The sequence below is a fragment of the Coenobita brevimanus genome, chromosome 40 (assembly GCF_032717465.1).
Source record: "Coenobita brevimanus isolate Jiangsu-jjx chromosome 40, ASM3271746v2, whole genome shotgun sequence".
Classification (NCBI taxonomy): Eukaryota; Metazoa; Arthropoda; class Malacostraca; order Decapoda; family Coenobitidae; genus Coenobita; species Coenobita brevimanus.
The window spans coordinates 1,556,130-1,628,218 of record NC_136993.1 but is presented as its reverse complement, the minus strand read 5'-3'; the positions used below and the strand labels follow the sequence as shown (position 1 = coordinate 1,628,218).

The following is a 72,089-nucleotide window of genomic DNA, read 5'->3' as shown; positions in this document are numbered from 1 at the left end:
ACCCATACACACACTCCAGATAATACATACGCTTGTGATAATTACGTTGCCTCGTGTCATCTTGAACTGAGAATAGTAAGATCTAATATCCAAAGTAAATCACTAAGGAACAGGTATTACGCAGCCCTGATTTGTGTGTGTGTGTACGTACAGGGCGAGTGTGTACCCCGGCTGTGTGCGGATAACTTCGTGTACGTGGAATCGGACCAGATGTGTCACCATGTCAACGAGCCTGGCCTCTGTCCTGGCGAGAAGCGTTTGTACCTCACCGCCATTGGGACCGCTGTGTGTGACTGTCCCGAGGGTACGTAGTGCACCAGAACAATTGTACACTCTGTAACATTGTACTGTACACCCTCTACATCCCCTACCATTGTACTGTACACCCTCCCTCCCCCTCTCATGCACTTATCTCACTTCCAGAACCATTGTACACCCTATAACACCCCCTACCATTGTACTGTACACCCTCTACCATTGTACTGTACACCCTCTACCATTGTACTGTACACCCTCTATCATTGTACTGTACACCGTCAACCACTCACTTGTTTCCACACTGTCCAGGGTTTTTCAGTGATATATGCAGACTTTCTCATTAAGATAGCCACTCAAACATTAAATTTTCTCACCCTACACTCCAACAGCCTTGCACAATTATACCCATATATGAAGGTCAGGGTAGGAGTGGATCCCTTCCCTGGTTATGGTAGGTGGTGTTCGTTAATATTCAGTTGTCATTCATCTGTAGAACACCTTTGAACCTGTAAAATGTAGGAGGACTGCCCACGCTTGTCAGGCCTCTGCAAGTCAGCCTCCATAATGCACATACAAGGGTGGTCGGTGGGTGAACTGATTTACTGCCACTAGTTATTTTTGCATTGTACAGTATTATTTTCGTCTTGTATCTGTAATGTTAGTGTCTCGTCCACGCTGTTTTTGGTACATGCTGTTTTTCTATGTGGTGATGGTTGTGGTGATGATGATGATGGTGATGATGATGATATTTTCTGTAGGTATGTTCTCTGGTCCGGGTGACTCGTGCTACTACCTACACGAGGAAGCATACTGTCGTGAAGGATTAGTACTACAGTTTGAGAGATCCAGTAAAACCCTGGCCTGCCTGCCCGACCCTTGCCGCCCCGCCAACAGTCAGCTGTGGCCAGACGATCTGCCATACGCGCCAAACAAGGATGGCTATTGCTACCAGTTTAATGAGGTGGGATGCGCATTGCTAGACATTATTTATTTACAAGGTCATTTGTAATGTCAAATGTCATATCCTACTATTACACTGATTGGGAGGTACTGATGAGGAACCTGCACGTGGTGGCGCAGTGCACCCTGGGTGAAGCAGCTGCTGGGACCATGTGGCAGCCAAACCTCCTTATATTTCCCTGAACCATAATGTAGGAAGGAACTTGATCCGACCCTGGTGAGATGCTGTCTTCCACAAGAGGGCACTGGATCCCTGCACGGTGTATGTACTGTACTGTACTGTACCTGTAAGACGGCCCCACAGAAGCAGTTGCTTACTTGTGGTCGATGGGTCTGTTTGGCCAGATGGACTGAAGTTAAGCAACAACAACAACAATATCACCTGTCACGAATCCCTCTTTCACTCAGCGGTATGCATTCAGATGAAGTGAGGTGTGGCAAAGTGAGGCGAAATTAGAAAAATTGAAGTGAGGTAATGTCAGGTGTGATATGATGCAGTGAGATGAGATGAGATAGGGTGAAATTAGATCAGATGAACTGAGGCAAGTTTTGGTAAAGTGAGATGAAGTGAAATTAAATATGATCAGGTAGTATGACGATGAAGTAAGGCAGGATAAGACGAGATTTTGGCAAGTTATTTTCCAACGCTCCTCATGAGGCAACACAAGATTGGATGATGGATGGATGGATAAAGTTAAATGATAAATACCTGTACTATAACATGGATAAAGTTAACTAATGAATACCTGTACTATAACATGGATAAAGTTAACTAATAAATACCTGTACTATAATATGAACAAAGTTAACTAATAAATACCTGTACTATAATATGGACAAAGTTAACTAATAAATACCTCCTGTACTTTAATACTATCCATTCACAGCAAAAGCCCTGCAAGCGAGGTCAGCGTTTTGGGTATGACACGGATCGGCTGGAGGCAACGTGTGTGTCGTTGATGGAAGCTGGCCTCTCCCGCCCTCGTAGATCCTTCATGTACCAGCAGATGTCCTTCCCAGCATCACAGGACCAGAAATACCACCATTACCAGGTGACTCATACGGTTTTGTGTTACTTCTCTCTCTCTCTCTCTCTCTCTCTCTCTCTCTCTCTCTCTCTCTCTCTCTCTCTCTTTCTCTAGTCAGATGCCTTAATCCCGTAAGGAGTAGCCACAAACAAATCATCTCCATATCGCCCAGTCCCATGCCAGTTCGCTGCCCTCCCCTTAGCTTACACCCCCTCTCTCACCTCTCTACTCCATCCCTCCATCTCATCCTCGGTCTCCCCCTCCACCTCACTCGCATACACTCCTAGTTAGTCTTTCATCTTTTTAGTTATGCCTAATTTTAGATAAGCATTTTATTTTTTCAACATAGTTCTTTTACCTGAACTTGGCCCAGATATTCGTCCGTTTGCTTCCTATTTAGTGTATATCAGTGGCAGAATAATGCAATACTGTAGCACTACATTCTTTCCAAGCACTTCTTCGTGACTAGTATAATTTTCTAATGTTAATCTCTTCCTTAAACTTCGCATTCAAGGTTGGGAGACGTCTATTTTAGGCCAAGTTAGAGTAAAACGAGTATAGAACTTTATTACAGTAGTTACTTTCACATTGTCACTCAAGAGGATATATTTTTTCGGCTACAGTATTTCAGTGCAGTGCCGGGTGTTTCATAAAGGCACACGCATGTTTTATGGCTATACTGATTAGCAGGTCCTTTGTTGCAATTTTTTTTTATGTCATATATGCAGTGCTGTGTAAAATAGGATGCGGTTTAGGTGTTTCATTCAGGCAACACAGATGATTTATTAACCCAAGAAAAATCTGCTTCCTCTTCCATCCACGTCTCCTCCCCTTTTTCTTCTTCCTCCGTCCCCTGCCCTTCTTCCTGGCCTCACATCTCCTGGATTCCCATGCAGAATGTTATGTATTGTGCTCAGGCAAATGTTTAAAAGTTTAAAAAGAATGAAAAAAGAAATGTAATTGATGTTTTTATCTGAATTATCTGCTCCTGATATTTAAAAACAAAAGTGTAATAAAAAGATAATTAAAGTTGGCCATATCCGCTGGTGGTGTTGTCACAGGTGTCATACATCATCATGAACGGCACCACATGGGACCTGGAGGTGAAGGGTGTTAACCGAGCCAAACGGGACGTGTTGTCTCTGAAGGCAGGGGCGCCGCACTTCCTCGCATCAGGCCAACTCTCAGTCCCGTTCATCGATACGAGGGACATCCCAGCTGACCTCTTCCCACTAATGAGGTCTCGGCGCCCCAGGAGGAACTCACGTAGACGCACCAGAAGGGGGAACTCTCACAATGCCACCATCCCTGAATCCACCAGTGAGGAGGTTCTTGAAGGAAGTAAACACAGTCGATCAAGGAAACGCGGCCGCTCTAGAAATGAGTCAGGACACCCAAGGAGGAGCACGCATAGACACGCCAGACATAGGAATGTACAGGCTGGCAATGCCACATCTTCTGCTGTCAGTATAGACGAGGTTCTTGAAGGAAGTAAAGAGGGTCAGTCGAGAAATGAGCCACAGCATCCCAGGAGGAGCACACGTAAACGTGCAAGACACGGAAGCTCTCAGGCCAGCAGTGCCACTACTTCCACTGGTGTTACTGAAGAGGTTCTTGAAGAAAGTAAACATGAATCCCAAAACGAATCTAAGGGTGGAAGGGAGGCAGGGCAGCGAGCGAGGAGGAGAGGGCGAGGCAGAAAGGCTGGAGGAACATCAGGGAGGGACCTAACCCAAACTTCGCCTCTCAACACCACACTCCCGCACCACATTCGCCACCAAAACTCCTCGGCCATTGTCAAGGTGAGTCCAAGGGTTGTGTTCTTTGTACTTCAGGAGAATTGTTCTTTTAGGTTTAGGAGGTTTCCCCAGGACCTCTTCCTTGTCGGTTAATCCAATCCTGAGAAAAGTATTGGATTCATAATTTTCCTAGTTTAACGGTGTAATTTAAAATATTTTCAAAGGTAGGCTTTTGTGTCCTCTATTGACGTAGTGCATTGGCCGTGTTGCTTGCAGAGTTTTTTTTTATTTTATTTTTGAATTTAGATGCCTGCTGATCTAGTGAGTAAAGGTGCTCCAGGTGTCACCCATAAGAATCTTCTTGAGGGATGGTGGGGTGCTATTGTTTACATCCCGCCACTCAAGGGAAGACATTTGGCCACTCTTGCTTTAAATGCTTGCAATGAGTAGTCCTGCCCTGAGCTCGTATTCTCCTGCAGGGGCAATACTGGATTGGAAAAGAAAATCAACTGGATGTACTGAATTTAGATGGTTATATTAGGCCGTGGGAGGAACCGCTATAAGACTGAACTGTGGCTTTGAGCTTGATAACTAGCCATACAAACATCACTCTTAGGTAGGAAACATTCAGCCACAATTAGATAGTCACAGGTCAAACTGAAAGTCTCACATTGCTCTCACCGACAAGGAGAGTATGTTTTCACCCCAGTTTGCTTGTTTGTTTGTTAGTTTGATTGTCTGTTAGCAGGATTACTGAAAAACTAAAAGAGAGATTTGGACCAAATTTGGTGGGTAGATAGCCCATGTTCCAGGGAACAGTCAGTTAACTTTTGGGACCAATTAGGATCGTATTACAAATTCTGGACCCGGAAAACATTTTCTGTTAAACCTTAATCACTGATGAGAAAACCTAACCCATTATGAGGAGTGGTTTGGAAATTACGTTGTCCTTGTCAGAGAGATGCGCTCCACTGAGTGTCCCTCTAGTTTCGGATATTATTTTCATTCATTCATTCATCATCCAATCGTATGTTGCCCCATGAGGAGCGTAGGAGTTCTGATGTTAGTACATGTCTTAAATTTATTTTTTCTCAACAGTTTCGCGCAGCTGCTTGGAAGTAATTAGCTGGTTTTGATACTTGTCTTAGCTTCCTGTCCATAGAAAACATCAGCTGTACGATGGCTAACCCCAGTACTGTACAGGGATTCCTTGAGAGGAAATATGGCGTCATGTCATTCAGTTTGAACTGATGTGATCTGAGGTGAATGATCGCTGGCATCACTCCTCAATAGTCTTAATTTTAGAGGAAAATGGGCATGACAGTAATAATACTGACTGATATATGGTTCATGTGATTAGGTTACGCCCATGCACTAGTTTTTCGCATGACATTCACTGATATACTCATCTGCTCCTTCCCTCGTCTCCTTCCTTCTGACCTGGTAGCCTCACCCCACAGTGTTTATTTTTTCCTATTAATCTGATCAGTACTAAAAGTCAGGTGCAGGCATAATATTAATCTGTCTTTCCATTCCTCATCCAGGCCCTTCCCTCCCGCGTAAAATGTGTTGGGGATATTAAGGATAATTGAAGCTACAACAGTATCAGTTTATTTCTCTCTATATAGCCTGGTGCCTTGAATCGGAAGGGGTGGCCACGGACATGTTACTTCCTTATCACCCTGTCCACCATCTTGTTACCCTACCTTCACCTCATACCACCATCATTCATATACACAAATACATACCTCCTCCTCATCCTTGGTCTCCTTTTTCCCTTCTACCCCTCCACTACACTAATCCAGTAATAAATTTTTTCAGATAATCAAATCACGTTGGAAACTTTATCAACAGGTGAACCAGTCCGGGGCCAGTGATCCTGTAGTGGTAGAACAGACGCCATCGACGGTCAGGAGTAGAGGCAGCGGCAGACAGCATGAATCCCGGGGACGCAAGGCCAGGAAGAAGGGCAGGGGGCGCAGGAAGAAGAAAGGCCGAAGGAGGAGGAAGAAGAAAAAGGGGAGGAGACGTGGACGGAAGAGAAAGCAGAGACCTGAAACTCACAGAAATGCCACCGGTACGAGAGGGAAGAAGAGGCGGAAGAACCCTAAGCTGCCCGTCCGCGTACCAACCGTCCTCCCTCCAACGCAGTCTGGTGGTGTGGGGGATGTGTCTGGGGGGAACGGCACCAGTAACCAAACAATACAGGAAAAGGTAGATGAAACAAGCGAGGATGATGATGATGGTGATGAAGACGACCAGCAACTGTCCTCCTCCTCAGAAATGTCACTTCCTAAATACCTCCGACATAGAGACCGTAGGCAGTTGGGTGATGGAGGGGGAATAATACAAGCCCCCCTGCTCAGTGCCTGTAAACCCGGAGCCAAGAGGGACTACAATTACAAGTGCCGACCCAGGTTTATACCCCAGGGGAGGGACAGGAGACTTACGCTGGGTACAGTAGTGGGCCCTCGCAGACCAACCATCACATGCCCGCGCGTAAGTTACTATATTCTGTTTACACTGACTTGTTACCCCGTCTCCATTTTAAATACTGAGTTGTGACAATAGATTAGCACTAGAACTGTATGGTAAGCACCACAAGATGTCACTCTGACTGGCTCCTGTTGTTCCTTTGCCTCAAGCTGTCTGGTTGAGTAGACCCATTAACCACAAGCAAGCAACTGCCTTCGTGTGGCTGACAGCAAGGGTCTTGCCAGGGTCGGAACAGGATCCTTCCACATGGCGAGGTGCAGGGAGGAGGCATAACACCCAAAAGGATGAGTTGTGTATAGGAGATGTGTATGAGTTGCAGTAGTCTCAGCCTGGTCTTTGACTACTGTATGAGTAGTAGTAGTCTCAGCCCAGACTTTGCTTGGAAAATGTGGGAGAGTTCCCTGCCTGGGAATGCGGTGAAATGTGTTTATGTACAAGAGTTTGTGGGTACGAGAGGAATGTTGGCCAGGAAGAAAGCTTCCCCTATCCACTTCATTCAAACTATATTTCCCTCTTTTTATTTCTGATGATGATGATGATGATGAACACCTCTTTCCAGGGCACCCGGCTGGACCCCCGAGGCAAGTGTCAGCTGGTGGGTTGAAGAGATGGCAGCCAGACCTCACCATCTATAGGAAGGAAGGCACACACACCACCCTGCCTCACCCTACTTCGCCCTCACGTTACCCTTGCATCTCCTTCACATCACCCTTCCTCCTTCCTCACCTCACATCATCCTGTCTCGCTAACACACGACCTGCTTCACTTTAATCCCACTACACCCTGCTCCTCTCTCACCTTTTCATACTTTGCTTCACCCTGCCTCACACTTCGCACTGCTTTGCTCCATCCTCACAACACCCTGCCTCACCGTCATTTCTTCACCTTCACCCTGCCTCACACTATCGCTTTCCACTCTCGCATCCCTGCTTCACCCTCACACCATCCTTTTTCTCTTTCTCACGGCTGCGGTCTCCCTCCACTCCACCAACACCCTGCCTCACACCACCCTGCTCCACTCTTATATTACCCTGCCACACTTCACTCCAGCCTCACCCTACTCCATTTTTCTCACACACTAATTCATTGGTGGTGCTGGCCATGTGAGGACCTGCTATTGAAGTTATACCTCAGATCGTGGCAAGGAAAGCTATCATTAAGGGTCCTATTTTCATCACCGTGGGGGCTGTCTGGTGCCTCTTCCTTAATTTTATTATACGAACTACCCCTCAGACGAGGAGCCGATACGTGGTGCCGCAGTGCACCCTGGTTGAGTCACCTGCAGCATCCACCCAGGAGCCAGACCTTCTCATATTTCCTTGCACCTCTAGGGGGTACTTTATCCCTACATGGTGTACTGTGCTGTACTTGTAGGCGGCCCCACATAAGCAGTTACTTACCTGGAGTCGACGAATCTGGGTATTTTGCTTAATGCTGTTTATTTCCTTTAATTATTCATAACGTTTTTAGAAATAACAGTGAATATTAACATACCAGATACAGAATTAAATATGTAAGGAAGAATTGCTAGAAAGCTCCCTGAGGTGACCAGAATATGACCCTGTGACAATGAAAGCACCAGCAAAGGAAGGAGAGGACAGAGGAAAACGTAAATGGTGTGGATGTGACGGTTGTGCTTAAGTGACAATCGGTGGGCGTCACAGATATAAGGAAGGACGTGGAACGAAAATATTAATACGAAAAAAAGCAAAATAAAAATAAAAACTCTGGACCAAGCGCTCTACTGAGTTAGTGTTCATTCCCATATTGTTTAATTTGGTGTCGGAGAGGGACGCCTTCATGTGGTGGCACCGATAACACTGGATGATGGAGCTGCCCGGTCATACAAACGTCCTTCGGGTCCCTTCCCTATCCCTCAGAGAAGGATGGTGTGCTGCAGGATAGGGGGGCAGCGTCAACCTGTAGTCCACTGCGTTCACATTCAGATGAACCTGAGGCCAGATCTACTACAACTAGTTCAATTTCGGAGTTCCCATATTTCCGACAGACTGAGCATATGGCTGTGAATTTCAGAAGGAAAAATTATCAAGAGAACTCAGAATTTTATGGGCAAAGAAGCGGCAACTACATACCGTATAAGCGAATGTAACAAACAAGAAGAGCACTCCTTGACAAACCTCAGTAGCTTTTTAAACGGTCAAATTAAGACATTTGTGTAGTGTACTGTGCGTTGGTGTATAAACTATGTGTCGAAAGTGATTTTTTTTAACTCTCCTGTTTGCTTTTGCTGTATAACTGCCATATTACCAAATATTTATTCTGAAATAATGTGTTTTAATACTAAATAAGTGTCTGTCATCTCTTTAGCATTAGGAGATATTGTTTTTTAACAACTCTTCCTCAGTGATTGGTATCCTCTCTTACCTAACTGAGGGTGCTGGAGAGGGACGCCTTACCTAGTGGCACTGATATAACCAGGTGTTTTAATACGGAATCAGTGGCTGTTAGCTCTGGCTTTAGGAGATTTTGTAACAACTGTTCCTCAGTGATTGGTATCCTTTCCTACATTATTGATGGTGCCGGAGAGGAATGTCTTTATGTAGTGGCACTGATATATAACTGGGCAGTAAAGTGTGGCTACAGGCTTGTTAAGTAGTCACAGTCAGTTCCTTACATCTCAACAAGTGGGTTGGCGGAGGGTTAGTGCCCCTCCTGTTAAACCACTAACTCAAAGACAAACTGCCACCTCTTACTGTATTATGTCGTCTGGCTATAGATAGATAGATCACTCTTAGGCAGGGAACATTGAACCACAAGTACTGTACAATGAATTAGAGTGGAAGCTCTGACCCACTCGTTGTTAAAAATCATGTATCACATTTTATATCTTTTCCCCCCCAAGTTAACACCAACAGTTAGCTGGTTTTGGCACTTGGCACTGCTTCCAGTCCATAGAAAACACCAGCTGTATCATGGCAACCTCAGTGGGTGTTGCAGAGGAAGTGTGACATTTTTTATGTATGTGTGTAATTACGAGTATAATGCTGTCTTCTGATAATTGACTGCCATGAACACTTATTTAACAGAATAATTTGGTAAGATCCTGTATGAAACCAAAGCATTACGGTAGATCTTTTGATTATTTTATACTGAGCTGAATGCATTATTGTTACTGGACACATAAATATTTGTATATCATTACCATTATTGTTGTCGTCGTCGTCGTCACCGTCATCATCATCATCATCATCACCAACATCATCATCATCATCATCATCTTCATCATCATCAGCCATTATTCCCCTGCATTCATAGGGTGATGCAAGATCAAGAAACAAAACATGCCATGATGTCAAAGAATCATTCCACAAGCATCACTAGATAAAAAGGAAAAATGTTTCAATAAAGGTCAAAAGTAGAAATAAATCATAAGTGTTACACATATTTATGAACAGTTTGATATGTGATTTATTTATTATTTGGCTGGATAGAATTTTGAAGTGGGTGCACTGTGTTGTTCTAGTTGTGGGTGGTAATTTGTAAGGAAGAGAATATTTTAAATACTGTCTATTGTATATCCAGATTTAATGATGCTGGCAGCTGGAGAGGGACGCCTTCATGTGGTGGCACTGATATAACCAGATGGATTCACTGCCCATTTATACAAACGTCCCTCGAATCCCTCACCATCCCCTAGGACAGTGATTCTCAAACTATGGGTCGCGACCCGAAGGTGGGTCGCGAGAGTAATTATGATGGGTCGCAGGTACATAGTATAAGCCTAATGGTTTCAATGTACCGTATTTTGTTTATGTAACTGAAATTGTAATTATCCATAATATACTATTTGCATATTCATAATAACTACGATAGGCTATATACCGGTTACTCTCTCTCTCTCTCTCTCTCTCTCTCCGTTTTATTTATTACCCTGTGGGTCGCGAAATATTCCAAATAGGGTCACCGACGAAAAAGTTTGAGAACCGCTGCCCTAGGAAAAAGGTGGACTGCAAGAGAAGGACAACTCCAGCCTTCAGTCCACCGGGTTCATGCTTCAGACGAACCTGGGGCCACAACAGCAAAAACAACAAAATTTAAACCACAGTCTCGTCGTGTTACATCAAAATTTTGCCCAAAGAGATCATTAGAGAGACGACGATGACGAAGGGGAAATTTGAAGTGTAGTGGTTGGCGCCATTACAAAGATCCGTGTAGCAGTAGTACCCAGCCACCCATATCCTGTCTGTTCTCCCGTGGCTACTCAAGGTCAGTGCATTCCCCCAGAGCGCCAGAATCCTCTCTTCCTTCCCCAGGGCTGCCCGTCCGTAGTAGTGGTGGTTGTTGGTGTTGGTTAGGTAGCGAACTGTCACAACCCGACCGCCTGTGCAGGTGATAAAAGATGTATTTCCTACAGGTTTAAAGAAGTTATGAGTGACATTGTAGATTTCTGTTATACTTACATTGTGTGACGTATTGCTAAATCATATACGGTATTTGAAGAGGATGGAGAATGAGAAACTGAATAAGAGAGAGTATGTGAGTGAGGATCAGGAGGGCGAGATCAAGGATGAGGTGGAGGGATGGAGAGGAGAGAGATATATGAGAGACAGAGAGAGGAGTTTGTGGTCTAGGAGGGGAGCCCAACAGCGACGTGGAGGCGATTATCAATCCAACCCTACGGGATTAAGGCGTCTGGCAACAAATAGATAGATGGATAGAGTTAAGAGAGTATATGTAGTTAGTAGCTTACCAATGATGTATGTGAGGGTATAGCATGCAGCGGTGGGGGAGTGGTCAACGAACTGGGCCACCAGGGAGGGTTGGAAGGTAAGGCTGCAGGCGAGGTTGTTGGTGGTGGGATGGTAAGGAAGCCCTGGTTCAAACCCCCGACACCCGTAGCATCTAAGTCCCAACCCTGCAAGACATCATCACTGTACTCTTCGGCTTGTCATTCAATGGCAGAGTTATCTGGAGGTATTACTGCATCGAGTGAGTGGATGGTGGGCGCCATAAAAAAACAGTGTCTAAATTCCAACCCTACAACACAATACACCATCATATTACACTTAGGCCTACAGGTAAACCATTTCGCTTGTCACTTTGTGTAGTCATCTGAAGGTGCCTCTGTAGCAAGTGAGTGGATGATAGGCGCAGTACAACATAAAGACTACAGATATGTTTGCCTTTATAGGGAAAAAATGAATAAATATTTGAAATAAAATACGAACAGCAACTACACTCATGAAACTGTCATCACCTGATTGAAGATACACAGTTCTTTTTATGTTCTTTTCATTTTAACTTGTCCTAAAATTGTCCTTTATCTTCGATGCCGAGCTGTAACAAATGATTGGCATTAGAAGATGGTGCTAGTCACAGTCGTGTTATGGAATGGAAGTAGTGGGGAGTATTGTTTCATTTTATCAACCTGCAAAAGGACGAAAATCGAGGCCCAAGTTAAGATCTCTTCATAAATATGTGGCATGAACTAACCTTCGGGTATGAGAACTGAAGAAAATACCGCCATTAGCCAAAAATTCATGATGAGCCTTCAAGACGCCGCTGGACCGTCACCCTGTAAATTGCTATAGTTGCTTATGGAAACATTTGTCGAAAAATTAAAATGCTTTATAAACTATCTCCTGTAATCATGAAAGTAAACAAATATAGTAATTATAGTAATAATGCCAAGCACATCTGGAACATGAACCCTGTGGACTTCAACCTGAAGTTGCTCTTCCTTTATATCATCATTTTACCGAGGGTCAGGGACGGTTTGTACAGCCAGGTAAGGGAGCCGCCCAGTCATATCCGCGCCACCTCATGAAGGCGTCCGTCCCGCACAAGTTTAGGGGTTGTCTTATAATTTATGTTTTCATCCGAGGTAACTGGAACACTCCCACAACTCGAATACTAAGTTGTGGATGCATGAAATTCAATGAGCCATAGTCATGAGGTTGAAATGAGCATGGGTCGCCATTGTTATTAGTCACGAAGCCATCAACACACAAATCGACTTTTTTTTGTTGTTGCAAAATATGATAAATTTCTTGTAAATGAAAAAGAATACTTTTTAATTATACATGTTTGAAAAAGACATAGACTAAAAAAAAGATTAAGAGCGGACGGAGGCGGGAAGATCGCGTCACTTGGCGGGAAAGTTTTGACTTGGGTGGTTGTGTGACAGTGCTCTCCCTGGATTCACCAAGAAAATTACGATCTATTTCCGCTCGTAACTCAGATTTTTATTTCCAGGAAGAACAAGAGATTTGAAAAGATTATAACAACACTAAATGTCCTTCCTGCAATAAAAAAAATTCAGTTGCAAGAGAGTTGATTGTGAATTTCGACTCTGTAACCCGCACCATTTGCATCGATATCTCCCTCCACTGAATGAGGTATGGTATTTTTTATCTATAGTTTTCTAATCTTTTACATGTATACGACGAAAGGAATAACAAAGAATCTGTATATGCAAAATATGTATGTAGTCAATTGTACACATTTAATTATCTGTACATCTAGTCAGGTTCACATAGATGAAAACTCGCAATTTTTCGTGGCGTGGGGGAAAAATTAGGAAAAGGTTAGTCAGTGAAAATTCTGGATATTCGATAATACCATCGGTTTTACTGCACCAGTGTCCATCAGGGGCAGTCGCGTGCCTGTGGTTGATGGGTCTGCTCGGTCAGACAACGGGGTTACTGTACTGCTATGCGTTTTTGTGATAATCGGTATTTCTTAGCAAAAATAAAAGTCGTTAATGAAGTTCTTTGTATTCAATATACTTTATTCGTGCTGATCAGTCAGTATTTCCGGGCAAGAAAAAGGAAAACTGAGATAGTGTTTTTGATCGTTAATGAATTTTGGCGTAGACTTCGATAATTCAGGATTTACCCACTTGAAGCAATTTCATGATATCGTTTACGGTTTTGAATCTATATGAAATTGGCTCTTCTGATAGCATCCCCCCCAAAAAAAAAAAAAAAAAAACTATGGCCTAGTCAGTAATGAAGGAAAATAATATTACACTTAAGGTAGTTTGAAAATTAATCACGCTTTTTATACGTCTGGTAACTTTATTTAGCACACCCCGAGTTATATATATATAAAAAAAAAGCAAAAACTAGATCATAAATTCAAATGCAAGAAGATACCCTGTCAAATTCGATAGACAAGAAGACGTTGGAGGAAGGCTTTTTATTTTATTTTTTTTCAAATTTCCCTCCATATCTCAGTCTAGTATAATCTAACAGCTTCTATTTAGCCGAAGTGTTTCTTAGAGTATGGTGATTATTGGAGGTAAGGCAGTATAAGTTAGAATTAATGAAATAGGTTAAGTTTTAGTAGTGTGGATAGATGTAATGTCATGTTGGAGAGAAGTAAGTTAGAGGTTAGGAAGATAAGTTTGCTATATTAGTGTCTAGATAATGTTTGCGTTATGTTCATGTGAAGTCAGTTTGGAGAGTTGATTTGACTAGTAACCAAGGATACTTGTACCTATAACTAAGGCTCATCTTTAGGAACACATGATGGCGTTGAAGTGTGATAGTGATCCAATTCAGATGAAAAGAATAGTCACCATTCTCTCTCTCTCTCTCTCTCTCTCTCTCTCTCTCTCTCTCTCTCTCTCTCCGTAATTACAGGGTGATCCATCCATAGCACTCCACTAGAAACTCACCAATCTGATTTGTTGCTGGAAGGGTTCAGTCTGCGGGTGTGGGCGTGGGTGTGGAAGTGGGAGCAGAAAATTCAGTTCAAATTTCTTGCGAGGATGTTCTGCTGGTGTGGGCGTGAGTGTGGCAGTGGGAGCAGGAAAGGATTGGATGATGCGGGGTAGATATAAACACAAAGAATCACTCATGGGAAGGGAAGAGGAGCGTTATAAATAAATCACCCCGTATATTGTTATGCTGTGTTATTTTAGTTTATACAGTACTTACCAGTGCCTGAGGTGGATGACTGATGGTAGTGTAGAGAGGTGGTTGGTGTGGAGGTGGTGTGGTGGTGTAAAAAACTGTGATGTGGTGTATACAAGCGCCCTATTCACGCCACAGGGTAAACCTCAATATAAATGTAGCATCAAAGCGTGAATGAATGTAGGGCGGGCGGTGCGAATGACACAAGGGTGAGAATGCGATAGGCTTTGATATGTGGTTTAACTAACTGTTTTTGTGCTTAGGTTAATGACTGGTGAAGTTGCTCTTAATTATCATCATTATTATTATGATCCTTGTCTTTGTCATCATTTATTATCATTATCATCCTCGTCACGACTACCACCATCATCATCAATTAACAGCAACATCACTCAGCAGTTACGCACCTGACTCCTACAGCTCTTTCTTCCATTCCATAACACCCGAACATATCACTCTTGCATCCATCACTCTTCCTATGCCTGCAACTGTTCCAAGAAGGCTAATTTCAACAACTTGCAACCTAGACATTTCTCTCACTCTTCGCCCAGGTTTCACGCCCATATGAGTGTTGGCAGTAAAACACACGCAGGACTTTCTTAACCTTTCTGGCTTAGAATGAGACCTGCTTTAGATACAGTAATTAATTGTAACATAAGATCATCATCCAATCCCATTTTGCCCCATATAAATAGGAACAAGGGTGACCACTGACCTGCCCCACTGACCCCTGAGTGGCATTATGTGAGCAGTCAACCCCAACCACCGCTCAGATGGAATGCCTTACAGCCTCCACACATTTGTAAAGAATTTGCCCACTAGACCACCAGATGTCATTTTTAGTTACTTAGTTACCACCCAGCACAGTAAATGGTTTCATGGAATACAAGAATCATTTGGCTTGTCAGTCAGTGTAATAATTCATTCATATTTCATTCATAATCTAATCCAGTGTTGCCCCATGAGGAGGGTAGGAGCCCTGGGCTAGGCATGTTAGTCCTGACATTTAAGATGAGAGTGACCAGCCTCACTCATCCCTGAACCTTACAGAACCTTATGGCGATACTGGACGCAGGTCTTGTTAGTCCTCTATGTCCAGATCTTCATCATCTCCCTCATTCAAACATATGGTGGCCCGGGGTGGTTGTTATTTTTCCCTCAAAATTATGTATATGGCTTGATTTTCCCAAAGCCTGTCAGGGAGCCTTTCAGAAGATATCACATTTTTTGCTTCAGTCACTTCATTGGGTAAGCTGTTCCACACATCCACAATTCTTGAGCTAAAAGACATCTGCCTCAGTTTTGTCCTACTCTGTTCTTTTGTCAATTTCTTGTTGTTACCATGGGTTATCTCTTCATTTCTTAGTAAAGTGAAGTTCACTGCAGGGTCATACATATCACTCAATATCCTGTATACTTCAGTCATGTCTCCACTTACACGCCGATAAGCCATAGAAGGCATATCCAAAGTTTATAATCGTTCTGGGTAACTGAGAGACCTCATTCCCGATGTCAACTTCGAGGCTTTTTGGAGGACATTTTCCACTGTTCTTATGTCTTTCATCTTGTACAGTGACCACACAAACTGGGCATATTCCAAATGGGGTCTGATTATTGTTTTTAAATGGTTTTGGAATGTAGGTATATCTAAAGATACAAAGTATCTTATCATTCCCATTATCCAATTTGCTTTGTTCACTTTTTCATGTATATTGCATGAGCAATAAACCTCAACCAACCCTTGGATATAAACCTCCACCGGCTTAATCCGATTGGGGCGCCTTAATTACCCACTAAACCACCAGGCGCCATAATCTGGTTATATGGTTACCACTCAGTGTGGTAAATGGTTTCCTGGTGTACAGAAAATCATTTGGCTTGTCACTTAGAGTCACCTGTAGACAGAAGGAAGAAAAAAGAATGAAAGAAAGAAAAACAGAAGAGGAAGGAAGGGAGAGAGGAAAGGACAGGTATCCGAGAACAGTGAGTGGATTCTGAATGCCCCCACCTACCACATCTATCAGTGAAAAACATTTCTATCAGTGAAAAACATAACAAGTGTGCCAAATTATCACACGACTGGAGGTGTTTATTGAACTGAGAGTGACTATCAAGAAAAACACCCACCATGCTGTCCCCTAGTCTTTTGGTCTTTTCATCTTAACTTGACTCGGATTTTCGTCCTTTTGTACAGTAGCTTAGTTCACATACCTCAGTGACAGGAAAGAAATAGTATGGTTCAACACCCTTTCCATAACCATCCGCCACCCTTTTCTTAATCGCTCATCTACACTCCAACGCCGTCTCACAGCTTTCCCCCTCTTTTCCCCGCTGTGTCGGCCCCCACAGCTTACTGATTTCCTAGATGACTCTCCCACTGTTCCCAGTTCCAATATTGGGCTATCACTTTTCTTACTACTCTTCACATCACACATTTAATATAAGTATTTCCCCCACTTCCTTCTGCCTTTGTGCCATATAGTCATACTATGGCTTGGTGTTAGTTCATTATTCCTTCCTTCCATTCCTATCCTTTCCATAGCACTTCTTTATGACTAGCATCATTTTCTAGTATGAATCTATTGCTACCACTCTGCATTCAGGAGGGAAAGATGGCAGTTTTAGGCCAAGTTAGAGTACGGTACAAACAGTAAAGGACACACAACCATCACTGCAAATCCAGGTTCCTATTTCAGTTTTATGTGTGTAGGTATTGGGGTTGAAAGACCAAAAAATCAATTTGTGAGTACGTCATTTTATTCACTTATATTCAAGATTACCTTCCTCCATGTTCATTAATACAGTACATAATTCTATTCCTATTAATTTACAATAAAAGACATCCTCAGCACTTACCATACAGCACCTAACAATATAAGGAAGAAAACTGGATAAATAAAGTGTAGGGCTATTTGTCGTCTGATAGAGTTGCCAAAAAATTTACATCTATTAAAACTAAAGAAGTATTATAGTGCATTAATGCTCAAATGACAAACACCCATAATCCCTATTCTGCTTAGCTAATTTCAAGCTGTAGTCAGATTGCTGAGTAAATTTGACTAGTAACCAAGGAGACTCATCAAATTTCATGCAATCGTGACTTAATATCTGAGTTGTGGGCGTGGCCAAGTTGTGTCAGATAAAAACAAATGGACTACAGTGTAATAATGAACAGAATATGCAATTAAACAGAAATAATGTACAGTAATACAGTATGTACATGATTCCTCTATAATACAATGTGTGCATAAAAATTGTTGTTGCTTAACCCTGGTCTGTCCAGCCAAGCAGATGCATCAAACATCGATATGCAACTGTTTCTATGGGGGCATCATACAAGTATAATACATGTTCTGTAAATACTGTACAGTACATACACTGTGTAGGACTGTGGCACCCCCTTGCAGTAGACAGCTCCTCACCAGGGTTGGGCCAGGGTCCTTCCCATGGTGGGAAATATAAGGTTTGGCTCCCGGGTGGATACACAGCAGCTCTGTTCCACCCACAATACATGGCACCATCGTGTGTAAGTTCCTCATCAGCGCCATTTGATACAGTATAAACAAACAAACACCACCAATCAAAAATATAAGTACATTTGATTGTTCCAGTCATTACTGAACTCTACATGTTACAATGCCACACATGTCTTGTCAAAGAAATACTAAAAATAAATGTTATTTGCAGTCTACATGCTTTTTGGCTGTGAAATCTATCTCAGAGTCTAGTCAATACTGTATAATAATGACTTAAATTATCTGCCTAAGTCTATTTCTATTTACTGCACTGAAGTTGCTTAATCCCAGAGTTCATTCAGCAGAGCCACAATAGTAACTATCTATCTATGTATTTACAACCAGATGCCATAATTTTGTAAGGGGTGGCCACAAACGAACTGCCTCCATGTTGTTTTATACTCTGCCATTTGGCTGCCCGCCCTGCAGCTCACACACCCCTCTCATAAATCTCTAAACTCCATCCATCCATCTCATCCTTGGCCTCCCCCTCCACCTCTTTCATTTATCTCTCCACTCCATCCCTGCATCTCATCCTGTCTCACCCACCACCTCATTCACATGCACTCTTCTAGTCAGTCTCTTTCTCATTAACAACACCTATTTATATTATGCTTGTACACAAAAGGCAGAGCCTGCAAAGTTTTTTTTTAATGGGTAAGTTGAACAAGAGAGCCAAAACTAAAATGCGCTTATTTTGAGATGCCTAGACAATACCCACCCTTCTCCCCCTCTTGTTTCTGCCACAACACCGTGCCCTCCCGTCACTTAAAGTACAGTACTTGTTTCTGTTATCCTTCACAATTTTCTTCAGTCTTCTGTAATCCATTGAGAACAGGGACATCTCAACATTATGAATCTCTTGGCTGCTTCCACCCTCCCTTCTTACTTCTAGTTTCACTACTCTTTTCCCTACACTTTTTTTTTGTCCGGACGAACTTTTCAACTGTTCCCTCCTTCCTTCTTCCATTTCTACACCTACGGTATCTTCTCTACCTTCCCCCTACTCCTATTTTACCATCTCCCATTTATATTAAGTTTAGGAGAGACATTTCAAACTGGAGGGGTTAGATATGGCCTTAGTACAGTAAATTCCCTAATTATGAGAGGTCTTTCTTAATTTAGATAAAACTGTCTGGTAGCAGGAAAAATAAACTGAAAAGATCATTTTGGCACAAAGAATTAGCTAATCTGCCAAAGTAACATCCAGCATCTAGAGTCAGTCAGTTTTCACCTGATAAAGATCTATAACCCCTCTCAGCTCAGTAGATGGCCAGGCATTGTCAAACTAGAGGACCAATTTGACTATGCCATTTTTGCTCGACCTTGGCCTAAAATTGCTGTCTCTCCATCTTGATGATGAGTTATGACTAACACTAGGACATGTTGCTAGTCACAAAGAAGTGTTATGAACAGGGTATAGTAAAATAGCATTATCTTTTTCTGTCACTGAAGCATATGAAATAAGCTTCCAAAGGATTGTAATCTGGACCAAGTTAGGGCACAAATGGTATAATATACAATGAGACTCCTTCATATCTCTTAACTAAGGCTCACTGAATTTCAAGTGACCATGACTTAGTATTGAAGCTGTATGAGAGGCCCAGTTCAGTCGGATGAAAACAAACTGCCTTTAGTCCCATTTTACCTCCTGTGATGTGTCCAGGCATCTCAAAATGAATGGATCTTGCATTTGACTTTTTTTTTTTTTTTTTCCCCTTGGAGAAAATTTTGCAGGGTTAGAGCACTCTGCTCTGGCCGAAGGGTTGGAGCTTCTATGTCACCAAAAGGTTATTGGCAAACATCAAGAAGGGCATCCGGTCATAAAGTGCTCCACACTCCAAACCTAAGTCCTCTGCCCAAGGGCAATCATTTAGCCCTTTTCGAAATAAAAGGGACATGGTGTAGAACTTTGAAACATATATCCAGAAAGTCCCAGTTTTCTGAACATTCATCTTACAAATTTTCAACTTTACAATATTGTACTTTTAGTACAGTATTCAATAAACTGCATGAGATATTCAACAATTTATTATAAAGTACGCATTGTGTTAATGATTTTGCCCAACTGTAGGCTATTGTAAGTGTTCTAAGCACTTTTAAAAGGCTTGGCAAGCTTGGCTAAGCTATGATGTTCGGTTGGTTAGGTGTATTTAATGCATGTTCAAGTACAAAAAATTCGATTATGATCAGTTACTTGGAGCATAACCTGACTGTAAGTTGGGGACCACCTGTGTATATATATATATATATATATATATATATATATATATCAGTTGTTATCCATAAACAATGGTTACATTATAATACTCTGTACTGAATATTTGCCAAGAAGAGGTTAACCTTTTGGCTGCAGTGAGTTTTTACCTGCTGAAAAAACTGCCACTGTAGGCAGAATAAACCAAAAACTTCTTTATTCCCCATCACATTAAACCCCTACACCCCTGGGGGGACATGACATGAGGAATTTTTCACATAAAAACTGACATCCAGTGGTCCTGCCATCAATTACACCGCCCCCACACTACCCAGTGGTCCAGTCACCAATTACATACCCCCCCCCACACACACACACACACACACACACACATTGCCCACAGCTGAGTCTGCTTCAGCTATCACTAGGCAGGACACTTATTTCTCCTGTAATAAATCCATTTTTGTGCTACCACACCTTGCCAAATGTAACTGTTTGCAATAATAACTTGTGTTCTACTTGTCACCATAGCAATATAGAGCAAATTAGCAATGACTTCCTTCTCGTCATCTGCAGAAGAACGAACAAACTTCATCATGAACAAGTTGGGTTTTTAAATATCCTTTACCTTCATGGAGTTATTGCAACTAAGGAGTGAGTGGAATGCTCCTGCATCCCATACCTCCGGCACAGAAGTTAATATTTTTAGTGCCATAAGTTTCTTTTGAGCATAGTAAAACTGTCGAATTTTAGTCAAAATGAAATTCAAAGTTGGTAACCTGCAGTTTAGTGGGTTAAAATGGTGTGCACAGCTTTGCCCACTTCTCAAGACATCTTCCTGGCTACATTCATTATTATACTGTATATACAATAAATATTCACCGGATATATCACTAACAGTCAACCCCACAACTGCTCCCTCTGAGGTGTGGGGCACAAGGCCAAGCTACACCATTCCAGTGCATGTAACGCCTGGAGTTTGGGTGATATCCTTTTTAGTTTATTCTTACTGTTACCAGACAAGTTCATTACACTTAGGAAGGGCCTCTTATACTGAAGGCATTTATTAAGGCAATACCCAACACTTGCAGTTCAAAAAGTCTGTCTTAGTTGAATAAAATTGTCAGGAAGTGTGAATGTTGAGGGTAGGGCTGCAAGGGGCAGACCAATAAAAGACCTGGAACAAGGTCATAGTGTGACCTCAGGGATAAGGGACTGAATAGGGAGGCTACCAGACATCGTGGTGTGGAAAACACCGCCTGACGTCTGGCACCGTCATTAGGTGACTAAGGCCAGTGTATGCAAGCATGTTGGAGCCTTTATAAAAAATATATGATGCAATGACGACAATCTCCATGCTTAACTTCAATCCCATTGCAGTTATTTATTTCTCATTACCTCCAGTTGATTTAAATGAACTTAGGACAGACTCTGAACAGGAGGGCTTAGATATGGCCTTCATTAAACTCTTCACTACTAGAGATTCTTACTAATCAGTAAAATAATTTGGTAACAGAAAGCATTGAATACAAAATCTATCCTCAAGCTGAAGGGGTTACAGATCAAGGGTAGACAACCAGCCAACTCCCCTTGTGACACTGTTTATGACGGATATCTCGATTAAAATATATATTAGCATCGTAGTAGCCTAAGTATCTAGGTAATGCCCAAACTACCTGACACATCTAGCAGTTATTATTAGATGCTAAATCCAGCTGTCGGACAATAACCTCCCGATCCTTAATTGCTTTCCAGGCAAAGTCTTTGTCTTTTTTGGAGGGTGTTTTCTTTTTCTGTCGAGCTGCAGCAATTGTACGATAGGCTTCAATTACCTGGTGGTGGGGGGAAAAAAGGAAAATTTGTGTTTGTTACAGATTACTAAATTTGTAAGAAAAAATTAATTTGCGATGGAGGTATGCATTAAAAAATCAAAGCACTGGAAAATTCAAGGTTATTTTAAAGATACCATACCTATCAATCTCCTAAATGGATTCTACATAAAAGCGATGCAGTCACATATGTATGCCATGGAGACCGAGTATGGTTTATTTACAGGCAGTCCTTACAGTCTAGAGTAGAATGTACGAAGACAAAATACAATCTTTTGTGAGACATACTTTTGGCTCAAGACTGAGGATAAAAAGATATATTACAGTATCTAATCTCAACACAACTCCGTACTGAATCATGATCAACTTCAAGTGTGAAATTAAACACAAGAAGCAAGTGTATACAAGAGTAGCTCTGCTTACTTTATGGTCAGCATCCCTGAGTCGTTTCTTAAGGTCATGTCGTACTAGAGAGTCTCGTGCCAGGCTAAGAAGGCGAGTCAATTGACTGGCGTTGTGCTGAGACACAGCTCGAAGCTCTGACTGGCACCGACGAAGCTCACTCAGGATCTCATCATCATCGTCCTTCAAGAAATGGGAGTTGTAGTTAGGCCAGTTTTGTCTATCTATCTTTATTGCCAGACACCTTAGCCCCATAAAGGGTGGCCACAAACAAATTGCCTCCATGTTGCCCTGTCCCCTATCATTTCACTGCCCTCCCCCCAGCTCACACCCCCCTCTCTCATACACCCCTCCACTCCATCCCTCCATCTCATCCTAGGCCTCCCACTCCCTCCTCCTCCTCCACCTCACATACGCTCTCCTCACTAGTCTCTTAAACCGCCTCAGTGTACTTCTCCTCGTGCTTTCTATCACATCCACATCCACACCACAATGCTCCTTCACTTCATTTGTCAGTCTGTCTTTCCCTGTAACTCCACATGCTCCTCTCAAATTACTCATTTCCATTGCCCTCACTCTTGACTTGTGTCCTTCCAACAAGGTCCAAGCTTCATTTTGCATATGTTAGAGTTAGTTTCACAATTTTATCATGCAGCGACTTTTTTATTTCCATGCTCACTTCCCTATTTCTTATCACTGCTTTCAAAGAACCAGCAACCTTTCTTCCTTGCTGTACCTTTTCAAGCACTTCCTCCTCCAAACTTCCATCCTTACTCATCACACTATCCAAGTACAGTACTTAAATGCACTTATATTTTCCTTTTCCTCATCATCCAACCTCACTGCACATTCAGTGACTTCATTTCTCTTGAAGACCATAACTTTACTCTTCCCTACATTCACCTTCAGATTCCGTTTCCCATAACTCTCCCAAACTCACTCACCAAGCCTTGCAGTTCCCCTTCATCTTCACTTAACAGCACAGCATCATCTGCAATCAACAGTACAGGAAATTTCCAAATGCTGCCCTCTCTCATTAGGGCTGCTCCAACATCCACTGCACTACCTTGTATCTCTTTTATAACCCCATCCATATACAGATTGAACAACCATGGAGACATGACACATCCATGTTCCAATCCAACATTCAGACAGAAAAATTCACATAGTTCACTATCCACATGCACTGCAGCCTTAGCACCCTCATACATACTCTTCATGGCATTCAACTACTTCCCATTTACTTCATATATTCTTAATATTTTCCACATTCCCTTGTCTATCCATTCTGTCATAATATGGTTTCTCCAAATCCATGAAGGCTGCATACAACTTCTTTCCCTTCTCTATAAACTTTCCACTTGAGACCTGAAGATGAGTATCTGATCTACACAACCTCTTCCCTTCTTAAAACCTCCCAGTTCTTCTCCAACTAATTCCTCTGTTATTTCCCTAACTCTGTCAATAAGTATCCTACCATATACTTTTCCTATTACACTAAGAAGACAAATGCCCCTATGATTACCACATACTGTACTTCTTTTTCACCTTTCCCTCTGTACAGGGAAATAATTATACAGTAATCCCTCCGTTATCCAATGTAACAGAGCCAAAGGCATGTCTGGAAGGTGGTCCCGTCCGGATAGTGGGCCCCTGACTCCTGGACTGGTACTTATGGACCCTAACCCAGCCTAACTCTGAAAACCACCTAAATAACTCCCTACCAGACATGCATAGCACCTATTGAAGACCCTATTCACACCAATAATGGACGTAAAGCATGAAATAAATGAAAAGAAACCAGAGAATGAGGAATTAGAAGTTAGTATGGAAAATATTTAGCAGTGTACAGGGTACTTACAGCACGTCTGTGGCCGCCTCCTCTAAGGCTCTGGTAGTGGTGAATATGCTCTTGAAGCATGTACAGTAATCCAGTGTTGTGCTACACTTAATTCTTTGCACTGTGAGTTATAATTGTTTAACAATGCACTTTCTATTCTTAATTGTGCCACGCCAGTTTCAATCGCCACTTTGCACTCCCCACTTAATCCTTTGCACTCTAAATTCTAATTTCGTAACACTGCACAACACTGTAAATTCCCATGTAGTCTAGTGGTGAGGTGTTGCAGTTTATTCACTGTTTATTCACAAAAACGAGCACGTGCGGCATCCATTGCGATGGACATCTATTCTCGACAGTGGTTTGGCAGTAACTGGGGAGAAGGGAGGAAGGAAGGGGTAAAGGGGCCGTGCATAAACAACAGCTGTTCAGTGCCATGCGCTAATTTCAAATTATGGGCAGGAAAACTTCGGATTTTTTTTGGATTTTTTTCTTTTTTTGGCCATTTTTGGGTTCCAAAGGTCCAGGCCCACAATGTCCGGTAAGTGGGGAGTCCAGAAAGTTGGCATCCAAACAGTACAGAGATTTCTGTACCTGACTTCCAATCCTCCGGGACTCTACCTTCCTCCCAGGCCAATCTGCACATCTTTCATAACCATTCTACTACTATCTCTCCCCCATGCTTCAGCATTTCACCATACACTCCATCAGTTCCTGGGGCTTTCCCCATTTTGACTTTCTTCACTGCTTCCACTACTTCCATCCTACTGATCTCTTCCTCCCTTCTCACCTCCCTCCTACCAGCCATTCCCCAGCCTCTTATATTCGCATTACTTTCATTTTTTTTGTCTGACAGTTCCTTAAAGTGTTCTCTCCAATGGCTAAAAAAGTTATTGCTTCTAAACAGTAAAAAAAACAGAAAGCCAAAATCAATAATCAGTCCAATCTGAAATGCAATACTGTGGCAAAGTGACCAACTAATAGAAGTCATTCAAGAGTAAAGCTAATCTGACATAAACCCATCAACTCTACCATGGTAAAAACATACAATTTGTACTCTGCACAGGCAAACATGACCTCTAGCATTACCAACTAAACAAAAAAAAGAAACCACAGAGTTCGGTATGCATAACATCAGGAAGGTAATTTAGAAACAAATACAATATTATACAGCAAAACCCTCATTTTACAACTGGGATGAGTTTTTGATACCAGGCATATACTGTAATGAATTTAGTGTTGTAGAGACCATGTAAGCATGCAAAAGACTGTATAATGAGAAACTGGGTATCACAGCCATCATGTATGTGAAGAAAATTGTAAACTGAAAATGGGACCTAAAGTCTTATTGACTATACCAAGTAATACCTGTGTAATGGCTGAGTACTTCCAAGAGAGATCAACAATGAAAATAATGAAGGCAGATGAAGAACAAAATTGTATGCTGCTGAAGTCAAGTTGTACTGTATGCTGGTAAAGGTGTAGGGAAAGGCGACTTACAGATGACAGATTTAACACTTTTAGATGTATTATTGTTTTTATTGTATTTTGGAGTGGTACCTAACTAGGCAGGGATGCTGGTTACAATTTTCAGCAGGGTAAACAAACATAACTCACCTCATTTCCATAATCAGCTTCCATTACTCCCTGTTCCTGTAGTTCCTTCTTTATCCGCTTCTCAATGCTGGACGCACTGCTCAGACCCAGTGACTTGATCAGGCCAGGTCGAGTGTGGCCTAGACCATCCATTCCTGTAGATAACATGAGGTTTGGGAGCTTGTTCCACAATTAGGTGCTTTATATGCTCCGTAGGGAGAGATAAAAGGTGGTTTATGGGTTGATTAGACTGAATTGGATGGCCTGTGGATCTAATGGTGAAAGAGGATCACACTGTATTCTACATGACATAAAGACTGTAGAAGGAAACTGAGACATAAGTAGACAATCAGAGACTAAGCAAAGACTCATATTGTTACCAGATTATGTACATATCTTAGGGTTAATTTTCCTCTTCAGTTTCCAGCAACTAATGGGAGGTACAGTAATTAGCTGGTTTTGGCAGTTTGTTCAGCTCCCAGTCCACTGTACTTTGGCTGACTTGAGTACTAGGGTTCTTTATGATGTTGCATAAAGTTAGTTTATTAGATTATTTGCATTATTTTTAGAATTATTTTCATCTGTATGCATAAATAAACTACTAAAGAACATGTGTTGGCTTCTCAAGACCAACAGAGTTTTACCCTAAGTACAAATATTTCAGTACCTTTGTTTTCAATATCAGAGACTAAGACGTTCTCCTCCACCAGTCCAGCAATGAGTCTTTGTGTTAGTGGACCAAGTGGGGCTACATCATCACTGCATCTGTGGGGGTGGAGGAACAGGGGTTATACAACAGTTAATTACTACATAAATGGTATAGCTGCTACCTTTTCTGGTTCCATATATACCTGCTTATTAACACATCCCTCCGATAACACCATTTCACACCCTCCATCACCTTACCCATTCATGTCAACCTCTTTCAGTAGCTTGTCTGGCAGGTCTGGGTTGTCCCCCTTCCCTTTCTTCTTCCCATCACTCAGCTTCATTCCCTCCTTCTGCTCATCCTGCCAACATAAAGAAAAATTATCTCCTGAATTTGTATTTGCACTGATTGAGGAGGCATCCAAGCACCTCTTGGGCAGGAAACATACAGCTACAAGTAAATGCAGTCAAAATTCAAGCTGTCCTTCTCATTATCATTGCAGAATTCTTTGTTCCGTAATTTTCTAGCAACTGTTGGGAAGTAATTAGCTGACTCTGGCACTTTGTGTAGCTTAGAGTCCACAGAAACATCAACTGTACTATGGCCAGCCTTAATATGGAGGTCCTTAACCTCTACACGCCGGGGGTTTTCCGATGTTGCACGCTCCTCCCTACGGGGGATATCTGCGACGGAAAAAAATACCCTAACTTCAAACCCTAATATCTGCCAAACTATAACAACTAGAGAAAAAATTAAAGTTACATAATAATCACCAACTCTTCCTCTTTCAAATGAAAGCATCCCCATGTCTCCAGGTGGTCCCGTCGATGAGTAATGATGAGTTAAATTTCAAAGGGTGGCAGAAAAACACTTGTGGCTATACATGTCAACCAGCGTTGCTCTGTGCCCAAAATCGTGACTGCTATACATGTCAGCCGGCGGTTAGGGGTTAAGGAGTAGCTTGGCATTTTATCTTATTTTACTTTACTTATGACCTCACGTTAACATGGCTGTGAGGTTCCTGGACTGCTGAAATAAGGCCACAAAGTATAAGCCATAAACACAGTATCTTATAAAATCCCACCAACTAACAGCCACAAACTATCATACCTGTAGGTCCTCCTGCGCCCAGCGTAATGTGTAGTGTCTGCCAAGTGGCGGAATCTTGTAGTAGTCACTGTCATCACCCGGTACACTCAGCATCTCCTCCAGCATCTGACAAACACAAAACAGTAGGCAAAACCAACTACAGTATAACATTGAACCAGTATAAACAAACCAGAGTATGCAACATAAATATGAACATATATACAGTATGAACACATGACAAAAAGAAGTGAATCAATACACACACACAATAAGTACACAATTTACATCAACACAAACACATATACAACAAGAGTATAAAACACCAGCCACCTATGAATCAAAGTAAAAACTTCACATTTCTATTTGCTATGTTCATTTGTTTGTTTATAAAGGTTCCAACATGGTTGTATGCATTGGCCTTGGTCACCTACTGGCAGCTTTCCAAACATCTCAGTTTCTAGCAGTCTCTGTTCAGTCCCTTACCCTTTAGGTCACACTCTATGACCTCGTCTCAAGCCTTTTTCAGTCTGCCTCTCACAACTCCGTACCCAACAGTCAAACCTTTAACCCTCCTCACCCAGTTGTCATCCTTCATCCTCTCAACATGCCCAAACCATCTCAATCCATCCCCTCTTATCACAACATCCTCTCAACTCCCCACTTGGAATCCAAACTCCCCCCAGGTCAGTCATTCAAGGACATACTGCACATCCATCCAGTCAATCACATCTCTGCACTTTAAGCTCATCCATTCATTCACACCTCCATACTTGTAAGCCTACAGTGTTGTTTACCTAATGCTACCTAACAGGTTAATAACAGAGCCTTGGTCACCTAATGGAAGCTCTCCACACAGCACAAAACAGGAATACATAAACTAGGAAATGCCAGTATAGTCCACCTTTATATCATCAACAGTAATCTCTTGACAGTACTGCTCCACATGTGCCCAGAAGCGGTTGGTGACGTCGTTCTTGGGTGGGGGTGGTTTGGGTTGTTCAGGAGGGCCCAGGTCTGGCACGTCAAATACAGGCTCGTATTTTTGCACCGAACATTTAACCTGGGGATGAGAATGAAAATGCTGTAACTTTAACATTTGTAAAGAGTAACTGTATCTGTGTTTTAATCATCACCACTGTCCTAACTGTAAAAATTGGGAAGGGAAAGCATATAACATCATCATCATCATTACTTACTCATCATCCTAACCCCACTTCCCACAAAAATTACAAGATGGCAAGGATCTGGAAAGAAAAGAAGAGCATAGCAATAAATCCTCCTCCTCCTCACCATCATCAATACTAACATTAGCCAATTTTGAAGGCTTGACCCCTGGTGGTGGTCCTGGCAGAGGCATGACATCGCGAGACTTGCCACTTGAGTCCTTCATTTTCTTGGATGGGCGCTCTCCATCTTCACGTTTCATTTTCTTGCCTGGTGATGGGGCCTGGCAAGAGAAAATTATCATTATCATCATGCTGACCCCTTTTCATCACACTGTTTTGATATTATTTTAACACTGATTTCATTATCATCACTCTGACATTATTTTTTCAGCATCACATGTGAACCATAATTCATCATAATCATTACTGTACTATTTCATTACCATCATAACTGTAAAAACTGTATCATCATCTCATGCTGCTTCATGCATGTCTCCATCAAAGTAATGGCTCATTATCATTACATTATTTCATTACTTTCTAATAATCCTATTTCTTCATCAATATTATCTAAATCCTATCTCCCACTAAGAAACAGTGGTGTGTAAGGATCAAAAATAGGAAAAGGAGTAAAGAAAAGCAGGTGAACCTTCAAGAGCATTCGTAATTACTGTAATATTCATCTTTCAAACCCTATTTTCCATTAAGAATAGCACGAGCAGGATCTCATAACATGAACCACTTTACAGTAAATTATGGTTTAGGTTCTGAATGAAAAAACTGGGGCAAAAGCCGATCATGTGACAAAACATCATCACCAAACCACTGTGAGAATATTATCCCATCTTGCTTAATTTTTTGCCATATTGCTTGGAAAGGTTAAGTCCGAGTCTTGTTCAATCTGATGGTGGTTTTCCATGCTACATAATCTCTGGCAGCATCTCTTCAGTTCCACAATACTCATTCAAAGTCTACTTAGGTGTACCTCTTGGTGCTCTACCCTCCACATTCACACTCAGATCTTTTCAACCAATTTTCATTCTCCCTTCTTTCCACATATTCAAACCACCTCCATCTCCCTTATGTATCACATCACCAATGCTTCAATCCATCTTTCAAGCAATTTTCATTCTCTACTTCCCTCCACATATTCAGACATACTTAAATCTCCTCTAAAGCTAAACCACCATTGCTTTTAATACCAAGCCAATTTCTCAGCTGCTCATTTGCAATAAAACACTACCATGATACTCACAGGCTTGGGCACATATTTGCCTTTCTCCAACTGGTAGATTATAGCCAGGTTGTTACTGATGGCTGTGTGGCGAACCAGGGCTGAGGATAGTAAGAGCTCCAGCTCTAATTGTAAAGCATCTAACTCTTCCATGGCCACACCTTCACCATTTAACACTGTGGGACGGAGAAAGCAATGTTTTTAGTCTTTCTCTATGACCTCACCTTCTGTACAGTATTTTATTCACCAACATCATCCACCAGTCACTTTCCCCCTGACTGGCACTGTGAGAGCAATAAATCCCTTGCTATATAATCACTCAGCATACAATCAGTTGCTTTTGTGATCAATATGAATTCAGGACCTTTTTTTTTTTCATTTTACTATTGCATTTTCACTTGTATGAAAGCTGTGATGCCTGAATTCTCATTAAGCAATCTTTTTTACTTGCTTCTTCAATCACTACAATGCTAAATTTGATTTACAATCAGTCACTAGGCAATCAGTTTTCAAAAACACATCCCAGCTGTAAAATGGGAGTGTGCTGCATCCCTCAAACTTCCCTTATGGCCTACATCAAGTTGCAGTAAATTAACTCACAAAACCACCTGGGATCCATTACTGGTTATCAAATTACTACTGAATGTAGTAACTGGTTTGGTCTAGTCAGTCATTGTAAATCACCTGAACATTGCATTACATCAATAACATTAACAAACATCATGGAACTCCTTGACATATCTACTGTTACTAGTTTACCCTTTCAGTCAGGTAACTTATTATATTTCATTCATGTTATATCTGGACAATTCTCTTCATTTTAGGTGTGATTTTTGTTTTCTTTTAAGTGCAGGGGCTAGATACAGTCCTCAATAATGCCTGCACTACATGGATACTCTCCTTATTAAACTAAAATCATTTGGTAGTATAAAAAATAAATGTTCCTGGGCTGAATCGGTACATTCTGAATTCATTCCTTTTGTCTGGAAATGGTAAAATGGTAAGAGCTAATTCCATATTACCCCTTTACCCCTCTCATGGTGTAGGATCCCAGGTTAGGTCACACTAGTCCAGCACATTTAACCCTTCCACCTCAGGGGTGTTTTTGTAGTTAGATGTCCCATACATGGGGCTTTTGAGTTATATATTATATAAAGAGAATTTTTTGGATAAAATATTACACACCAAAAAACAGACCATAACTTTCTGAGTAAAATGATGTCTAACATACAGTGCTCGTCAGAAGTATTCAGCGTTGTCCGCCAGGCGCGCAATACTTATGGCCCAAAAAGAATCACCCATTCTGGGGGGTAAGAATTGAGCCACAAGTTTGAGCTCCGAGCATGACGTCACGGTAGCCTGGGGCCTTCCGACGCGCTGGTTGGTTCCCGCCTCAGTCGCCCACGGGCTGCCTGAGAGAGAGGAACTCCGCCGAGTGTCCCTCTCAAATTGCGCCATTTTTTACCGAGTGTCCCGCAGTGTTCTGGCCTTCACAACTTTGTTATGGCACCTACCCGTGAACTATCGAGTGAAATCATATCCCAGATCATTGCTCTAAAGGAGGCAGGCCACCAGACAAAGGAAATTAGTGAATTGGTTGGTGTGGCACGATCGACAGTGCGTCGTTGGTGTGCGCGGTTTCGGGAGGAAAACAGTGGTGCAGTTCCCACAAAGAAACCGCGGTCTGGTAGGCCTAGGAAAACTTCCCCAAGGTCTGTTAATGTTTTAAAACGTGCAGTGGAGTTTAATCCTCGTGTGAGTGCAAGGAAAATTAAGGAGAGCAACCCGGAAGTGTTTGGTGAGGTGTCAGTGAGAACAGTGTCTCGTAGGGTGCATGAGCTTGGTTACACAAGTCACAGGCCTGTGAAAAAGCCTCTTCTCACCAAGAGCCAGAGAATTCGTAGGCTTTCCTTTGCTAATAAATATCTAACCTGGGGTGAGGAGCAATGGTTGTCAGTGTTGTGGTCTGATGAGGCAACGTTTAGTGTTACCTGTAACAGAGGAGCACGTGTGTATCGACGCAAAGGTAGTGACCCACTTGACCCACGGTATGTAGAAAGCACAGTTAAACATCCTGATTCACTCATGGTATGGGGTTGTTTCTCAGGGAAGGGTTTGGGGAAGCTTGTTGTACTTCCCAAGAACATCAGAGTGAATCAGGATGTTTACCTGGAGCTTCTGTGTGATCATTTACCAGACTCCTTCGAGCTAACAGGTGCACGAGTGTTTCAGCAGGACGGTGCACCTGCTCACAAGGCCAAATCGGTCACCAATTGGCTTCGTGACTGCGAGGTATCATTCATGACAGACTGGCCAGGAAATAGCCCAGACCTCAACCCCATTGAAAACCTCTGGTACCTCGTAAAGAAGAGTCTCCAAGGGAAAGACGTGAGCTCTCTGCCTAAGTTGGAAGCCGCCATTCGTGACTCCTGGGAAAAAATACCCCTCCAGCACCTCAGGAGCCTCGCCCTTTCACTTCCAAGACGTCTCAGGTCCGTGAAGAAACGTAAAGGCTACCCTACAAAGCACTAAAGGTAAATAAAATGCATTATTTATATGTTTTTTCAATGATGAAAGGTTTGTTTCTCAGGAGGGACGCAGGGCGCTCTATACTTCTGACGAGCACTGTAATGTAAAAAAAACATAATAATAATAATAATTATCTGTTTTTTAAGCTGTCAAAAACTGTGATGTTGGAGCTTCTCAAAGTAGTAATTAGAGCGGCCTGAGGCTGCTGCAGCAAGGGAAACATCTCATACTGCACTAAGAGACATTAAAAGTGCTCCTGTGATGGCAACACCTTGGTATTGCTACCTCCTGATACGCGAGCCATTACTGAGCCCGCAGTACTGGCGCACAAATATAAAAAGTCCATAACACATATTTGTGTCGCCTGATGGCTTCAGACATTTTAGTGGCACATACACGTGCCACCCGACATGAAAGGGTTATGGATAGATGACCAGCTTACTTTTGGCACTGCGGTTGCTAAACCTTCACTCAAATCTAGGTGCTGCACCTGTACAAGTCTGCCACTCCACCTGGGGCATTTTAACCCCTAAATCACGCATAAGACAAAGTGAGAAATCTTACATGCTGTGTAACGAGGGAGTGAGCGTGCATGGTCGAGCGAGCCAAGTATAGGTAGCGTGAGAGGGCAGTCCTTTAGGTCCATGGGGTCATCCCTCTTGGCTCCACTGCTACTGTTGCCACCACTGCTACTGCTGTTACCGCTACTGCTGCTGCTGTTACTGTTACTCCCCCCATTGTTGCCACTACTGCCACTGCTTCCACTGCTCCCAGCCCGCTCTTTGTCTTTATGTCGGAATAATTTACCAGACGACTTGTGGATGCTCTTGGATTTACTTGGCGAAGGGGGCATCATTCCTGGAAGTTTTAATATTATCAGTACCTTAGTTAAGGCAGTAAGGGCTGTATTATTGAAAATTAGAACACAGTTGTGTGGGCATGTACACAAGCCTCCAGTTTTTTACAGTGATTTCTGAAGCATGTGATGATAGAACACATCTAACCTTAAAGTGTTGTTGCTGACTACACTTTTTTAGTATGGGAAGCAGGATGATCACCTCTAACAAGGACCAGTGTTCCATAAATGACTGTCAGTTATTAGTGGCTTGGTTACAAGTTTATGTGAATAAGTGCCATAGGTTGTGGGTGGAGTACCGGTATCGATTGGGCAAGGAATGTTGAAAGAATTACCAATATCATTACAACAACTTCAGAGAAGAAGACTTTTTACAGCGACAGTTTCATATTAGTAAGCTTAATTGTCACTCACAGAAGTAAAACTATACTACTGCACTAAATGGGGGAGGACACAGTTTTATAAAAATGATTCTAATATAGGCAAGCTCTAACTATTGGAATTTTTCTCAACATAATAAAATTACAGTCTAACATATATGGAGAAGATCCAGTGCAACCATGCAAATCTGAAAAAATAATGCAATTGATGTGTAATAATATGATGCTGGACTAAATATGAGTAAATAATTATAAAGAAAAGCCTATTTGATGATAAAGCTCAAGAAACTTACATGATCATAAAATGTTACAGCCAGGCATTGGTTATGTCTTATTACCATACTTCATTCTGCTAAGGGAAGACCCATTTAGCAAACAGATTAGGCTGATGGAGTACATTTCTATCTAATTTGTTATCAGATATACTTAGTAAACTGAATAAAACTGTCTCGTGGTAGAGGGAAAACATATGTGCAGGTACCAGAATGAATCATGTATCGTGGAAGTTAGGAGCCCTATTTGCATCTAATCATTTGGGAGAGATGGTCTCTAGCTTTAGTATACAACGATAGGGATTCTTACCGCCGTACAAGTCTTGCTAGTACTTTCTGATATGACATATTTATTGCATATTGCACCTTAAAATTTTCATTTATGGTACTACTGTATTATCATTTAAGCCTTTCAGGCACCTTATATTTCTTTGCATAAATTATCCACATGCATTACAGACTAAAAACTTTCAACTCTGAATTTTGAATAGGCTAGCTACCGTACTCTTAAACTTTGCTTAGGGAAAGTATTCTGTACTCAAAGGAAATTTGAAACTTGAAATGTGTGCTTATAACAGTAGGCTTCAAGTCTCTTCATTACTGTAATAAGCTTTATCATGGAATTTTTGTCCTAATGGATTATTGTTGTTGAGTCACCCCAGTCTGTCTGGCTGAGCAGACCCATCAACCACAGGCAAGCAACCACCACTGTAGAGCCATCTTGTGTAGTGAACTGATGTCCCTTTGTGGGTTATGGTGCCTTACCACAGTGAGGCATGAGGAAGAGGAAGGAGGTCCTGTTCCCAGATGGACACTGAATTTGTGTCTCTCCACCCAGGTAACAGGGTCACCATGGTAGGCTCCACATCACCCCTTTAGGCTATTTGGGTATATGGTTACCACCCAGCATTACAACTTGAGTTACAGGAAACTATTAGAACTGCCACTTACTGTAAAGCCACCTGAAGTGCTGCAAGGAAGAGAGGAGGGCAGTCACAGAAAAAGAATGATTAAGGCGAGGAATGAAGTGGGCAACACTATTTTGTGAGTGGATGATGGCTGCCACCATCTACTTACATGTGAAAGTACACTTAATGCCTGATGGGAACTACTGGCAGTTTAGTGGCTGATCTTAAATTTCTCCAAAGCACCAATTCCTTTAAAGAGTACACTCATGCTCAAAACCTCAAAATAAAATGACAATCAGTTCATTAGTAAACTGTATCACAACAGTGGCACCTTGCATTCCCTGTAATCCTCCATCATAGTTCTGATACCTTTACAGTAAGATCATCGAAGTTTTGAAGAAAGGAAAAGTTTTGAAATATTTAAATTACTCGACAGACCTAGGCTAAACTACTTTATAGATGTGGGTATTAGTAACTAATGAGGATACTATTCAAGAGATTTGTGAAGCATATGGGGAATGGGGTGGCTCAGTGGTACAGCGCTGGACTTGAGATCACAAGGTTGTGAGTTCGTGCCCCACCCATGTAGATGCCTTTGCTGGGAGGGGTTGCTCTTTTTTATAACCCTAGTACGGCTATATGATCTATCTAGGTCTAACTCAGGGGAATAATCCCTTTCTGTGAAGCACATGTTAGTGGCAGTAACATGCTGTAAGCAGAAATAAACTGACAGGCAAGATATTAATAAGCCTTTTGAGGTTCTAAACCTATGAGAATAAGGTGCTGGGTTGCATATGTAGACCAAAATTATACGTCATGCCTCTATTCACAAAAAGCATACAGCTATCAATGAGGAAACCTGCAAAACTTTCAGGAAAGCTTGAATGTAGGTGTAAAATGACTAACAGGTGATTATAATTTTGGTTAAGCAGAATGTGAAAAACATACAAAACGGGGGCTAACTTAGCTGATATGGTGGTAATAATTTAGGTTAGGCAGAAAAATGTGGAAATAAAATGATACATAGGTAAATGAGGCTAAAGTTATTTACATTGTAAATTAGAGTAGGCAAAATTTCATATGCATATAAAATTAAAAATGTATGGGATTTGCATTCATAAAACAATAAAACCATAGCATACAATCAGTAACCAAATATTATCACAAATACACCAAGCTACACTTAAATTTCCCTCTCAAGGTTATACCCCATTTGACAAACCTGTCTTTATATGGGAAAGAACTGAACTTGAGAAACACTTTTTATATTATTCTAAGTCACAGTTACAGCGCTGACTTCTTCATATTCACTGAGAACCAGAGAAAACTGTTACTTATACTTTTCAACCAACATTTGTAGCGTTAAAAGTCGGCAGGTCAATATTGTTTACACTTAGCCCGACACTTGAAGCCGCAGCGTTCGTGGATTTAGTGTGTAAGGTGATCGTTTTATTAAGTTATTTATTGCAGTTTAGAATTCAGTTGAAATATTTATTGTTGTAAAAGGTACAAACTATAATACAACAAAAGAAGGTACGTATTAGGTTGATAATATTATCTGCCTAACGAGAATGGTGTATATAAAGTAGAAAACTGATAAACTACACACATTACTAATCCTTAAAGAATATTTTGGCATACTTGAGCATACAGAAATGTCAATAACTATTGCAATTGTATATATTACTTCATTTATGTTGATAACCATTGACTGCTGTAATGCTACCTTTAAATATCGTTAAGTTTTATTGTACCCAGCGTTCGTCTCTGTCATTTTTCAGAGCTGTTCTAGGCATGAAATTGTACTGTGGGAAATCAAACTGGCCTTGAAAAACCAATAGAAGAAAGATGCTTTTGATCAGCAACATTAATTAGGCTTGTATTTAGGCGGAGCAGTGTTTTTGATCTCTACATGTTAACGCAGAGTCCCTGACAGCTCCACAAACCAGGCTGAGGCCATTTTTGCATATTATCCAGCTTGCGATGGATATACGAGTATCTGTGAAGGCGAAGACTGTTTGGATGGCTTAATAATTTAGTTCTGCTTGATAGAAAGTTGATTTGGGTACCTGTGTAATCGAAAATGCGAAGAAATGATACAAATGTGGCGTTTTACTGGCTTCTAAATGTAACTCAAGGCATGTATCTAATTTCTATAAAGATACTTATTGTGGCCAATAGGAGAGCCTGAAACAACTCGCTTGGCCCCGCCCTGAATATACAATGTTACCAGAATTGCCTGAGCAGCCTGCATAAGCATCCTACACACTTACCATTCCATATCTCTCCGTCCGTTGTGTGTGTGTTATGATAAGTAGTTTGTGGATGACTTATTTTTTATTTCATGACAGGGAGAAGAGAAATTATGGATAAAAATAGAGAATAAGGAATGACAGCAAGAGGTAATATGAGTAGCTGGGATGTGGCACCAGTGTGAGCAACATGGCGGAGTGTCGCTCTCAGTAGTGCCAGTGAGTGAGCTGCTCAATTTGTTACTCTTGCTCTGTACGCTTTGATTTCCCCCCATACTAGTGTCTGTGCATTATTTAACGCATTACGGAGATCCCTTGGAGCCCCTGAGTGTTCTGGCGGTTCCTGTGGCACTAAAAGGTGAGTGGGAAACGCAGGTGAATTCATTTTGCATTCAATCATCAACCATTTGTCCAATCGATCAGAGGAGAGGAGGGATGCCGCGTCGCCTCTAGCATATCTGGTGGCTTATGTAGGTGTCTGAGGCTCCCCACGTGCCCCAGGAGCCTTATAGGGCCCCCAGGTAGGCTATCAGGGGCCCCCAGAGAGTCATAAATGGTGTAATGTGCTTTGACAAGTCCCCATGACAGTGTGTGTGGGCGACCATAGACTCTCCTCCTCCGACGCCTTCCTCCTCATTTATTTCCTCCCCTCTGCCTCATTCCTCCCTCCTTTACCTCCCAGGGGCCGGAGGAAACATAATCTTGCACTTCTTTGTGACTAGGAATGGGTTGATACCAGGTATGTCTCAACTAAACCCTTCTTTTGTCCCCCTTCACAGCTAGATTTTTTTTTTTTTTTTTTTTTTTAATGTTGCTAGGCCTTGAAATTATTAATGAACTAAAGTCAAATGTCTCTTACAGGGGAATGTTTTTAAAATCCTGTTCATGGTTTAATCAGGCTTGGAGACCTTTGCAACTACCAGTTTTATCATTCTCCTACTGATGTTGTCTGCTATTGTTACTATTGTGTTTTTTTCAGCAATTTTTGCATCTCATTTGTTCTTAATCACACTACAAACCTCTCTGGCTGTGGTGGTAGAATGTAGGTATATATATTTTGGAAATTTCATGTAATTTTATTCTCCAGAAACATTACATTTTTAATGGGGTCATAACCTGCTCAATAAATCTCTCATTGTTGTGGACTTACACTCTCTTCACTTTAACTTGGCTTAAATTTATCATCTCCATCTTGACTACTGAACTATAGCAAGGGATTAACACTAGAATATGGTGCTAGTCATGAAGAAGTCCTGTGGAAAGGATTTTGAGCTGCAGTATTGCTTTTTCTGCCATGGACCTACAGGAAATAAGCTGCAAAAGGATGAAAATCTCTGCCTAGTGGAAATGAATGAACCACAGCAGAGGTTAGGTATACAGTATTATTTTGCTGACAGCAGAGGATTTTAGGCAACAAAGACTTAATCACTTAAATAAACCTCAACAGCTTATTATCACTATTAATAGAATCCACAAATTTTCTTCTTGCCAACTCCAGACTTTATTTAGCAGAAACCCTACTTAGTCACTTGTAAAATAAACCTTACTAGTCCTTTAGCACTGATAGTATAATTCAAGCATTTTATTCCTGCAAACTTCAGACATTCACTGAGCAGAGAAACACTACAGAAAAGGAGTAAATTTGATTGTTGCTATGGTAGCTCCTTGATTTTTCTCTCCCTTTCATAGACATGGCAGATCTTTGGTGGCAATTTTATTCCAAACTCTCAGTCAGTGTGAAAGTTTGCTTTCACACTGTAAAAAGCTAAGAACAAATTAAAGTATTGTGTAAATTTGACAGTGAAAAGAAAAATCTGTAGACCAAAATGTCTGAGACCTTACAGAGGTAGAGCAGACCAACGTTAATGTTTACTGGCCCAGTCAAAACTGACAAATGATTCACCATATGTAGTAAAGTAAGTGATGGGGAGGGGGAGAAGGAGAAAAGTGCATGTCATGACATACTTGCTGTTCAGTGGTTGCATCCAGATGATTTAATTCAGCAGTTGTAGGGTATGCATTGAGACAAAAGAAATCTCAACCCATTCACTGTGATGGTATGATAGAACTAAAGCATTTTGCAATATCAGCTCCAGATTATACCAGTGTTCTACAGAGATTGTTTATGTGGTAACATTGTCTAAAACCTGTATTCAGTACTCCTTCCCTGTGATACTGGGACTGGCATTTTACTCTAAGGCAAGCAGAAGAAAATGCCTAAATGCATGAGAGAGAAAGTCTGCATATATGTGAGGAGGGAAAAAAAAAAATTCATACCAATAGCTACCTTATATATTTTGGGGAAAAATTTTGCTAAGAAAAATCTGTACACTACGATGGAACATAGGTACTTTACTCTGTAATGATCCAGTCAGTTTTATATTTGGTACTGTGCAGTAGAAACATTATGCAGTGAATGCTGTGACTGGTAAAGGTTGTTTGTATACTCAACATGAATCATTATAGTTTTATAGAACATTGGATTTGTGGCTTTCTGTGATATTTGGGTGCCTTGTCCCCCCCCCCCCTTTTTTTTAAATCAGCTTGAAAATATGATGTTCCTTACCATACAGTATGTGCAGGTATAGTGATTATACAGATGCATGTGAAGTGTATCTACAAAAGGTGGAACAAATGCCTCTGTGGATGGAGCCAGGTTTTTGTGGGCTTGATGTGTGAATGATTGTGGCTTATTTCACTGGACGTTCTGTCAATAGTTCTCCCATTTCTTTACCTTCTCCTTCCATATTTCAGGATTTTAACTAACCCTTTCCATAGATAGGGAGAAAAGGGTTTTGGAAAATCACGATGATAATCTTGCAAACTGGATGAACATACTTTTGGCCAGCTCCATGCAGCTCTTATTTGTTAATTACCAGTACATTTTCTTGTGTTCTTGCAATCTTTTTTGTTTTAATAGTGGCAGGCACCTCTACCCTTCAGAATTAACAGATTCCAACCAAACCTGGACACAATGACCAGCCTGTGACTTAGTTTTGCCCACATGGTTTTGGTTGCCAGGCAACTACTCGTAGCCCAGCAACAGCCAAAAACCCGCTTTTTTTGTACTTTTCATGTTTTGAGCTGTAGAAGCATTGCTAATGGCCTTAGAAAGCTCTGACTTCTTTAGGCATAATCTTGAGGTCATTCCCTATCAGATGTGTGCCATCCATTTTTCTCTCTTCTCTAGTTTTTGAGTGGCAACCCTGTGAAGATTGGCTTCTGTGTCCCCAGCAACCAGTCCCGGTTTTCAAAAATGCCCCCCCTAGTTCCCAAGCTGCTTAATGGAGTTGAATGAAAGGTTGCACGATTATAGACATTGACTAGTACTACAACTTTCTATTGTACACCTATGTGCTACATTGGACAGAACAGGGGTCAAAGGTCATCAAATGCAAAAACAATGACAATAGCAAAAATCATGGCAATGCTCACACAAAATCATTAAGCCAGGGCCATGATTCTTGGGTGGAATATTGCACTGGAGTACCTCCATACAAAAATGACATTTAGTATTGAAACTCTCAGTCACTGGCAGCGCCACCTAGAAGTTGTACCTCTGGTGGGCCATTCCATGAACTTCAAGTTCCCTAGCTCCACAGTGGGTGGAAGGAATCTAATGAAACTTTGCATGCTTATAGAAGTTAATGAGTAACTTCTACAATTGTGCTTCGTACATGCATGACCTATATCCACCGGGTCAGGGGTCAAAGGTCATAAGTGCAGAAAATATGAAGAGGGCTAAAGGTACGACTTTGGTCATGCAAAATGCGAAGACTCCGAATATCATTCAGCCAGGGCCATGATTGTTGGGTGAAATGTTGCACTGGAGCACTGATACCTCCATTCAGATATGACTAAGTTTCAAAATTCACTTCTGGTTGCTAACAAAGCTTGGTCCACATAGAGCTGGCTATCGTTCTCTACTCGCTTGTTCGAATACAAGTACCGGTAAAGTTTTATTATACTGTAATATGGTTGATTTATCTTTAAATTTAGCAGATGTAGTTAGTCATCAGTGATGGTCAGGTTAGGTTAGTTATAGTTAGTTGTTAATTGTTATTGGATTTTCAGATACAGTACTTTTGAGTTTTATGGCAGCCTTTGTGTATAGGAAATTTCAGTAGGGTATTTGTAAACTGGTTGGTTATACGATGCAGTAATAAAGATGAGAGTAGCTACTACTGGTATATACTGTACAGTATGTATTACAGTACAGTACCTGGTATATTGCTGCGCTTCTGGGACTCTCATAACCTAGATTTTTTTTTTTTTTTTTTTTTTTTTTTTAATGAGAGCAAGACTGGATTGCATACCGAAATACATCATCTGATTGAAAATGTTAACTTATTCACCAGAAGGAAATCTTGTCTATCATTTCTTTGCTGCCAAATTTCCAAATTATTTATTTCTCATTGAAAGAGAAAATTTAAGCATTTGGGGTGTTATACAACCTTCATTAACTCCTTCAGTATGAGAGGTCCAAGCTTGGTAAAATACTGTACTAGGTACCATACTCAAAGTAACAAGAATACTGTAAGCTAACACTTCATCATTATTAAGGAATTGCCTTGTAACACATGCATATATAGGCCAGCACGATTTTCACACATCACAGCAAAGCAGTTACTGAGTTGGTAACAGTTGGGGAACACCACATTTCAGTACCATTCTCTTTCCACATTAACTTGGCCAAGATTTTCATCCTTTCGCAGCTTACGGTATTTTACCCAGGTCGATGGCAGAAAAATGCAGCACTACAGCTCTACATCCTTTTCATAGCACTTCTTGTTGCTACCACCATAAAAATGTTGATCTATTGTTTCAACCCAGGAATCAAGATGAGGAGAGGATAATTTTAGGCCAAGTTGGAGCAAACAGGGCATAGTGATCATGTGTGGTTAATCCATTCGGCTGGACATGAGTTTTATTTACACTTGCTGCTACCAGGCAATTTTGTACAGATTAAGAGGCCAGTGCAAGATATATTGTACTGTACCTGAGTTTTTAATGTGATTGTTTAAATTTGAGGAAAGATAAGGGGCTTCATAGAGAGGCTGTTGGAGATTGAGCAGTGTGGAGAGCTGCCATTAGTGACCAAGGTTGATGTGTGCAAGCATGTTGGAGCCTTTATAAATGAAAACGAAAGCAGTGAGAAGGAACAGATATAAGAATCTTTTGTGGCTGACAACCTTCACATCAAACAAATTTCAAAAAATGGTTTATTTAAGAAATTTATCATCTGTGTTACTGGCACATTGGGAATCCCCATTCAGCACTATACTGTTGGCTGTATCTTTTGCATCATATGGCTGTAATTTATACCATTGAACTGTGATGTTGTGGCATTAAGATGGCTTGGCCTTGTGGAGGGTGAGAAATTGATTAATAGAGTGAGTGAGTGAGGAGGATGGAGTGGAGAGGTACGGTATATGAATAAAGTCAAGTGTGAGATGGAAGGAGGGACTTAAGACAGAAGCAGGATGACATTGACATGGAATGCAATCTGTTCTTGGACACTCCTCCAGGATCAAGATCTCTGGCTATAGATCCATCCATTCATCCAGTGTTTCCCCATGAGGAGCATGGGAGCCTGGGGCTAGGCAAGTTGGTTCTGACATTTAAGATGAGAGTAACCAGCCTCACTCATCCCTGAGTTGCATTATATGAGCAATAAGCCCCTACCATCCCCTGGATATAAACCTGCACTGGCGCAATCCGATTGGAACGATATGTTAGTTAAATAGATAAAATTGTCCTCTACCCTTTACTTTGTGCTGTGCAATAAGTGGTGTGGTGGTGCTTATTTAAATGTGCGAGAGAGCATTAAGCAAAATACTTTTGAGATTATTTGGCCATGTGGAGAGGATGGAGAATGAGAGATTGACTAGGAGACATTGTGAGTGAGGTGAGGGAAGGGAGACTAAGGATGAGATGGAGGGATGAAATGGAGAGGTATCTGAGAGAGGGGTGTGAGTTAGAGAGCAGGCATCCAGATGGCAGAGGACAGGGTGGCATGGAGGTGAGTACAGTAGTTTGTGGGCACCCCTAATGGGATTAAGGTATCTGGTAATAGATAAGTAAATAGCCAGTACCGGTATAGAGACCACAACCAGAACATTGCCATTGTTTTGATGTATCCGTCTATTACTTGGTACTGGCACAGATAGAGCTATAGCAGTTAAGCCTAATTGGTTCAGGGATTGCATTATTCAGAGCTCTTATTGCCCTAAATGGATCTAATTTGGTCTTGTATATTCCCTTTGGGTTCCAGTACCCTCATATGTTGCTGTATTTGTATTCATGTTTCTGAGATATGAGGTAAACAAAATTCTGTCTGTCTATTGCCAGACACCATAATCCCGTAAAGGGTGGCCACAAACAGATCACCTTCATGTCGCCCCACCATTTCACTGCCCTGCTCCCAGCTCACACCCCCCTCTCCCATATACCTCTCCACTCCATTCCTCCATCTCATCATGTTTTAAATACTGGCATTGTATTTGCAAGGTTTTGTTTGACTAATGAGATAGTTGTCCCTCCAAAGGAATTGGCTGTGAACAAAAGAAAGGTGGCGACATTCACGATAAATTACTTTTGAAATGCCTGGACTTAAAGATGGTACTGCTAGTACTTCGTATTAGTTAAATGAGAATAGAAGTTCATTATATCAGATGGAAAGAAAAGTTGGCTGTGGTTCCTACAGTGTCACTCGGGGAAACCTTCAGGAATTTCATTGATGAGAAACTTTGTGCTTCCTACTTGTTTTTATCAATGAGCTGAGTTGGACCATCATTATGAGAAGTCTTTCCGTAAATGCTGCACTGAATTGTCATTATGATAGAGGGAAAAAAAATTGATAAACTGTTTCCTACGTGTTATGATCGATGTGATGAAATGGACCATCGGTGTGAGAAGTCTCTTCCAGTGCTATACTGAATACAGGTAGTTGACAGGAGATAGAAAAATGAAAAAAGAAAAAAGAAAGGCATTGTACTGAGAGAGTTATTCAAGATTATTTGACCCATTCAGTGTGAGAGGTGACTTAAGATAGACCAATTGTGGTATATGTGGAGCACTCCGTTGTGATGGTCTACACCATTTACTTTGTTTTTGGTACCTGTAGATGATATTCTTAAGGGAGACCCATCAGATTGTAGGGGTTAGATATTGCCCTACTTCCTTCACTGCTAGGCATGATGCTGGAGGGGGCTTCTTCACAAGGTGGCACTGATATGGCCAGGTGGTGGAGTTGCCCAGATAGACAATGTCCCTCAGTCCTCTCCTAGTCACTGGAGAGGAGGATGGTGGACTGTAGGAAAAGGGCAACTACTGGTACTTCGAGGGAGATGCTAATGGAGAACTGCTTGGATATTGGAAACTTTTATAACCGACCGGGGAAAAAAGTTGGGGGGGGTGGGGGCAGAATTGATAAACTTGTGTAATGGAGTCTATAACTTATTGGAAAAATATGGCTAGGGTAACTGACCCTACTCATCACCAAACTTGGATCTGAAATTGCCCATTTTCATATCAGTTTCTCATACAGCAGATGCTTCTATAATGAGACCTGCCTGTAGGCTACTGCCAGACATCCGTCCTAAGCTGAATAAATTAGTCTGAAGGCAGTAAGGATAAACTACATTTACAGTATAGTACTGAAAGATAAGGCTAATATCACTGAGGGAAAACGTTAAAGTATAAAATGCCAATTAGGAGAAAATTTACTCATCTCTTGTGATAGGTGAATTGGACTTGCCATATGAGAGGCCTTCCCTAAACCTAATAAAATCATTGGCAGGTAACAAGAATGAACCAAAAATAAGAGATATATTAAATGGGTTGCTGAAGATTGTTTCCAAACCATTTACTGTGAGGTGATTGGCAGAATACCGGTACTTGAAAATTTTGAAATGTGTTAATGATCGAGTATGACATAGTTGGTTTGTTTTCATCTGATGGAACTGGGCTACTCTCGACTTGAATCCTAGGGCCTGTATTCTTGTAGGGTGAGGAAGCTACTAACACCTCTTCCTTAGTGTTTAGAACAAGTGTGATAATGTGTAGCCTGTTCTTGTGTATGCATGCTAGACTTTTTCTCAACATATGGGATGGGTGTTGGTATTATATTACTTGAATTTCCTGCCTATTGTAACTAATATTAATTGTACCAACACTAATTGCCTTTTTATTTTTCTCAGGTAAATCTCCAAGAGCATCCCCTCTTTTGCGAACTCCTAGTAAGGTAAAATTATCAATACAGTGCATCTTTTGTTTATTTTGTAATATCGTATGTAGTGATTGTTTTTATTTTTTATTTATTTATTTATTTTTATTGTGGTGGATGAGGTCACCCATCATCCACTCATTCAAGTGTAGCACTGCCTTCAGGTGACCGTGTTACAGCACTGCACAGAACTACCTTTTATTATTATTAATTATTATTATTATTATTATTATTATTATTATTATTAGTGGAGGGGGGGAGAGCAAGGGGGAGGCCAAGGATGAGATGGAGGGAAGGAATGGAGAAGTATATGAGAGAGGGGAGTGTGAGCTGGGAGCAGGGCAGCGAAATGGTGTTGGACAGGGTGACATGGAGGGCAATTTGATTGTGGCCACCCCGTACGCGATTAAGATGTCTGGCAATAGATAGATAGATAGATTATTAGTGGTGGTTGTAGTTATACCAAGATAACCATTTACTATGTTGAGTAGTAACCACATAATCAAATAGACACCTGGTGGTCAAGTGAGTTAAGGTGCTCCTGTATATGGCCCAGCAGGAGTTAAGGTTGAGGGTTGGTTGAGGGATTTACCATTGCCTGTATAATGGTGCTGTGGAGAATGGCTGGTATTTCATATCTAAAATGTGTTTAAAGGTTAGGATTCAGTGGTTTAGGCCAGTGCCATACCGTTCTTATTGGACCAAAGTGGATGGATGGTACAGAGAGAGAGATGAATTTGATGCAGTCTTGGTATGAGTGCAACATTTGAGAGAGAGAGAGGGGTGGGAGATGAATTTGGTGTAAGCTTGGTATAAGGTAAGAGTGCAACATCTGAGAGAGAGAGAGAGAGAGAGAGGAGGGGGTGGAGGTGGGGCGTGACAGTCAAGTGGGTAGGAGGGGAGAGGGGGAGAGGAACGCTGCCATAACCTCTCTTCTCTTACCCCGCCCACTGCCACCTGCTCTCTCTCTCTCTCTCTCTCTCTCTCTCTCTCTCTCATCATGTGTGTGTGTGTGTGCTCCCTTGCTCTTTCCCACTCCGTTCTCTCTCTCTCTCTCTCTCTCATCAGGGAAATAGTTCTCTCCTTTCCCCCACATATTTTCATTCCTTTTTCTCTCATTCACAGTCTTCCCTACACATATACCTTCATTTTTTCTCTCCTTCCCTCCAGTCTCTCCTCCTCACCCCCTTTCTCTATGTTTTCCTCCCCCTCCCTTTTCAACCTCTTCCCTTTCTCTCCTTTATTTCACTTCAGGTTTATTCCCATTTCTCCCTCGTCTTTCTGTTCTTCCTTCCTCTCCTGCACTTCTTCCTTTCTTTCTTCCATCCTCTCCTTCCCTATTCCTTTCCTTTTCCCGTAGTCTTGCTCCCTATTTCCTTTCCTTTCCATTCCGTTCCTACTTCCTTTCCCTTAATCCTTCCTTCCTCTCCCTCCCTTTTCCTTTTCTTCCTCCTCTTCCTCCCTTAACGTTTTCTTCCTATTTTCCTTCTTCATGTCTCTCCTTCCCTGTTTCCCTTCCGTCTTCATTTCTCCCTATTTTCCTTCCTTCATTTCTTCCCCTATTCCTTTTCTTGTTCCATTTTCTCCCTGTTCTTGCGTCCTGACCCTCACTACTTCCTTTTCTTCTTCCCTCCCCTCGCTTCTTCTCCATACCTTCCCCATTTTCCTCTCTCTCTTTTTGCTTTCCTCTCTTCCTTTCCCTCCCTCATGTCCTTTTATTCCTTCCTCCCTCCCTGTTTTTTTCCCCCGTCTTCCTTCCATCTTCCTTTCCCTCTCTTCTTTCCTCTCCCTTCCCCTCCCACATTCCCTTAGCATTCGCCTTCCTACCTCTCTGTCTCCTTTTCTTCCTCTCACCTCTTAATTCTCTTCCCCATCTCTTCCTCATCCCCTTGCTGTTCCCCACCTTATCTTCCTCTTTCCTTTTCTTCTTTCCTCTGCGTCCCTTTTCATTCCCTTCACTATCTTTCCCCTCTGTCCTTCCCATTCCCCTTCCCATATCCAGTCCTTTCCAATTTTTTCTTTCTCTCCCTTCGTCCTTTCTTCCTCACTTTCTTCCCTTCCTCACACTCCTTCCGTCTTCTCTCCTTCCCTCTTTCTTTCCTTCCCTCTTTCTCTCCTTCCCTCATTCTCTCCCACCCTCCTTCAGCTTGCCTTTCTTCCCTCTCCTTCCGAATTCTCTCCTTCTCATCAGATTTTTCTCCCAATCTGCGTTTGGTTGAAGGGATTGGTATGGTGGGGGACTTCTTGCTTTGCTGCTTGCTGTAATTATCATTCTCTCTCTCTCTCTCTCTCTCTCTCTCTCTCTCTCTCTCTCTCTCATTATCATCCCCACATTCTCTTTCAACAGCCTCTCTCTCCCCTTCTTCTTAATTATCAAAGCCAACCCTTAGAGTACAAGAGACAACTTCTGACCAAAAAAATATCATCTATTATATATTGTCCGCTAAAATAAAACACCGTAGAGTGAAGTTGACGTTGTTTTCATGAGAGAGAACGGGGTAACTTCGCTATATTTAATACCGTAGTGAAAGTTTGTGCGTTAAAGGGTGTATCGTGTATCTGTTTTCGTTATGTAAGAGGCTATTCCCGGGCTATATAACGTAATATGTTGATGTTTTTGTCTGGGCTGCCTTGCTTGTTAAGGTGTATTACGGGAGGATTTGTGTGTGTGTGTGTGGGGGGGGGTATGTATTTGTGTGTGTGTGTGTGTGTGTGTGTGTGTGTGTGTGTGTGTGTGTGTATTTGTGGGTGTGGATATGTATTTCTGTGTGTGTGTGTGTGTGTGTGTGTGTGTGTGTGTGTGTGTGTGTGTGTGTGTGTGTGTGTGCAGTGCCTTACAAAAGATCCTTTTGGGTTGTCTCTACTCATTTTCTACCATGACCTCTTGTCCTGTGTTAGTGTCCTTGCTTCTTATTTTACACAACTCTCATTACTTCATCTTGGCCCAGATTTTCGTCCATCTGCAGCATATTCTACGTAGCTCAGTGGCAGAAAAAGACAGTACTACGGGTCTACATCCTTTCCATAGCACTTCTTCGTGACCAGTGCCATTCTGGTGTTAATTATTGTTGCAGCTGAGTACTTAAGATGGAGGGATGGCAGTTTTAGGCCAGTTCAGAGTGAAAATGATATAGTCTTGCCGTATTAAGAGTAGCATATTTCTCTCTCGTTTCCATTCGTATCCCTATCAGTATAATCTATAGTCGTTTTACCTTAACTTGGCTTCGGTTTTTGTCCGACTGCAGATTATTTTCTCCTAGCTCAGTGGCAGAATAAGACGGTACTACGTGTCTACATCCTCTCCATAGCACTTTTTCGTGACTAGCACCGTAATCTTGTGTTAATCTCCTGCTACAACTCTACATTCAAGCTGGAGAGATGGCAGTTTTAGGCCAGGTTAGTGTGAAAAGAGTATAGTGACGTCTTTCTTTTATCATCACTACTGCCAGATGATTTTATTCAGCTAAGGGGAATCGATAGTTAAATTATTTTATACCTTTCACTCTAGTTTGCCTACAAAATACCGCCTCTCCATCTTAAATGCAGAATTGTAATGATATATAAACACGAGAATGCATGCTAGTTACGAGGGAGTGAAATGGAAAGGATGTAGAACGGTAGGATTGTGTTTTACTCTAGTTTGGCTTCAGAATGCCGCCTCTCCATCTTGAATGCTGAATTGAACGATATAGTAACACGAGAATGCATGCTAGTGACGAAGGAGTGCCATGGAAAGGATGCAGAACGATAGCATTGTCTCTTCGTGCCATAGAGGTTTGTGAATTAAGCAGAAAAAGGACTAAGATATGCCCCAAGTTAAGGTAAAATCACAAGAACATCTCATCCTTACCGGTTTATTTCTGTATCTGCTCCGTTACTATATTCTTGTGCGTTCATGCAGTCTGTGTCGATGTTAAAAAGGCGTAAGAAGCATGATTGAGAATATTAGTGGGTAGTTTAAGAAATAAATAGCTAAGGAAGAGGTGTTAGGGAGGCTCCTCACCCAACGAGAATACAGATTTTAATCATGCAGTCTGTTTCGATATTTAAAAGATGTAATAAGCATGAACGAGAATATTAATGGATAGTTTGGGAAGTAAATCGCTAAAGGAGAGGTGTTAGGGAACGTCCTTGTCCGATGAGAATGCGGGACCTTGATATCTTCACGACGTGTCACAAGATGAATAAAATCGTCTGGTGGTTGCTTTAATGACATAAAAAGCAGGATTGTAGGAAAATGATGATGGTGATGAAGGAAGATGATGATGATGGAGAAGGAAAATGATGATGGTGATGAAGGAAGATGATGATGATGGAGAAGGAAAATGATGATGGTGATGAAGGAAGATGATGATGATGGAGAAGGAAAATGATGATGGTGATGAAGGAAGATGATGATGATGGAGAAGGAAAATGATGATGATGATGAAGATGGTGATGATGACGAAGGAAAATGATGGAGAGGGAAAATGGTGATGATGATGGTGAAGAAGGAAGATAATGATGGAGAAGGAGGAGGAGGAGGATGGAGAAGGAAGATGATGATGATGATGATTAAGAAGGAAGATGATGATGATGTAGGAAGATGATGATGATAGAGGAGGAGGATTATGATGAAGGATGATGATGATAATGATGGAGAAGGAAGATGATGATGATGGAGAAGGAAGATGATCATGATGGAGAAGGAAGATGATGATGATGGAGAAGGAAGATGATGATGATGGAGAAGGAAGATGATCATGATGGAGAAGGAAGATGATGATGATGGAGAAGGAAGATGATGATGATGGAGAAGGGAAATAATGATGAAGAAGGATGATGATGATGATGATGAAGAAGGAAGATGATGATGATGGAGAAGGGAAATGATGATGAAGAAGGATGATGATGATGATGGAGAAGGGAAATGATGATGAAGAAGGATGATGATGATGATGAAGAAGGAAAATGATGATGATGGAGAAGGGAAATGATGATGAAGAAGGAAGATGATGATGATGGAGAAGGAAAATAATGATGATGATGAAGGAAGATGGTGATGATGACGAAGGAAAATGATGGAGAGGGAAAATGGTGATGATGATGGTGAAGAAGGAAGATAATGATGGAGAAGGAAGATGATGATGATGAAGAAGGAAGATGATGGTGATAGAGGAGGATTATGAAGAAGGAAGAAGATGATGATGATGGAGAAGGAAGATGATGATGTAGGAAGATGATGATGGTGGAGGAGGAGGAGGAGGATAATGAATAACTAGATAAACAAGGGAGTTATAATAAAATCTTATAATGAGAATAAAACAAAATGCACCAAAAAATAAAGCAGAGGAATAAAATAATGGAGGTAAAGAAGGAGGGGGAACGACAAATACAGAAGAGCCGGGAGGGAATGGAAAATGAACGAGACGGAAATAATTAATAAATGGAAAGAGAGGAAGAGGGGAGGGAAGGAGGAGGAGGAGGTGGAGGGGAGAAGGAAAGATGGAGAGGAGAGAGTGGGGGAAATAGAGGAGGTGGAGGGGAGAGGGAAAGAGAGTGGGGGAAAGGGAGAAGAGGAAGTGGGGGGAGAGAGAAAGATGGAGAGAAGAGAGTGGGGGAAAGGGAGAAGAGAAGGATGAGGAGAGAAGGGAACATGAGAAAGGGAAGAGTAGGAGGAGGATGAGAAGGGGGAGGGAAGAGGGAAGAGATGAGGGGAAAGGGAGAGGAGGAGAGAGAGACATGAGAAAGAGAAGAGGATAAATGAAAGTGGGGCAGGTGGAGAGAGGATGAATGGAAGGTTATGTAGGTGAGAGCAGAGAAGTAAAAGAGGATTGAGGGGGTGTAGGGGAAAGGAATGAGAGGAGACAAAGATGGGAAAGGAGGAGGAGGTGAAGTGGAAAGGAAGCCGAGGAGACGGGAGAGAGGGATAGTTGGAGAGGAAAGGAAAAGGAGGAAGAGAGAGGGGAGGGGAAGAAGGGGAGAAAATAGTGTATAGATGGAGGGGAAAGAAAGAGGAGTAGAGAAGGGAGAGGAAGAGATGGAGGGGAAAGAAAGAAGTGGAGCAAGGGAAGAGGGGAAGGAGGAGAGAAAAAAGAAGAGATGGAGAGGAAAGAAAGAGGAGGAGAAGAGAAGGAAGAGGAAAAAGGGAAGGAGGGGAGACTGGAGAGGCAGAGATGGAGGGGAAAGAAAGAGGAGGAGAAGAGAAGGAAGAGGAAAAAGGGAAGGAGGGGAGAATGGAGAGGCAGAGATGGAGGGAAAAGAAAGGATGAGGAGGAAAGGAGGAGAAAAAAGAGAGGAAGAAATGGAAAAAAAAGAAGGAAAAGAAAGAGGAGGAGGAGAGGAAGAGATGGAGAGGAAAGAAAGAGGAGGAGGAGGAGGAGAGAAGGGAGAGGAAGAGGAGAGGGGTAAGATAATGGAGAGTGAAGGAGGGGAGGAAGTGAACTAATGATGGAAGGAAAACAATTAGAGGGGAGGCATAGAGGGACACGGCACGAAAAGATGACAAGGGGGAGAGAATGACTGGAGGGGGAGGGAGAGAGACGGAGGAAAGAGAGGGAGGGAAAGGAAGGAGAGGAGAGTGGAGAGGGAGGAGGGGAGGGAGGGATGTGGGAGGGAAAGGAAGGAGAGGAGAGTGGAGAGGGAGGAGGGGATGGACAAGCAAGGACATGCCGGGAAACCTATCCTTCTTGTAACCCCTTTATGAGTTCAGCTTTACTGTGGAGGTGTTGAATCAGGTTTACACTCTCTCTCTCTCTCTCTCTCTCTCTCTCGCTGCCTCTACCTACCTACCTACCTACCTAATTCTTTCTTCCTCCAGACAATTTTGCCAAAGCTTAAAAAGGATCTTGTACAGAAGAGGTTATTGAAGGCTGTATCGTATTCAACATTTTTAGTTTGAAAAGATCAATGCCCATATTCTCCTTGGTTAAGAAAGCTCCCTAACACCTTCTTTTAAGCGATTTGTTTTGTTCATTACGCCTTACTGTCCTTCTCTGCGTTACATAAATCCTTCCAGTATCGCCATATTCTGCCTGAATAACGCACAGAATCATATTAACCACCATGCCCAAAAACAAATCGCTGAGGAAGAGGTGTTAGGGATACGAGCCTAGGATGAGATGGAGGGATAGGGTGGGGAGGCTTATATGAATGAAGGGGTGTGAGTTGGGGAGAGGGCCGCCTGGTGGAGAAGAACAGGGTGACAGAGGTGATTCTTCATGTGGCCGCCCCTTTAGGGATTAAGACACCTGACTATAGAGAGAGATTTAGGAATAGCCTCTTAATATGAATGTAGCGAGAATAGAGTGATTGAAGATTTTAATATTGTCCAGCCAGGAAATTTGTCTGAATAAAGCTGTCTGGCGGTAGTTGTTGTTAGTTATTATCACTGTAGGGGGTCTTAATTATAAACTAACATAAAGCGAAACAACAACTCACCATTATAATATACGGTATGTGAATATGGCGTTTTGGTCAGTACTCAGTATAAATATGCTAGGCCCAATAAATATGCTGAGTACTTAGCTGTGGTGTTGACGGTAATAAATGCAGAGAGATGGCTGATCGTTGTAGAGAATTTGAGGCACGTATGTTTACTGTTTAGTGGCAGGTTGAGAACTGGACTGACTGGTGGCAAGGAGAGAACTGTCTGGTAGCAGGGAGAGAACTGTTTAGTCTGGTGGCAAGGAGAGAACTGCAGCTTCGAGCAGCTTCGTGCACGAAGTAAATCAAATGAAACTTAACATTACTGAATCATTCTAACTAAATACGTTGTTTTCTCCATGACCAGATTTATCTCTAGTGATAAATAATATTTTATCCAAATTATACAATACAATAATTTATTTACAAAGGTGTGCTGTCGTGGGCGGGAATATTTAAACCCGAAATCCACGACAGTTGTTGTTGTTGGTGCTGGTGGTGGTGGTGGCGTTATTATTGTTGGCGGTGGTGGCGGTGGTGGTGGTGGTGGTGGTGGTGTTGTTGTTGGTAGTTGTGGTGGTGGTGGTGTTGGTAGTGGTGGTGGTGGTGGTTGTGGTCCTGTTGTTATTGGTGTGGTAGTGGTGATGGTTGTAGTGGTGTTGTTGGTGGTGGTGGTGGTTGTAGTGGTGATGTTGTTGTTGTGGTCCCAGACTCATGTAAAGCGTAAACCCAGTGGACTGTAGGCTTAAGTTGCCCGCCTACTGCAGTTCACCGTCCACATTTCAGGGGATGAGGAAGTAGATGAGGGACGCGTGTATAACCAGGCAGTCACGCCGCGTTGTTATATTATTGCCACCACGTGAAGGCGTCCCTCGGCAGCATATTACGTAAAAAATATCGTAAAAGCAATCGTACTGAAGAGTTACTGGAATTAAGTTTCTGCTGCGTGAAGAGTTTTTTCCTACTTTATACACACACACACACACACACACACACACACACACACACACACATATTCTCTCTCTCTCTCTCTCTCTCTCTCCACCAAACCACAAACTGGTTCCTTGACGCTGGAATCTGAGGCTCATATTACAGTGGTGAGAGAGAGAGAGAGAGAGAGAGAAATGGCATACAAAGAAGTGGAGGAGGAAAGAAATGTGATATAGTGTGAAATGGAGTGGAAGGAAGGGGAATTGAAAAGTGCTTGAGGAGAAGGGATGTTGAGGGGAGGAGAGAGGAAGGAAGAAGAGGAGGAGGAGAGAGGAAGGAAGAAGAGGAGGAGAGAGGAAGGTAGAAGAGGAGGAGGAGGAGCAGGAGGAAAGAGAAGTGAGAGGTACCGCAGGGCAAGAAAGATGAAAGGAAGGAGTGAAAAAAAAAAATAGGGGAGGGTGTGAATAGGAGAGAGAGAGAGATGAAACGAGGAAGATAGCAAGGAGGGCAAGGTTGAGGAGCGAGAGAAAGTTTAGAGAGAGGCTTAGAGGAGGGAATGAGAGTGAGGGAGGGAGGGGAGAGGTGGGGAGGAGGGAGAAAGAGGGGAGAGCGAAGTAGAAGCTTTTGGGACGAAAGTGTGGAGAGGGGAGGAGGAGGAGAGAGAGAGCGGAATTGAAGGAATTAGGGGAAGGGAAAGGAGGGGAGAGTTTAGTGAAGGAGGAGGGGGGGAGAAAAAGTGGAGGGATACGGAGAGAGGAGGAAGAGGAAGAGGAGGGTAGGAGGAGGAGGAATGGGAAGAGGAGAGTAGGAGGAGGAGGAAGGGGAAGAGGAAAGTAGGAGTGTGTTCAGAGAAGGGGGAGAGAGGAAGAAAGAAAGGGGATAGGAAGTGAAGGAGTGGAGGAAATGAGGAGAATTTTAATATGGGGGAGAAAGGAGGAAGAAGGGGAGAAAGGGAGGGATGGAAGAGATAAGCTGGAAGAGAAAAGGGAATACTGAGAGGGAGAAAGAGGGGAGTAGAGGGATTCGTGGAGGGGAGAGGGAAGAAGAGAGGGAATAGTTGAAGAGAAGAAGATGAGAGGGATATGTGGAGGATGGGAAGAGGAGAGAAGATGGGGAAAAGAGAGACGGATTGGAGGAAGAGAATGGAAGATGGGGAGGAGGGGTGGGGAAGGAGAGAGGGAGAAGTTGAAGAGAGAGGGATGAGAGGGATTTGTGGAGGGGAGGAAGAGGACGTGAAGGTGGGGGAGTAGAGGGTATGAATGAGAGAGAGGAAAACTGAAGAAGGAATAGGGAGAGGGAAAGAAAAAGATAGGGGCGTGAAGAGGTAATTTGAGGGCTAGGGGGGGAATGGTGTGAAGGTTGAGAGAGAGAGAGAGAGAGAGATGGGGGGGATGAACTGAAAGAAAAAATAAGAAAGGGGACATAAGGAAGGGGAGAGAAAGGATTGAAGGGGTGTGGGAAGTACATGAGAAAAGCATGGCTACAAAAATGGGTGGTAGGAGGATAGTAAGGGGTTTTAGAGGGGAGGGGGGAGCAAAAGGGGAGAGACTTAGAGGGGGTAGGAGGTGATGGAAGCCAAAAGACGAGGGGGGGGGGAGAGAGAATGAGAGGTGTGAAGCGTGACAGGATGGGTGAAAGGAAGAGGGAGGGATTGACAAGAGAGGGAGTAAGAAAGGATGGAAAGGGAAGAGATAAGGGAGTATGAGGAATTAGGATGGGATGGGGACTGTTCAGGAAATGATGAGAGGAGGAGAGAGGGGAGGGAGCTTTTGAGAAGAAGGAAAAAGAAGGGAGAGAAAGAATAAAAAGAGGAAGGAAGAGAAAGAGAGGAGGGAGAGAGAGAGAGAAGAGGGTTGAGGGGAAAGAGGTTAAGAGCCCTGAGGGGAGAAGTAAAGGGAGGTTGTGGTGTCGACAGAGGAGTGGTACCTGAGAGAGAGAGAGAGAGAGAGAGAGAGAGGAGGGGGGGGGGAGTATTGGAAAGAATGTAAACAACAGAACGAGTCAAAATAGGAGACGAGGCTTGGATCTGTAAGGAAAGACAAATTTGGAGAAACACAACACGAGGGCGAGGAATAATGAAAGAGAGAGAGAGAGAGAGGGGGGCATGGAGACTTGTTTATGGAAGGGTGAATGGGTGGAAAGAAGGAAGAGAAAATTGGATAGGAAATGACGTATTGAGAGAGAGAGAGAGAGGTGGGGGGGGGACAAGAGAAGCAAGAGGGAAAGATGAAAGGGAAGATAAGAATGCAATTAGAAGAAGGACAAAGAAGAGATATGAGGGAAGAGGATGGAAGGGGAAGGGGTGGATTGGAGGACTGGGGAGGGGAGGAGAAGGGAGGACGGGGGAGGAGAGGAGGGGAGGGGAGGTGGGAGTGTGCATGTGAAGAGTAGGGGAATGGGAGAAGGGGAGAGGTGAAAATAAGTAGAGTTGGAAGAGGGGAAAGGAAGAGTGGGGAGAGAGGAGAGGGGGTAGGAAGAGGAGGGAAGGGGGAGGTGGGTGTTGGTGAAGCGAATGAGGGGAGGGAAGGGGGTAGTGGTGGTTGGAGGTTAAGTGTAGGGTGGGAGGGGGAGAGGGAGGCGACCAGGTGTAGAGAAGTGGGGAGGAGGGAGGGTTAGATGAGGAGGGGAGGATAGTGGGAGTAGTGCAGGTGTCAGGTAAGGACAGGGAAGGGGATAGGGGTAGGGGAGGGAAGGGAAGAGGGGGGGGAGGGAAGGATGAGTTAGGTGAAGAGCTGGAGAGAAAAAGGGAGATTTGATGGAGGAAGGAGTGGTGTGTAGGGATGGGTAAAAAGGGAGGGAGAGGTGTGGAAGGGAGGGAGGAAGGGGATAAGAGGGGGAGGGTGGAGGTGAGTGTGGGTTTAATGAGAAGGAAGGGAAGAGTAAGGAAAGAAAATTGGGATAGATGGAGACGGGGGAACTGAGTATTAAGGAGGGAGGAAGGGGAAAGAAAGTGGAGGAATGGAAGAGAGAGAGAGGGAGGGAGGGAGGGAGGGATTGGAGGTTTAGAGGTAGAGGAGGTGAGTAGTGTGAGGGAAGGGGAGAGGGGAGAGAGGGGTTGGGGGAATAGATGGGGGGGAGAGAGAGAGAGAGGAGGGGGCAGGTGAAGAGGGTGTTAAGAGCAGGACAGAGTTGATGGTGGAGGAAGAAGAGGTACTTGGAGGGAGAGATGGAGACATGAGAGGAGAGAGAATGCGTGGCTGGGAGTGAGGGAGAAGGTGGAGGAAAGGTAGGGAAACGAGGGAGGGAGAGGGAAGGTGGAGGAATGGAGAGGGAGGGAGAGAGAAGGTGGAGGAAAAGAGAGGGAGGGGGAGAGGTATGGAAACAGGAGAGGGGATTTGCTTGGTTGGGAGGAAATTGGAAGAGAGAAAGAGAGAATTAGGAGGGTAGGCAAGGGAAATGGGACAGAGGGAGGTACAGACTTAGTTGTTGAGTAACGGAGTTAGTTGTTGTCCGGCCAAGCATACCCATCATCCGCAAGCAAGCAACCGTCCCTGCAGGGGCGCCCCATGCAATGAACCAATGTTCCCTTGTGGTTGGCGGTGCCACTCCAATGCGAGCGGAGAAGAGTGTGGAGGCTTGGGTCCTGGATGGACGCCGCGTTTGCATCTCCAGCAAGTACAGGTTCACCATAGTACGCTCCACATCACCCTGTTATTCGGTTGTAGGGTTACCACCCAGCGTTGTAATTTGTATTTGGCTTCCTGAGTTACAGGGAACCATTAGTCTTGTCACTCAATTTAGAGCCACCTGAACAGCGAGAAGAGTAACAAAAAGTGGCGGGAAGTACCGGAGAAACAGCGCGCGCGCGCGCGCGCCCACCCACCCACACACACACACACACACACACACACACACACACACAAACACACACACACACACACACACACACACACACACACACACACACACACCAAAAAAAAAAAAAAAAAAGTGAAGGAAGACGTGGACAGCAGTACATCAAGGGAGTGGTGATGGTCGCCACCGCCTGCCACCAAGAGACGTGAGTGGAGGGAAAATGCGATGTTGGGAGGGAAAGAGAGCAGAAGGATGAGTGAGAGGAGATACTGGGTGAGGAATATGGAGGGGAGGAGAGAGGGGAATAGGAGAGGTGAAGGGAGAAGGAAGTGTTGAAGCCAAGGCACTGGTGGAGGGGTGGAGAGGAATGATGGAGGGAGGAGACGGAGAGGGATAACGATAAGGAGGAATGAGGGGAGGAATTCATAACTTTGGAGGAATGAAAGGAAGGTGGAAATGTGGAGAGGAAGGGGAGAGTGGAGTGATATGGAAAGAAGAGAGAGAGAAGTGTTATGGAGGGAGGAGAGTGAGGGGGGAGAACGGAGCGATATGGAAAGAGGAGAGTGAGGGAGGGGGGGGGAAGTGTAGATATGGGGAGAGGAGAGTGAGGGAGGGAGTGAAGTGATACGGAGAGAGGCGAGTGAGGCGGGGGTAGAGAGTGGAGTGATATGGAGAGAGGAGAATGAGAGAGGGAGAGAGATAATGTGGTATGAGAAGAGGAAGAATGTATAACTGGGCTGGAGAGATGGAGGAAAGGTAGGAAAATGGAAAACAGGAGAGATAGAAGAAAGACTGGAATGGTATGGAGAGAGACAAAGGAGAGAGATAGAGAGGGTGGAGGAATGAGTGGGTTTGGAGACAGGAAAGTGGAGAGGGAAGGGAGAGATTAGAATGATATGGAGAGAGACCAGAGGGTAAATAGCCGCATAACTTCCATTTCCATCTTGAGGGCTAAAGAGTACCGTACCAAGAGATTAAGTAAATTATGGTGCTAGTCACGAAGAAGTGCAGTGGAAAGGATGGCCGTAGTATTGTCTTGTTCTGCCACTGAAAATCACCAGGTTAAAGAAGTAGAGTTTTATTTATTTATTTATTTATGCATTTATTTATTTGCGGCTTCTGTAGATAATATTATTTGGTATACATGAGCAATCTTAATAATGGAATTTAGAGAAGGCGATGTGTAACCTCCCTAGTTTGACAAATTTATTCAGAGATAAATATGATTGTTTGGAGAGTGTGGGAATGAAGTATCCCCCGCCCTTCTCTCTCTCTCTCTCTCTCTCTCTCTCTCTGTATATCTGTCTCTCTCTCTCCCGTGAACACCAATATGAAGCTTATTTAATTGAATAATAATAATTTGGTTTTATAAATGGAATATAAATGACGTAGCCGAGTTGAAGGGATTACGGTGAAATTGTCTACAGGTGTTAAGATCTAATTACTTTATACGTCATTGCATCGACGAGAATTTATTATTATTATTATTATTATTATTTCCGGTATTTTTTGTATGTATCCGACTCTGGGCAAGGCTTCAGAGCCTATTCCCAAGTCCCAGTAGTCCTCCTTGGGGCCCAGTAGTCCTCCTACATCTCCACATGTCACCACTTCGGCGCTAACACCCACCGTCCATATTGAATACATGATAGGGCTGTCTCGTACAGGACTGGTGTATTGGTATTAGCGGGGGTATTTTTACATGTCGGCGGGTCTTCTGGTAGATTGATAATCCTTAAACTCTTCCCTGCCCCAGCGGGGATTTGAACTTGGGTCCATTAGGACTGCAGGCCGCCTCTCTACCAGTTCAGCCATCGCCTCCCCCTATCACCACCACAGCCACCACCACCATACGATTTAATTCACCTAAGGAACAACGTAAAGGACTGTGGGTTTTTAAAGAGTTGAGGGTAAAGCTCCTGTAGTGAAGTTTATGCTTAAAAGAGACGGTTGTTTAGAATAGTTGTGTAATTGAAGAGCAAAATGACGTGACCAGCTGAGAAAACTGTACTGAGGAGGAGAGGAGAGGAGGAGGAGGAGAGGGAGAGAGGAGGAAAGACGAAGAGGAAGAGACAGGGATGGGGGACAAGAGGAGGAGGAGGAGAGGGAGAGAGGAGGAAAGACGAAGAGGAAGAGACAGGGATGGGGGACAAGAGGAGGAGGAGCAGGAGGAGAGGAGAGAAGAGAAGAAGAGGGTGAGAGGAGGAAAGACGAAGAGGAAGAAAAAGAGGGATGGGGGACAAGAGGAGGAGAGAAGAAGGAGAGAGGAGGAAAGACGAAGAAGAAAAGAGAGACAGGGACGGCGGACAAGAGGAAGGGAGAGGAAAAGGGCGGGAGGATAAGGAGGGGATGGGAGAGGAGGAAAGACGAAGAGGAAGAAAAAAAGAGAGAATGGTCAAGGAGGAGAGGAGGCTGGAGGAAAAGAGGGGAGGAGGAGGAGGGGGAGAGGAAACGAGGTTGCAGAGAGAAAGAAGGAAGTTAATAGAAAACTCAAGGAACAAGAAGAGGAAGGGAGAAAAGAAGTGGAGGAGGAGGGAAGGAGAGAAGAGAAGAGAGGAGGAGGAGGGGAGATGAGAAGCGAAGAAGAGGTAATGGAGGAGAGCAGATTAGGAGGAGGAAGAATAGCAGTAAAAGTCTCGTGGAATAGAAAGAATATTGGGAGGCAAGAGAGAGAGAGAGAAAATTCCATTGAAAAAATATAAAAGGTATTCTAAGTATACCTATAAAGGAAGACGATGTGGAGGAGGAGTTAGTGTCGGAGGAGCAGAAGGGGATGAGTTAGAAAATATCAGGAAGACTTTACCCATTGAGGAGGAGGAGGAGAAGGAGGAGGAAGAGGAAGAGGAGGGGGAGAAGAAAAGGAGGAGGACGAGGAGAAAAAAAAAAAAAAGAAGAAAAGGAGTGACGAGTAAAATTAGACATCGTACCGAAGAAGTTTTTAAAAAGAGAAGTTGTTTACTAATGGAGGAGGAAGAGTCACCAAGAGAGGTGCATACCCTTAAAAGTAGGAAATGGGTGGCGTTAACGCTGTGAAAGGAGGGAGGCAAAGACGAGGAGGTAGAGTACAGAAAGGAAGGAGAGTACAGTATTTCCGTGTAGGAGGAAGAGTATTCTTTTTTATACAAGGAAGAAGGAACCAAAGGCCAGAAGCCCGTAAGATTATTCCCCCCAAGAAAAAACAAAAGCAAGATAACAGAGAGCCAAATTCAAGCTCCGTTCATTTCGATATGCCTGGACACACTGCGTTTGAAAGACGAGGTCAGAGGCAGTAGGCAATACAGACAGAGGGAGACAGTTCCAGAGTTAACCGGTTGCATACATGAAGGACTGAGAGTAACGGTTAGCTCTTGCATTAGAGAATTGGACGGAGAAGATATGAGAGTTTGTTGCTAGACGGGTGTTACGCGCACGCCGTAGTGGTGGAGGGACGCAAGCAGACAGTTTAGGGGAGCAGTGACCGTTGAAATAGCGATAGAAAAGAGATAAGATGCAACAGTGCGGCGAAGAGACAGAGGTTGAAGGGTGCCAGTAAGAGGAGGAGAGTTATTGTGAGACATGGGCGAGAAAGAGGAGTATACTTAAGAGGAAGAGGAAAGGCAAGGGTGTGATTGTTGAAGAGGACAAAGAGAAAAATACTGCAAGAGGAAGAGGAACCAGAGTACAGTATATCTATGTTGAAGAGGAGTATATCCAAGAGGAGAAGGAAGAGGAAGTAGAGTGGGAGCCTGTAGCAATGAAAAAGTGACGGCTGGAAGAGGAAGAGAGTACGTCTGCGTAGGAGGAAGAGTATACCTATGGAAGGGGAAGAGGAGTATACCCAAGAGGAAGAGGAAAGGTGAGGGTGTGATTGTTAAAGAGGACAAGACAGGAGGCGGGCAGGGAGGGATCAATAAACACTAATACTCTTCTCTGTCTCGCCTCCTCTTCCTCTTCTCTGTCTTGCCTCCTCTTCCTCTTCTCTGTCTCGCCTCCTCTTCCTCTTCTCTGTCTCTCCTCCTCTTCCTCTTCTCTGTCTCTCCTCCTCTTCCTCTTCTCTGTCTTGCCTCCTCTTCCTCTTCTCTGTCTTGCCTCCTCTTCCTCTTCTCTGTCTCGCCTCCTCTTCCTCTTCTCTGTCTCGCCTCCTCTTCCTCTTCTCTGTCTTGCCTCCTCTTCCTCTTCTCTGTCTCGCCTCCTCTTCCTCTTCTCTGTCTTGCCTCCTCTTCCTCTTCTCTGTCTTGCCTCCTCTTCCTCTTCTCTGTCTTGCCTCCTCTTCCTCTTCTCTGTCTTGCCTCCTCTTCCTCCTCCTGTATTAATTTTCTTCCTCATTTTCTCTTTGTCTTTCGTTTTATTTGTTTTCTCTCCACCTCTCTTTGTCTCGCCGCTTCCTCCTCCTCCTCTTCCTCCTCCTCCTCTTCCTTCTCTTTCTCTTCCTTCTCCTCCTCCTCTTCCTTCTCTTTCTCTTCCTTCTCCTCCTCCTCTTCCTTTTCCTGTTCCTCCTTTTTTCTTTCTTTTCCTCCTCTTATTCTTTTGTTTTATTTGCCATTTCTCTCTCTTCTCTTCCTGTCTCGCTTCTTCTTCCTCCCCTTCCTCCTCCTCCTCTTATTTTATCCTTTCTCTTCCTCTTTCTCTCATTGTGTTGTTTTATTCAGGTTTTTTGTGTCTTCTCTTCCTGTCTCTGTCTCTCCTCCTCCTCCTCCTCCTTCTCCTCCTCCTCCTCCTCCTCCTACTCTTTATTGTTTCTCTCTCTTAATTTTATCTGCCCCTCTCGTCATTTTTTCTCGTCTTTTTTTCCTCTATTTTTGCCCCACTATTTTCATCTCTCACCCTCTGCCCTTTTTATATTTTTTTGGCGCATCATTCTGTCTCTCTCTCTCTCTCTCTGCGTCGAAATACCCCAGGTCTGTGAAAGCAAGGCGGGCTTACTTTGTCGTTGTTACTCTTGTTGTTTTTGTTGTTACTGTTGCTGTTGTTGCTGCTCGGTTATACAAACGTTCCTCTGTTTCTTTCCTGTCTCCCGAAATCTGAGGGCGAACTACAGAAGGGCGGGGAGAGAGAGAGAGAGAGAGAGAGAGAGAGAGAGAGAGAGAATCCTCCGAATGAAGTTATCCATAAAGTTGTCAGACGATAGTAGTAATCATAATAGTAGTTGTAATGGTAGTAGTAGTAGTAGTAGCATCAGTGGTGGTAGTAGTAGTAGTAGTAGTAGTAGTAGCATCAGTGGTGGTGGTAGTAGTAGTAGTAGTAGTAGTAGTTGTTGCCCCAGGTTCATCTGAAACGTGATCAGGTGAACTGCAGAATGAAATTGTCCTTCCTCTGCATCTCACAATCCTCTTTTTACGGGGATGTGAAGGGGATTGAGGCCCATATTCTCGTTGGTTTGAGAAATCTTCCTAATTCCTTTTCCTAAGCGACTTATTTTGATTATTACACCTTACTGTCCAACTCTGCGTTACATAAATCATTGTATTATCGCCATTCTCTGCCTAGATAACGTTACGAAAGGATATTAACTAGCCATAGCCGGAAACAAATCGCTAAGAAAGGGGTGCTAGGATCTTGAATTTGGCTCCCTGTTATCATGGTTTTGTTTTTTTTTCTTGGGGGACCGATCATTGCGGGCTCCTGGCCTTTGGTTCCTTCTTCCTTGCATTAAAGAAAAAAAAAAATCCAGAAATAAATCGCTAAGAAAGAGGTGCTACGGGGCTTCCTTAACTGTCGAGAATCCTGGGGGACGGTAGTATGAATTTGGCTCTATTATCTTGTTTTTTTTTGTTTTTTCTTTGAGGGAACTATTTCGGGCTCCTGGCCTTGGGTTCCTTCTTCCTTGCTTAAAAAAATATCCAGAAATAAATAGCTAAGGAAGAGGTGCAAGGGAAGGCTTTTTAACCGACGGTAATATGAATTTGGCTCTCTGTTATCTTGCTTCTGTTTTTTCTTGGAGGGAGTAATTTTAAGGGCTCCTGGCCTTGGGTTCCTTCTTCCTCGCATAAAAAACAAAACAAAAACAGATCGCTAAGGAGGAGGTGCTAGGGGGGAGCTTTTTAACCGACAAGAATACAGGCTTAAAGAACAGTAGTATAACCAGGCAGCTCCACCGCCCTGTCATATCAGCGCCACCCCGTGAAGGCGTCCCCCCTCTCCACCCCATCATGAAATATACAGGTAAATACAAGAGGTCATTAGAGATACCCAGCAGGTTAATTAGCCTCGCCCACCTGCCCCACATTCTTGACATTTAATTACCTGTGCATTTTCACTCCAGTTTAATTTTTTAATTTCTTTTATAGTGTGATTTCTGGGGGAGTTTGGATTATTTATTTGTTTATTTTTGTGGTACGTAATTCATTTGTTGTTGGATTTTTGGTACGATGGCCTCTCTCTCTCTCTCTCTCTCTCTCTCTCTCTCTCTCTCTCTCTCTCTCTCTCTCTCTCTTTCAATCTATGTATATCTATTTCTGTACGTTTATGAATTTATCTATCTACCTAACTATATTTACCGTATCAATAATGTATCTATCTGTCTATCTGTCAGGCCATCCAACTGTATCTCTGTCTGTCTTTCTATCTATCTGTCTAGGCTGAAGGGTAAGGGGAAGATCTGAGTGTCCGTATAAGCTGTCCATGAATTAGACGGAAGGGTAAAGAGGAGTGCATATGGGAGGGAGACCTGGATTGGTGAGAGGGAAGTAGATGATGAGTGGGTACAGAATTATTAGGTGTGTGTGTGTGTGTGTGTGTGTGAGTGAGAGAGAGAGAGAGAGAGAGAGAGAGAGAGGTGTTTGTGTGTGTGTGTGTGTGTGTGTGTGAGAGAGAGAGAGAGAGAGAGACGTAGAAATTCTCTGAACTGAATAGAGGTCTAGCCTTAATCTTCTGCTATTTCCTTATTAACAGTTATATTTACCCTTGCTTTCTTATTGTATTTTGCTGTGTGTGTGTGTGTGTGTGTGTGTGTGTTCTTTGCTTTGTGTTTATGCTGCGGTGTGTCTGTTACGCCTTTGTTCCAGAAGAGTTATGATGATGATGATGTTGATGTTGTAAATTTGCTCCCCTCCCCCCCCTTTTTTTTTCTTGTTACTGCTATGTAGTAAATTCCGTACCTGTATCTTATCACATCTGCAATTTATACTTACTCCTTTATTTCCACTTGGGTTCTGATGATGGTGATGGTGATGATGATGATGGTGGTGGTGGTGGTGGTGGTGATGATGATAATGATGATGATGTACTTGCTGTTGTTGGCGTTACTGTTATTATGTTCATTACTTGTTACCTGACATCGGCTACATTAATGTTGATGATGATGATGATGATGGAGTAATGATGATGAATAGGATGATGAGGGAGTAATAATAATGATGATGAGGTGGAGGGAGTACCGTAATAATGATGATGATGATGGAGTAATGATGATGATGATGATGGAGTAGGCTAATGATGATGATGATGAGGGAGTACCGTAATAATGATGATGATGATGAGGAAGTAATAATAATAATGATGATGATGATGGAGTAATAATGATGATGATGATGGAGTAATGATGATGATGATGAGGAAGTAATAATAATAATGATGATGATGATGGAGTAATAATAATAATGATGATAATGGAGTAATAATAATAATGATGATGGAGTAGGCTAATGATGATGATGATGAGGGAGTACCGTAATAATGATGATGATGAGGAAGTAATAATAATAATGATGATGATGATGGAGTAATGATGATGATGATGATGGAGTAGGCTAATGATGATGATGATGAGGGAGTACCGTAATAATGGTGATGATGATGAGGAAGTAATAATAATAATGATGATGATGATGGAGTAATAATAATGATGATGATAGAGTTGTTTTATTGGGCAAAGTTCTTTTCTGATACAACTTATTTTACTGTTTTGTATTTACTTGTAATTCTTATCTCTAATTACTGTTACTCTGTTCATCTGACCTTGGCCACACAATACAAGGGACTGTTCATTGTTGTGGTATTGTTATTTTGGGAAAGAGAGAGAGAGAGAGAGAGACTAACGGTGATAGATAAGAGTGTTGATTTAATTGTGGAGCTGTAACACACACACACACACACACACACACACACACACACACACACACACACACACACACACACACACAGAGGAAGTAAAGCGAAGGAGGAGGAAGTGAAGGATGATAAGCTTAGTCGGTCAAACCAGACGGTCATCCTCTCGGTCACTAAACCAGTTACGCCGTGAGTTGGTTATCGTGTCAGTCAGTTATTCGGTCAGTCTGCCAGTCAGTTACTTATCCTGTCACCCAGTCAGTTATTCGGTCAGTCTGCCAGTCAGGTATCCTCTCACCCAGTCAGTTATTTATCCTGTCACCCAGTCATTTATTCGGTCAGTTTGCCAGTCAGTTATCCTGTCACCTAGTCAGTTATTCGGTCACTTTGCCAGTCAGGTATCCCCTCACCCAGTCAGTTATTCGGTCAGTGTGCCAGTCAGTTATTTATCCTGTCACCCAGTCAGTTATTCGGTCAGTCTTCCAGTCAAATATTTATCCTCTAACCCAGTCAGTTAGTCTGCCAGTCAGTTATTTATCCTGTCACCCAGTCAGTTATTCGGTCAGTCTGCCAGTCAGTTATTTATCCTGTCACCCAGTCAGTTATTTGGTCAGTCTGCCAGTCAGTTATTCGGTCAGTCTGCCAGTCAGTTATTTATCCTGTCACCCAGTCAGTTATTCGGTCACCCTGCCAGTCAGTTACTTATCCTGTCACCCAGTCAGTTATTCGGTCACCCTGCCAGTTAGTTAGTTATCCTGTCACCCAGTCAGTTATTCGGTCACCCTGCCAGTTAGTTATTTATCCTGTCACCCTGTCAGTTATTCGGTCAGTCTGCCAGTCAGTTATTTATCCTGTCACCCTGTCAGTTATTCGGTCAGTCTTCCAGTCAAATATTTATCCTCTAGCCCAGTCAGTTAGTCTGCCAATCAGTTATTTATCCTGTCACCCAGTCAGATATTCGGTCAGTCTGCCAGTCAGTTTTTCGGTCAGTCTGCCAGTTAGTTATTTATCCTGTCACCCAGTCAGTTATTCGGCCAGTCTGCCAGTCAGTTATTATGTCACCCAGTCAGTTATTCGGTCAGTCTGCCAGTCAGTTATTTATCCTGTCACCCAGTCAGTTATTCGGTCACCCTGCCAGTCAGTTATTTATCCTGTCACCCAGTCATTTATTCGGCCAGTCTGCCAGTCAGTTACTTATCCTGTCACCCAGTCAGTTATTCGGTCAGTCTGCCAGTCAATTATCCCCTCACCCAGTCAGTTATTCGGTCAGTCTGCCAGTCAGTTATTTTTCCTCATCCAGTCAGTTATTCGGTCACCCTGCCAGTCAGTTATTTATCCTGTCACCCAGTCAGTTATTCGGCCAGTCTGCCAGTCAGTTATTTTTCCTCATCCAGTCAGTTATTCGGTCAGTCTGCCAGTCAATTATCCCCTCACCCAGTCAGTTATTCGGTCAGTCTGCCAGTCAGTTATTTATCCTGTCACCCAGTCAGTTATTCGGCCAGTCTCCCAGCCTCAAAAAAGACGAAAACCTTGGCCAAGTTGATGTGAAAAGAGTATAGTCGCTCGCTCACTCACACATTGTCATCTAGTGTTACTCAGTGTGTGAATAACCAGTATTGCATCAGCGTGAGTCAGTGTGGTAGTGAGTCAGTATGGAGGGGGGGAAGGGGGTAGACAGGTCAGGGAGGTAGTGAGTCAGTGAGGGGTATGGAAGGGAGGAAGAGGGTAGGCAGGTCAGTGTGTGGATGAGTCAGGAAGGTAGTGAGTCAGTATGGAGGGGGGAAAGGGGTAGATAGGTCAGTGTGTGGATGAGTCAGTGAGGTAGTGAGTCAGTATGGAGGGGGGGAAGGGGGTTAGGCAGGTCAGTGTGTGGATGAGTCAGTGAGGGGTATGGAGGGGGGAAGGGGGTAGGCAGGTGTGTGTGGATGAGTCAGTGAGGTAGTGAGTCAGTATGGAGGGGGGAAGGGGGGTAGACAGGTCAGTGTGTGGATGAGTCAGTGAGGTAGTGAGTCAGTATGGAGGGGGGGAAGGGGGTAGACAGGTCAGTGTGTGGATGAGTCAGTGAGGTAGTGAGTCAGTATGGAGGGGGGAAGGGGGTAGGCAGGTCAGTGTGTGGATGAGTCAGGGAGGGAGTGAGTCAGTATGGAGGGGGGAAGGGGGGTAGACAGGTCAGTGTGTGGATGAGTCAGTGAGGTAGTGAGTCAGTATGGAGGGGGGAAGGGGGTAGGCAGGTCAGTGTGTGGATGAGTCAGTGAGGTAGTGAGTCAGTATGGAGGGGGGAAGGGGGTAGGCAGGTCAGTGTGTGGATGAGTCAGTGAGGTAGTGTCAGTGAGTCAGTATGGAGGGGGGAAGGGGGTAGACAGGTCAGTGTGTGGATGAGTCAGGGAGGGAGTGACGGTGTTGGTCCCTCGAGTGCGGTCATATTTAATTCATACTACCACCAGATACAATGTCCAGAGGTTGGAGAATGAGAGACTAACTAGGAGAGTATGTATTTGTATGTTAGTGTATTTATGTATGAGAATGAGAGGCTAACCAGGAGTGTGTGGTAGTGTATATGTGTATGTGAATAAGAGACTGACAAGGAGAGTATGGATTTGTATGTTAGCGTATATATGTATGAGAATAAGAGACTAGGAGAAGGTATGGATTTGCATGTTAGTGTGTATATGTATGTGAATAAGAGACTAACAAGGAGAGTATTGATTTGTATGTTAGTGTATATATGTATGAGGATAAGAGACTAACTAGGAGAGTGTATTTGTATAGTAGTGTATATAAGAAGAGACTAAGTTGGAGAGTGTATGTATTTGTATGGTAGTGTATGTATGAGAATAAGAGACTAACTAGGAGTGTGTTAGTTTATGTGTACGAGAATAAGAGACTAACTAGGAGTGTGTTAGCGTATATGTGTACAGTATGTGCATAAGAGACTAACTAGAAGCGTGTATTTGTATGCTTGTGTATACGGTAAGTGTATGTTTTCATGTGGAGTTATATGGACAGACAGACAGACAAACGAGGTGGTAAAGGAGTGTTGTGGTGTATATAGTTTTAGAGAAGGATCTGTGGTGGTGGAGAGGGTCGCCTTCACGTGGTGCCACCAAAATAACTGAGCAGTTCCTCTGGCCGGTTATGCAAACGTCCCCCAACTCCCTCCCTGGCCTGTATTCTCGTCGGTTAAAGTAGCTCCCCAACACCTTTTCCTAAGCAACTTATTTTTTTTTTTTTTTTATTTTTTTTTTTTTTTAGGAAGAAAGTACCAAAGGCCAGGAGCCCGCATAGTGTTCCCTCCAAGAAAAAACAAAAACGAGCTAACAGAGAACCAAATTCAAGATCCATCCCCGTGTTGCATAAATCACTTTAAAATCGCCACACTCTGCATAGGTAACGTGCAAAATGATAGCGCCTGGCCGTATCCAAAAATAAATCGCTAAGGGAGAGGTGTTAGGGAGCCTCCTTAACCCACGAGAATCCGGGTCCTTGTTTACAATAGTATACAGGATTTTATATCGAGTTTTGCTGTCGCCTTTTATGTGTATCAGGTTGTTTCTCTCTCTCTCTCTTTCTCTCTCTCTCTCTCTCTCTCTCTCTCTCTCTCTCTGTGTGAGAGAGAGGGGGACATGATTTTGTGTGTGTGTGTGTGTGTGTGTGTGTGTGTGTGTGTGTGTGAGATAGAGAGGCATATAATTGTGTGTGCGCGTGTGTGTGTGTGAGAGAGAGAGAGAGAGGTAGATAGGCACGTGATTATGTAATGTAGGCAAGCAGTTGTGTGTATGTGGGTGGGTAGGTGGGTGTGTTGGTGAGTCAGAGAGGGTGGGTGGGGATGAGTGTGTTTGTGGCAGGCAGGAGGACAGGGAGAGGGGAGGAGGGGGGAGAGAGAGAGGTACATGATGAGCAGAGAGAGAGCGAGGGAAACACACACACACACACACACACACACACACACACACACACACACACACACACACACACACACACACACACACACACACACACACACACACACACACACACACACAGAGGAAGACAGAGAGAGTGAGGGAAGCACACACACACACACACACACACACACACACACACACACACACACACACACACACACACACAGAGGAAGACAGAGTGAGGGAAACACACACACACACACACACACACACACACACACACACAGGAAGACAGAGAGAGTGAGGGAAGCACACACACACACACACACACACACAGAGGAAGACAGAGTGAAGCACACACACACACACACACACACACACACACACACACACACACACACACAGAGGAAGACAGAGAGTGAAGCACACACACACACACACACACACACACACACAGGAAGACAGAGAGAGTGAGGGAAGCACACACACACACACACACACACACACACACACACACACACACACACACACACACACACAGGAGAGATAGATAGAGAGAGAGTTGTGAACAGCTGTGAGTAAGTGTCACGACAGTTCCCATTCCTTCTTAAAATCTTTCTTTGTGTGCATTATTTTATTACCACGTTAGAGCATAACCTTACTTATAACCTCTGCACTTCTTCGTGACTAGCATCGTAATCTAGTGTTAATGTTGTTTCAGCTCGGAAACTAAGATGGAGAGATGGCAATTTTTCGTCCATGTAAAGTGAAAAGTGAACAGTAGAGTAAAATCAATCTTCTGTTTGTGTTTCCCGTTTTGTCTGATTACTGTCTATCTATCTATTGCCAGACGCCTTAATCCCGCACGGGGTGGCCACAAACAAATCGCCTCCACGTCGCCCTGTCTGATTTCCAGTCTTTTAAATGCATTGTGTCTAGGCGTGTTATGATGAACGGATATTGAGTTTGTCTTTCTCTTATTTTCTGTCTACTGGTATCCATCTATTGCCAGACACCTTAATCTAGTAAGAGGTAGGCACAAACAAATCGCCTCCACTTAGCCCTGGCCTCTACCATTTCGCAGCATCCCTCCAACGCAAACACCCCTCATATCTCGCCAGTCCAACTTCCCACCCCATCTCAGCCTTGGTCACCCTCTCCCTCTCCCCCCCTCCACCTCGCTTAGACGCACTCTTTTAGTCAGTCTCTCATTTTCCATTCTCTGCACTCCTTCACCCCATCTCATTCTTGATCTCCCCCTCCACCTTTACCCTTCCACCTCACTCACATGCACGCTTCTTGTCAGTCTCTCATTCTACATCTACGCCACTCTATCCCCCCAATCTCATCTTTGGTATCCGCCTTCCACCTCACTCACAAACTCTTCTAGTCAGTCTTTCATTCTCCATACTCTCCACTGCATCCTTCCACCTCAACCTTGGCCTCCCCCTCCACCTCACTAAATTTGGCTTTATTATTAGTGTAAGAAACCTTGCAGGCTTTTCGTCTCATTTACTCTCCTCCTCTTACCGGCTCACTTCAACCTCTGTCTCTTCGCCGCACTGTTGCATCTTTATCTCTTTTCTATCGCTACTTCAATGGTCAATGCACCTCTGAACTGTCTGCTTGCATCCCTCAACCTCTACGACGGGCGCGTAGCACCCATCTGGCAACAAACTCTCATCACTTCTTTGTCCAACTCTCTAATGCAAGAGTTAACCTCTACTCCCAGTCCTTCATGTATGCAACAGGTCAGCTCTGGAACTGTCTCCCTCTGTCTGTATTTCCTACTTCCTATGATCTCCAGTCTTTCAAACGCAGTGTGTCCAGGCATCTTAAAATGAATGGATCTTGAATTTGGCTCGCTTTTATATTTTGTTTTTTTCTTGGAGAGAACAGTTTGCGGGCTCCTGGCCTTTGGTTCCTTCTTCCTTGCATTAAAAAAAAAAAAAAATCCTACATTGACAGATAGTTAAAGCAGACTGCCTTGACGGTGCATAAGTAGTTGTTAAGTGGATGGTGTGGATGTGTTAGTAGTGTGTGTGTGTGTGTGTGTGTGTGTGTGTGTGTGTGTGTGTGTGTGTGTGTGTGTGTGTGTGTAATGGAAAATAGACAGGTGTTCGAGTTAAATTGGTGTTGTGAATAATTAGACAGGTGTGTGGTATGGAGAGGCAAGTGTATGAGTATCCAGGGTGGGAGGAGAGAGAGAAGAGGGGATGGAGGGAGGGGAGAGATGGAGGGAGGTGGAGAAGGGGAAGAGGAGAGGAGGAGGGTGGAGAGAATGGAAGGGGGAGACATAGGAGGTTGGAGGGAACAAGGAGAAGGAAGGGGAAACGGGTGGGGGAGAGAGGAGAGAAAGGGAATGGGGAGAGCTAGAGGGAGGGAGGAGTAGGAGGGTAGGGGAGTTGTGAGAGAAGAATATGGGACAGGAGGAAAAACGGGTGGGGGAGGGGGAGAGAGGAGAGGAGTGGGGGGGAATGGAGAGAAAGGATAGGGGGAGGAGGGGAGGGAAATGGAGAGAAAGGAGAGGGAGAAGAGGGGAGGGAAATGGAGAGAAAGGAGTGGGAGAAGAGGGGAGGGTAATGGAGAGAAAGGAGAGGGAGAGGATGGGAGGGAAATGGAGAGAAAGGAGAGAGGAGAGGAGTGAGAGGATTTGTAATGGAGAAGAGCGAATTATCCACGCCCTTGGTCGACTGTGTTTGTTTTTGTTGTGTGGAGATGTATAGCCTTGTGGACTTGCTGGACCCCG

The 72,089-nt window shown here is 43.1% G+C and overlaps 2 protein-coding genes across 3 annotated transcripts in view; one reads left to right on the top strand and one right to left on the bottom strand.

The window, feature by feature from the left end:
- LOC145397244 (uncharacterized) overlaps positions 1-7,169 on the top strand; it is a gene marked incomplete at its 5' end in the record, with an annotated part of 13,011 nt that extends 5,842 nt beyond the window's left edge. Inside the window, 6 exons of the mRNA XM_080270439.1 lie at positions 154-304; positions 1,017-1,219; positions 2,106-2,270; positions 3,308-4,048; positions 5,840-6,484; positions 7,041-7,169. Of these exons, the coding sequence (XP_080126565.1) occupies positions 154-304; positions 1,017-1,219; positions 2,106-2,270; positions 3,308-4,048; positions 5,840-6,484; positions 7,041-7,085 (1,950 nt within the window). The remainder of the gene's footprint in view (positions 1-153; positions 305-1,016; positions 1,220-2,105; positions 2,271-3,307; positions 4,049-5,839; positions 6,485-7,040) is intronic.
- A 12,984-nt stretch (positions 7,170-20,153) lies between these two features.
- On the bottom strand, positions 20,154-36,227 carry Ada3 (transcriptional adaptor 3). Of its 2 annotated transcripts, none has more exons than XM_080270389.1 (11): positions 36,176-36,227; positions 32,972-33,265; positions 29,900-30,054; positions 28,785-28,925; positions 28,380-28,538; positions 27,500-27,604; positions 26,647-26,750; positions 26,408-26,505; positions 25,762-25,895; positions 22,326-22,487; positions 20,154-21,905 (listed from the first exon to the last, which is right to left on the bottom strand). In XM_080270389.1, exons 2-11 carry the CDS (start codon positions 33,261-33,263, stop codon positions 21,759-21,761), a joined length of 1,497 nt encoding a protein of 498 aa, XP_080126515.1. In that variant the 5' UTR covers positions 33,264-33,265; positions 36,176-36,227; the 3' UTR covers positions 20,154-21,758. The 2 variants fall into 2 exon arrangements, with proteins under 2 accessions (XP_080126515.1, XP_080126516.1); XM_080270390.1 differs by having other exon boundaries at positions 36,164-36,222.
- Positions 36,228-72,089: the final 35,862 nt, after the last annotated feature.

Coding starts and splice junctions, on each gene's coding strand:
- Ada3 (XM_080270389.1), bottom strand. CDS start 33,263: ATGATGCCCCCTTCGCCAAGTAAATCCAAGAGCATCCACAAGTCGTCT. Junction 26,506..26,646: donor AAAGAGGTTGACATGAATGG/GTAAGGTGATGG, acceptor CCACCCCCACAG/ATGCAGTGATGATGTAGCCC. Junction 21,906..22,325: donor TCAGGGATGCTGACCATAAA/GTAAGCAGAGCT, acceptor CCCCACCACCAG/GTAATTGAAGCCTATCGTAC.